The sequence below is a fragment of the Amblyomma mixtum genome, chromosome 9 (genome assembly GCF_055824585.1).
Source record: "Amblyomma mixtum isolate Tamu chromosome 9, ASM5582458v1, whole genome shotgun sequence".
Taxonomy (NCBI): Eukaryota; Metazoa; Arthropoda; class Arachnida; order Ixodida; family Ixodidae; genus Amblyomma; species Amblyomma mixtum.
In genome coordinates this window covers 45,189,861-45,261,949 of record NC_143020.1, presented here as the reverse complement: position 1 = coordinate 45,261,949, position 72,089 = coordinate 45,189,861, and the positions used below count along the sequence as shown (strand labels likewise).

The 72,089-nt window shown below is 46.3% G+C and overlaps 1 protein-coding gene across 1 annotated transcript; it reads right to left on the bottom strand.

Moving 5' to 3' along the window:
* Window positions 1-40,441: 40,441 nt before the first annotated feature.
* On the bottom strand, window positions 40,442-66,400 carry LOC149328874 (uncharacterized). The gene is made up of 6 exons (XM_089561977.1): window positions 66,317-66,400; window positions 59,941-60,141; window positions 57,857-58,126; window positions 54,524-54,756; window positions 51,628-51,811; window positions 40,442-42,312 (listed from the first exon to the last, which is right to left on the bottom strand). Exons 1-6 carry the CDS (start codon window positions 66,398-66,400, stop codon window positions 40,909-40,911), a joined length of 2,376 nt encoding a protein of 791 aa, XP_089418103.1. The 3' UTR covers window positions 40,442-40,908.
* Window positions 66,401-72,089: the final 5,689 nt, after the last annotated feature.

The window sequence follows — 72,089 nt, the reverse complement described above, 5'->3', positions numbered from 1 at the left end:
CCGCGTAAACATATTTGCATTACACTTCAAGCTACCGTGGAACAATCTAGGGCTCGAAATGACGTTTCAGCGAAGAGTGAAAACTTTCCCTTTCTTGTCATCCTTTCGTTTATGGTAACTTCTAGCAGGAAGGTGATCACCACTTATACCCCTGCTACACGGGCGCTTCGAATGCCTTCCAGCCGAATGTCATCTAACGATGCTACATGTGTTCTGTCTAAGGGAGTGCTTGAAGATAATATTACGCAAATGAATATTAACCGCGTCAGCATGAAATTTCCCCGGGAGTGCGCCGATGAGGACGACTGCACTCATACTGTTGTTTACATCGCTTGTTTACATAACATAAAACGCAATCTGCGCTTTGGTTCTAATAAACAATCTGTTTTCTTTTTTACTGGTTGTACTCGTGATTGTTTACGCAGTGCTACAATGTGTGGGAAGCGATGATGCGATCGCACGCCTGAGAAAGCCGGGTTGTTGGCATCGCGCAGGACTGGCGCTTCTCGCTTCTTGTCCCGGCTTTCTCCGACGTGACCAGTACTTTTTTTTAAACTACTTTATCCAGAAGTATGTATGGCGACTGTTCGCTTTAACTGAAACGGCCTAACTTGTTATCCACAAGCTAGCGACGACGACGACTGCTGCTGGCCGTAAAGCACGGCTCGGCAGTCTGGGTCACACCGGCGATTCCCGTTCATCGTACGCGTGCCCTGCGATGTAAGCAATAGTTGATTTCAGGTCACTGTTGCCAAAACTACACCTGGTGACCATTTGCATTCGCTAAAGCTTGTGATTCGCTCTTCACAACCGCCGAAATCACAGATCCAACCCTGCGAACTCGCTGGGCCTAGTCGTCGCGGAAGGGAACAGAGCCGTCGTCGACTGAAATTGATTTGGCAAGCGCTTATCGCTGGTGAGTGTTCAGGTGTGCACACGTGAAATATAGCCGTTCGTTTCGCTCATTTAGAAGCGCGAGCATATACACACCGCCGCCTCATCACCGTGCTCTCGCTCAGCCGCCGACAAGGCTGACCGTCCGCCGACCGGATTCGTCGGTGTCGTTGGCCTGAAAAACGTGTCCCTCTAGAATCATATTATAGTAAACTAGATATTTCACTATAATTACATGCTGTTGTTCAGCGTGATATATACTGTCGTTGTCGGACTAGTGTGACCGCCGTCGTCGTCGTCGCTGTACACTGAAAACGAGCTGAGGCTTTCGAATGCGTTTCGAAAGTGTCGTGCAGCACCGCGGCAGTCCGTCGAGTCCGAATGTCAGTCCTGTTCTCGAATGTCATTCTACTCAATGTCATTCGAACATTTCCGTGTGAGAACGTGATAGCATTATACCAGCAAAAGCGCCTTGTGTACTTCTGGGTCCGAATAAGCCAGCGGAAAGGACCCCGTCTGGCAGGGCAGACCGGCTCCCTTACACGCCCATGTATCTGTTGGTTGACAGTTCGACTCCTGACCTGTGCCTGACGCAAGTTTCAACTAGCAATTCCGTTCTCAATTAATCCCAGATTCGAACGCGACCAGTAGGGTACTTCTGCGATAATTTGGAAGCCCACAGTATTTGCGCAAAAAAAGGTATCACCGTGCAAAATAGTGCGTCGCTTTCGCTGGGTATATATACGGCAAGCCAAGTATAGCGCTTGTCGTAGGATTTGTTGTTTGCTGTGTCGCTGTCGTCTTGGTATGCTGTATGTAGGTATCTGCCGTTCCCATTCAATCACGTGACCTTATAATATCAGACTCCTGTTGATTAATGATAAATACCCGTGTACGATTTGTTCTCCAGTTGATGAATTAACCCGTGTCATTCCATGGAGCCGCCCAGTAGACTTTTTTTTAAGCCCGAGTAAACACATTTTTAATGTATTAAATGTATATTTTTAGTATATTTCTAATGTATATTTTTATTATATTTTTAATGCATTATAAATATGCTAAGCGGGCAAAAATGTACTTTTCACGTATTTTTAAGAACGTTTAAAATATTATTCCTAGTAAACTTAGAAAGCATTCGTATTGCAGTTTAAGCATAGGGACAAAAAAATGCGAAATAAATATGAAATTAATACAATACGTTTGAAATGCATTTTTAGCACATCCTCTTTTCGCTAAGGGTACTTGTCATTGCAATTTATCGTCTCTGCAACACTTACAAAACCTGGCCATCCGCATTATTACCCGTAGCAATTTCTCAACTAATGCTCGTTCTTTATTCAATGAGCACAATATTTTACCAGACCACCAGCTTTCCCAGTATCACCTTGCAATAATTTTTTCGGGTTACTACATGGAAACCGACATTTTCAGTTTGTAGACCCCATCCTGCTGATCAATGGCAACCCTACCAGATTTGCAACAAGAAACAATTTTCTGCTCCCCAAAGTCCACACCAATTATGGAAAATCGACGCCGTCTTTTCAAGCAATTTCATTTTGGAATACATTGCCACCCACTCAAAAACATCAGTTTCCTTACCTGCATTAAAAAATAAGCTGAAAATATTTTTTTTGAATGCTGATGTGCTATTCTCTTTTAATGTATATCACCTGCATTATTGTGATTTTTGACTCTGTTTTTGCTGTGAAGTATTGATTTAATATTTTCTATATTTTATAATTATCCGTTAAATATGCTATAATCATTTCTTCTATTATTGGTTTATCGATGGTCCTGGTGCAGTCTTTGACTTTGGTACCCTCGTCTGTATATTTATGATCTTTTGTATATATTTTGGGACGAATAAACCATTATTTCATCAGAAAAAAATATGAATACATTGGACAGTGGTATGTCTGACTGGAGATATAATTTAACTTAAAGGACTATTGACATCAAGTGTTAGTTAGGCTACGTGGTTTCCCCTCTCAAATGATGCGTCGGACACTAAAATGGATGGATCTCCGCGTAAAATTCGACTAGGACCGTTAAATAGTGTTCAAGTGGCTTTCTGTCACGCTGTTTTGGTTTCAGTTTCTTCACATAACGATAGCTGCGACGTGTGGTTAAGCATTGCGTCACGTCAGGCATGAGAAAAAAACTGCAATGTAAACGCTGTTACGTATTTTTAATTCGTTTCAACACTTAAGCCGGCCTGCTTCAAAAGATGGAATGACAACAGATGATGCATCAGAAGTTCTATTGCGGTTATTTTTTTAGCCTCATGCGACCCAAAGACCAACTACCCGTCACAGCCATCGCTCAGTAGATGCAACCGAAACAGCGTGAAGAATTGATTAAAATATTAATTATTTAGCGGTAGCAGGTGAACATAAGGGGTCGGCCATATATTCTAGTGTCTAAGCCTTAAGGCATCATTTGAAGGAAAAAAAATATAGAAGCAAACGAATGGTGTCTATAGTCCGTTAATTTAGCATAGAATGACAACCAAAAATCAGAAAACACAATGTTTCGAAACATCCTCAGTTCTTTCATCTGGATCGGCTCCGAATGAGTAGCAACTGGACTTTTTAAGCCCTCTTATATTCAGCCGCCGGGTCACTGAACGTAAACCGCGGATGTAAGAGGGGCGAAGGGCTTGAAGGGAGCCGTTGGCATTGCCTTGTCTCTGTTGAATGTGTCATGACTGAAGTAGGAGCGTCCTGCCCGGGCACGGCTCGGTGTCTACCACAATGGTTCCATCGAAGCTAATCCTCTTATCACATGTCTCACAATGCTGGGCCATTGCGTTTCGATCCCTGTTCATTTGTCTGACATCGGCATTGTGCTATCTCAATCTTTCAAGGAACTTTTTCGTTTCTACAATGCATGATGGCAAGCACCTTGAGCTGGGGATTTTTTTTTTTACCATGTGCAAGGCCTGGAATGTTAACTGCTCCCTCACATCCCGTTCTTTCTCTTGCAACGACCATTCACGTTCAGTGACCGGACTACTACATAAATGACGGCTTAAAAAGCCAAGCTGCAGGTTGTCTGGATGTAGTCACACCTTATTAAGGAACCGAGTAGGTTCGAAAACGTCGTGTTTTTTTTATTTTTGATTTGCTTTCTTTTCAAACCTGGACTAAGTTCCCCACTGAGGTGCAGTCTTCTCTCCTTTCGATTCCCGGGGTTCGCATGTTCGCTTGACCCCGGGGAAGGGACGGCATTGAAGACTGCGAAGAACGAGGTAAGCGCGCCGTCAGGTTGCTCCATGGATCCGGCCGTATTGTTGCGCCTTCACGGGCGCAACTGAACCTGCGCCAAGCCGCAAAAGCAGGCCAGTCACAGCGTCCACCATATAATGAATTTGCTGCTGCTCTCCACTAGCTTTTGACCGAATATTTTGCGTTTTACGTTCGGAAACTGTTTTGTTTCTTCCGCTGCGTACAATGCATTGGTTGTTTCATTTTTAGTGTTCATCTTCATATTCATATTATGTGACACCAACGCTGCTGTAGCAGTAGTCAGGCATCATTCGATCGCTTTATATTTCGCGATAGATCACTGGTTAAAAATATGTACACGCTCATTTGTTTCATGTTTCATTAAGGTCGGTAACAACCACGCCGATAGCATCTTACCTTAAATGCTGATCTCTTTTCATGGTTTAATGTACTTACCTGGAATGCTATACGGGAGTATTTCTTATTTGAAAATTAACGATTTCCCTTTTCGACAAATTGCTTGTTTGCGAAAGCTCTTAGCCCTTTTTTTTCTGAAACGTGTCACAAAGAATGATAAGCTTAGTTGAACTTTTTACACTAAAACAGCAACTATACGCAACAAATGCGGACTGTTGATTATAATTACAGGAATCTTTCAGCGTGACGGTAAAAAATTTATAGAGCAGAAAAGGTGTTGTGTCTTACAAAACGAAAGGACGCGAAATAACTATCATGGCAATAATACTCGTTTAAAAAAACAATGGAGTAAATAGAAACACACAAAAATCGATAATCTTGTTTACTGCTTTTTTATTTTTCGTAAGTTGCGTTGGAAATGAAGAGGCAACAACCTATCCAGAGCTTTATTCCTCCTTTGAAAATGTCAAATCTGGGTGAGTTTACAAATTCGTACGTCGCTTCAATTAATGTATCGGGGGGGTCTTAGTTTCCCCCCAGAAGACTAAGAACCGACCACCTGAAAGTGTACTTAGTCGAAAGGACAAGCCGGCGTTCATCGGTATCGAGATTCTCTTTCAATCAGGTTACGAAAAAAAGAAAAATTAATGAAGGCTTCTGATAATGAAGCGAAGGTTCTTCAATACGGGAAAACGGGTGGTGCATAGATGATCAAGCCGGTCAGCAAGTGCAGTGCATCGAAGCTTGGTGAAAAGGCCGCGAAGCACGACCGCTCAGGACTACACAAACATGCTGAAAACACTTTAAGCCAGTCAAAGATAATTTCAGATATCATAAATGAGGCTGGAAAGAGTGCTGACAATCAAACTGAGGTCATGAACAAAAACATGTCTGTGGCATCCTACTTGCTTTTCAAGCCGGAAGTAGCCAACACTCTAAGCTGGAGACCCTTGCTGAGTGCGTTTCCCAGTGTGAATCCTGAAATCGAGCAACGGTTTAAAGGAAGACCCGGAATTGCGCATTTTCTTTTGTGCAAGGAATTCAGTTGACTCACTGGAAGCCTGTCCGGCGACGGTGAAAACATTTACTCTTGAAAAGGCGCAAACTTCTTTTTGCATGTTAAATAACTTTTGTTTCATGGGCGACTAGTGCACGGACATCAATAGATGCCAAATACTGAACCACGGCATACGATAACTTGATGTGGATGGCGAACCGAGAGATTCCTTCCTGGGCTTCGAGATTATCTGTGACAAATCGGCTCCTTCTGTAACCACGCATATTATGAGTTGAGCACATCTTGGTTCGGTTCAACCAAGATGACTAATAGTTATTTTGATGCGGCTGCAAAAGTCTCTTGTAGGCACGGTGGAGGACAGGTTTTGCATAAGTATTAACGAAGACCTCATTTCAATTACGCCCACTATATGCACAGTTCCTTTTTTTCCAGCTTGCCTGTGCGTGCTGAAGAGCCGTAGATGGAAATCAAAAGGATTATTAATCTAGTTTCATAAATCTGCTCTTTCTTCAGTAATAGTCCTAAACGCCTTAGTGTTATAAAAAAATTATGATCCCCTCGAAGTAAAGCTGAAACTTTTCAAGCCGAACAAAACTCGGTAGCTTTCTAAGCGATCGTTGGCTGTGATGCTGAGTGTTCTGTAGCCACTGATACTCGCGTTGAAAAGCATTTAACAAGACTGTGCTGACATGAATAGTGAGGCTCGTGAAACAATTTTACACCAATATCCAGGACAAACAATTGATTTTATTACACTTATGGATCGTTTCCTGAGGCCGTTCATGTCTCAAAATAATGCCATCCAAAAAACTACAACGACACCGGCGGATCTTTGTCCAGTGACTGAGGCAACCACAGAGGCAGTTGCGGAGCATTCTTTGCAAGCGGTGCTCAATGAAGTGCGCACTTAAGCAGAGAAGACTCTTGAGAACCACACTTTAATTGAGGCATTAACACAGGACCACAAGAGCTACATACCGCTTCAGTGAAGCAAGTACAAAAAACTAATTCTCGACAACCTATGGCAACGGCTTGTTGACCCCACCAATATTTAGTCATCTTTAAATTTCTGCCTGTGTTGAAAATAAGAGTAAGTAAACTCGTGACAGGTCTGTCCAGCATTCGACTTGCCGTACAAAGCAGAACACGCGAGGAATTTAGGTACGGAGTCTAGTATCTTCCAACGACGGCAAGAGAAATTGACATCCAGCGCATTTCTATCTTCGCTTCTCGTTGTTTCATACTTCCCTGTTTCTCAAGCTGAAAGATGTTGTAGGTCGCCTTTCAGTGTGCTAGTGTTTAGCAGCTCGTGTAACAGAAATCTCGGCGTCGCCGTTGTCGTCATCGGCGTCATTTACCGTGAAAGAAAAATCCCCGAAAATCGCCGCTGAAGCAATCAAGGAGACAGGTGGGGCACGTAGTCGCATAACTTTGTGGCGTTCTCACAGCCTGCCTACTGTATTGTGAGAAAGCTGTCCACCATGGCAGGTGGCAGCTAAATTAAAGATAGGTCGTGAGAGGTTGCCTGAAAAAGCAACCTAGGTTGCACCAGCTCCACCGATGGCAACACTTGTCATCGCAGGGCAGTGGTGCATCGCTGAATCGTTACGCCACTGCACCACGAGTGCTATGAGGACTCTCATGGATGTAGGAATGCGAAGCAGAAAATGATCATTTCTGCATATATAATGCATTCCTCAAGTAAAGCTACTGGCATTCCCCCACCCTTGCGCCAGTGCACCACAAGTGCAATGAGGACTCTCATGGATTTATGAAGGCGAAGCAGATAATGATCATTTCTGCGTACATGGGCGTTCCCTCACTAAAGCTACTGGCATTCCCCCACCGGTACGCCCCTCCACCCCGGGTGCTACGAGGACTCTGATGAATGTATGAATGTGAAGCTGAGAATGATCATTTCTGCATACATGGGCATCCCCCCACTAAAGCTTCTGGCATTCCTCCACCGTTACACGACTGCACCACGAGTGCTATGAGGACTCTCATGGATGTAGGAATGCGAAGCAGAGAATGATCATTTCTGCATACCTGGGCATTCCTCCACTAAAGCTACTGGCATTCACCCACTAAATACCGCCATTAAGGCGGTGTTTAAATGTACCTTCTAATTTTTGTTGCTACCGATCACCTAAGCCACCTTCGAGCTCTTTTTCGGCCCTCAGCAAGTTTTGTCGTCAAAAAGATGCCGCCTTCTTCCCAACCACGTGAACGAGCTGGCGATCATCACCAATGAAGGCCCAGAACTATACTGCCAGATGTCCGAGATTCCTCTGATGATGACCGTCGTGATTGTATGGATTTTATCGAGAAAGTGGTGGGACGTTGTAGCGAGAAGCACAGGCGCATTTAACTGGTCGCAATGTAATTGAAAATGTGCACATAGAATTGTAAAGGCTTTGATTTATATTAATAGGAAGTAAATAGACGGCAATGTCTTGATTTATATTTTTCCAACAATTATTGCTTATAACTGGTGTAAAATCACATCGAAATGTGTCAGTGTCAAGGAAACGCCTGTGACCATGATTAGAACTCTGATATACACCTTCCGTGTGTGTTTACACCGTTCAGCATTGATTAAGGTTTCTGGTGTGTGTGCTTGATTATTGAGTCGACTCGTTATGCCAAGCCCACACATACGCGTGTTTTCCTTCCTTTTCCACGTATGCCTTCCGCGAGTGATGTTTAACAGCTATTTTTTTTTCGAAGCACTTCATGCAGTCCTTCTTTTCTTTTTCTTTTGAATAAATGCGACTTTAGTGCTTGTGTAAAGCGAAGAAATGGCCCGCAATATTTGTTGCGCGTTTTGAAGTCATATACATTCCTACTCTTATGCGACGCATCAACTGCTCAAATAAAAAAAAAATTATTACCGCTTCTCCTCTCCCACAAACACCCCCCCCCCCCCCCCCCACCGACTCTAAAAATTTCAACATCCTCCTCACCAACCTCTCCCCCTAATTTCAATACCTAGGGAAACTGCTGCTGTGTGCAACCGCGGCTCCACCTGCCTTTCGTTAACGCCCGCCGTAAAACACTATCGGCTATGGGCGCTTCACGTAAAGCTCCTTGCCCCTTTTCAGTATCAATAAGACATTGTTTGCTACTGCTTTTTCAACGCGATATAATTATTGCTCCCGTTCAGCCGACTGACCGGCTGCAGCGGCGCCGTCTGGTAAGAGGAAATGCTGATTGGTAGGAATAGTAATGATCCCAAAAGCGGAGCGGCGGATTTGAAAATTATTAAAACGTCACATAACTTTCAAATATAAAGTCGTAACAAGACTCAGAGGACATTATGAGGTGTAAAAATAAAAACTAATTAATTACACTGAAATGAAAGTTCGGCGTAGATAGTAGTCGAGACTGTGTCTCTTTGATGCCGGGTCTCACAAGCTACACCTAGGTCAGCAAGGCCCTTTTTTCTAACATTGGAATTTATTACACAGGTTAATTCGGTGTGGGTAAAGTGACGCCTTTTGTGTTTTGTTCGACAGTGCTCGTGTCTGCGAAATGACATTCAAAGAGGGCACCAGGCAGCTTAAGGGAGCCTTTAACGCTACCACGTCCCATTTCTAATGCGTACCTGAAGTGTCCCGCGATTTTTTTTTTCCACTAGCCCACGTTCCTCTTATAGTGCATCTTTACTTTCAGAGCTTTATGCATTACCTCTAACTCAACATGGAAGCGTTCATTTCATCGTACAGGTTTCGGCAGATGGTACGATAATCGCTTGTTGATTGCTACTCGAATAATCTTCTCCTGTTTCTCATTAACGCGTGCGTGATTTAAGCCGCAATCGATAGACGCATCCCAGCAACGGTACTGCGTCATAGACCAGGCGTGAACGAAAAGGCTTGCGTCATCAAAACGCTGAGATGCGCATTACGGCTGCTTAAAAGCCCGCGTCATCAATGCTCTCTTAATGCTCCAGGCGCCGCTCCATCAATTCTTGCACACCCTTGGGCACTGATGAAAAGGTACCTGTTTAGCTTAATCCCCCGCAATCACGGTGTCTTCAACCACAGATAGTGTGACTGGAAACCCCCACCCGAGGGGAGGTTTAGAAGGATGGGAGGGGAGATAAGGCTGGAGAGATGAAGGAAGACAAGAGTGGAGAGGTAATTAGAGGTGGTAGATGAAGTCAGGCGCCTTTACTGGAAAAGAAAGCTTGCAGAGAGAGTACGGAAATCCATCTTTGCACCTTGGGGGAGCCACACTAAGAACCGTATAAAGAAATCGGGCACAAAAGAGTCTCAAGACAGGAGACAGGTAGCGGGGAAGCGGAAATTAAACGCCTAACGGAAGAAAGCCTCTGTCAGAGTGACGAAACGTTCAGAGAAAGGAACGCTTCCAGTCTTGCGTTCTGTAATCCCTTGCAAGCTTATTTCGGAGCCGTTCTTTCGTGTCTGTTATCTTTTTACCGTATTTTTCTTGTTGACCGTACCACATTTCAACGCTTCAGCGCTCTCTCCGGCCAATTTTTACGCGTCATGGCTTCTTCTGTTTCATTTCAGTTGCTGGCTGACTTCGTTCTTTTTCGCTATAAGCACAACCGCCGACCGTTGTAGGCCGCATACGGACGCATGTATTAGGAAAGCCTGCGGGTGCTTCCAATAACCGAGCTAAGCCTAAAGTGCGTAGAGGTGGCCCCAGAAGAGGAATTGTTAAAGTTTGCCCCGATCAAACAAAATTCAAAGCGGAATTAATGCTAGCCAAATCAAGAAAAAAGATTAGAAAGGACGTGCAAAAAAGGTCTCATCAGGGATTTAGTGAACACAGCGAATGGAAGGGAAAGCTCAGACGGACTGCTCACGCCAGCAAGAACAAAACCCAAGATGGCGCCGTGAAAGTTTAATTCGCCGCCCACTCCCCAAATGAAACCGTTCCGATGCGCGCAGCGAAGCGAATATTGAGCTTTCGTTTCGTAAATTGGCTGACGGGCTTCCGGAGCGGTTTCGGTGTGTGCATTTCACTCTACTTGCTATTTTGCTCCGCCTGCAGGCGTTAGTTTTAAATCCCCTTGGGTGTTGAGTCGTCGTTCCGTCGGCTTAACTTTCCCCACTTTGTGCACACGCATTTGCGGCTTTGTCCTTTTCTTGTCAATTCTGCGCCGAATAATTTCCGCTATCGGTTCTGCTGGCCGATCGAAGCGCTTACGCTGAGCCGTTCAACGCCGAGCCTTCGCAAATTGAAGGCCAGAATGCCCCGACTCGCGTAGTCCGTATTTGGCGAGAAAATAGCCATCCGAGAGCTACGGAAGCGCTGCCTATTTTTAGTTACGTGTTAATTAGGTAGACGAAATCAATGGACTTGGCGTTAAGGCAGGAGCAGATGGTGCCTGACAGGAGTCTAATAATAACTTGTCAATAATAACAACATAACGAAAATAAACACGTTTTTCTTCGTCAATCTTCTTTCTTTATGTGCCGCTGTAAAGAGGTTTTCTTTTCGTTTTTTTATTTTTTTCGCTCGCACCTCGAGCTACATGAGGGTAAAAATGTGAAGTTAACTTCATTGTTCAATGGAAAACGATGCAAGGAGGCTTTGTATATGTGTTTTGATGTTTTGCTATTCTAATTACGGCTTTTAGAAGCGTTATCATTGCAAGCAAGTATTGAAGGCAGGAACACAGTCACTTCTGGTCGTATCGCCACGTATCATTGTAGTGTCCGTTCGTTCGCGCTCGAGGCCGCAGAAAAGGGGTGTTATCATTTTTGTTCGTGACGCGAGAAGCGACCGGACTAATCTCAATCGATCACAGCCATGAAGAGCTGCATCTACGTTTTTCCAGATTGCTGTTGATGATCTTGACCGATTATCTCGAAGTTTTCTTGCCGGCTTTAAATTCAGCGATGCCGGGAGCGGCGGGCATTCGTAGTTCGACGACTGACGAGCACGTTTGTTGCTTACGCCGCTGCCGAGTGATTCAGTTCTTTTTCGAATGCAAGTCAGCCCAAATAAAGAGCTTCGTTTGCATCTCCTGTTGCTGTCTTCCTGATCGCTGGACTGCCGTCACTACAACATCACAGTATATAGCCTCAAAAAGCACTTCAAGGAATGAAGCTTATTACGATGCTACCGCCGCACAAACTGAAAAGGTTGGTTGGTTAGTTGGTTGGATTATGGGGTTTAACGTCCCAAAGCGACTAAGGCTATGAGAGACGCCGTAGTGGAGGGCTCCGGAAATTTCGACCACCTGGGGTTCTTTAACGTGCACTGACATCGCACAGTACACGGGCCTCGAATTTCTCCTCCAAAGAAATTCAGCCGCCGCGGCCGGGATCGAACCCGCGTCTTTCGGGCCAGCAGCCGAGCACCATAGCCAATGAGCCACCGCGGCGGCACAAACTGAAAAGGATGCATGCTGTGGAGCCAATAGAAGGATGAATCTCGACATACAGCAAACTAATTTCATACCAGTACATTTTGTGTCGCTAGACGCGTTATTGCTTTATTACAGACATCGTCTGCGGATAAAGAAATTTCGCTCCCTCTTCATTAACAGTAAAATAGAAATTTCTGCATGAAAAGAAAGGCTTATCCATGTTATAGAAAAGGATTGGCTTTCTAGGCCGACAAATCTGCATGAAGCGCTTAAGTAAGTGTTGACGGCGAAGTTTAAAGTAGCGTGATCAGTGAAGTGCGCGATTTTAAATCGTTGCCTAAGTTTAGAAGCCTGCCTAAGGCTGTTCGAGAAAGGGCGACCATTAGAAAAACGGGGCTTGGACGCGCAAGGGGAAAATTTCCTGTACTTTCTTGTTGGCATTCGCTAGAAGCGCAGTAAAACACATAACTATGATGTTTGCGTTTAGTTCAGCGTAAAACTGAGGGGCTTTCACAGTTTTCTCATCGATACCTTTCCAGCAACAAATCAATATGAAAACTTCCACTAAGACTCTCAACTGAGCTAGTTGGCTGTCGTTATCACGCATGTGAACTAGAGTTTATACACGCAGACGCGGAAAGTGAAAGGTAGAACAAGGCCCGCTAGACTTGCAACTCAAGTCTAGCAGTTGCAAGACTTGAAGTTGCAAGTCTATTGTGCGTCCTGTCCCAGCTCTCTCTGTCCGTGTCTGTGTATAAGAGCTAGTTTACATGTGTGATAAAGGAATATTTCTGTTCCTGGTCTGAAATCAATCAGCGCGTGTTCTTTTCTCGCACGCCTGGATTCCTTTCTCTTTTTTGAGGGAGAGGGGGGGGGGGGGGGGGCGGAAAAGCTGTTAAAGCCACTATGGACATTTTAAAGGCCTGCCGCAGCCTCCTGCACAAGCGCAACGCACGAATGTCCCCAAGCGTTGCCATAAACCCTGAATAATTTGCCTCTGCAAACTCTCCTTTCTTTTTTTCCTTCATAATTTTTTTGTCTGGTTGTATAGCAAGTAGGAGCTCCGCTCTTAATTGCGACACCGGTGGCAGCGCTTCCCCGTCAGATGAGCTTGTGTTTCAATGGTTGCTTATACCGACGAAATATGCGATAAACGGGAAAAACGATTTTGCGGCCGCCAAGCAGTTACGCCTTCTTTGTTTCGTTCTGAAAATGACGAGTAACATTGGACAGTCGAGCGTCACAGAAAGAAAGTGTTTCTCCAACTGTAGACTGGGAATTCGGTAGCGCCCAGACAGTGCTGCTAAGCCTAACGGCTTATCGCAGATTGTTCTGCAGGCACTCAGTCATTTTCTTTCTTTCTTACAACACGGAAGATCTGAAGGCACTATTTTCCAATCTTCGAAGCCATGAGCCACGCGGTGGCAGCCAAGGTAACTAAAAGTGCTTGTCTGAAATTCCTGGCTATGTGTACACAGGACTGCTCCCGACATTCTGATCTTGTTGTCTCAATAATCATCGATATTTGTACGTAAAGAAGATTTATCTAGGTCAATTTTAAGTGTCGCAAGTGACGTACTTGTGTTTTTTTTTTCATAGACGAGCACAAGTTCATGCAATGAACGAGATGCAACTGGAGCTCCTCATATGCATGTTTCCAGCCTTTCTGCTGTCTGCGGGCTTTTGTTGCTGGCAAGAAAACATCAACACACGGACAATATTAGGCTTCTCTGTAGACACGGGTAAATATAATCAAATAAAAATTATATTTTGTATAATACTCAACGCATAAAAGACATAATCATCATCATCATCAAGATGACTACGCCCACTTTAGGGCGAAGGCCTCTCCGATGTCTCTCCAATTAAACGTTTCCTTTTCCATCTTGTGGGCGATTCCTCTGCGCGGGGAAGCACAGGAAGTCACTCGAGGCAGGTCTTTGTACAAACGGTTTATTCTCACATGGCAGGGGGGCCGGTCGTCGTCGTGGGGCAGCGGGGTCAGGTGGTCCTTTGGCAGGGCTGGTCCAAGAGCGAGAGAGCGCGAGCCTTCCCGGTCGCGCCTTATAAAGGCTTTCTCCCAGCCTCGCTCCCCCCGCCCCGCCACTCGGGATGAAGGGGTCCGAGGCTACCCGCGGTGAGCGGCGCGAGATTTGGCCTGCCCGCGAGCAGACCCTACATCTCCCCCCCCCCTCAAACGTCCGTCCCGGGGTCCGCCAGTAGGCGTTCGATGACCTCCGGGTCCGGATCCATAGAGTCGTCGCAGGGGGGAGGGGTGCTCGCCGGGGGGCCGCTCACCGCTAGCTGGATGGGCTCCTCACGAGCCGCCTGGGGGAGCGAGGCGCCTGGCTCCACTGGGGGCCCGGCCGGCAGCGCCCCCCAAAGCTCCTCGGCCGCCGGGGACAGCAGGTCTGGGCGGCTGGACTGGAGGATGCGGAGGGCCGCCTCCTCCGGGCCGACCCTCTGCAGTGGCACAGCGGGGAAAGGTGCTGCAGTCGCCGTTATGCCAGGCATGCAACGCACCGGCCTCATGGCGGAGCCGGTGCACGACAAGTGTGCCGCAGAGCGAGCACAGGCCGGCCCGCTCCTCGTCGTTTTACAGGCGGCCGATGGCTCCTGGACCGCCTGGGTTGCGGCTGCTCGGCGGCCGAAGCGCCGGCTGGGTGCCGAGGGGTGCCCTGCGCCCGATGATCCCTGGCGCCCCTGCGTTGGCCTGCACCACTGGAAGGTGCTCTCCAGTGGTTAGGCACGTGGTTTGGCTGGCGGTGGGGGCCACCGCGGCCGTGGAACCTGCGCCACTCGCGCGGCTCCTGCCGCCAGCCGGGTGGCGCGCCTTGATGGCGGCCACCGTTCGACGGTGGTCTGCCTTGCCCTCTGGAGTCCGAGCCACGGGCGTCGGTCCGCTGGAGCTTCCTAGAAGACATACTGAGAGGGCGAGAGCACTGCGAGTGATCACTAATCGAGAGACACGGGTGCTACCTGGTCCTCAGGCTGTAGCGTCGGTTGCGAACCGCACCGCCACCTGCTCGTCCTCCCGGGGGTGAGATCGCCGCATCGCGCTGATTTTCCACCGCTTCGCAGCCATCGTCCTTGCGAAGGTGGAAAGCCTTCAAATCAGCGACATGCACCGGACCGGCGGTTTCGCCGTTTGTCAACAACCGCAGCTGGTAGGTGAGCGGCGTAGTCCGTGACGTAACCCCGTACGGCCCAGCCCACCTGTGCGCCAGCGACGCGGCGAAACCGCGCGCTGCGTTACCAAGTGGGTGCGTTCTCTTGAGTACTAAGTCGCCCGTGTTGAAAACGACGTGACGGCGACCCCTGTTGTACTGATCCGTCCGCTCCATGCGCGCGACATCGAGGTTTTCGCGGGCTGCTCGCCGCGCTGCCTCCAGGCGCTCCCGGAGCCCCGCCGCGCACCGCGAAAGCGGAGGGGGCGCAGGCCCCGCCGCGTCGAGTAGGGCATTCTCTAGCGGAAAAGCGATCTCTCTCCCAAAATTCAAGTAAGCGGGTGTAATACCCACTGACCTGCTCACGGCCGTCCTTGCAGCGAACGCCAGCTCGGACAGCCGCGCGTCCCAATCCCTGTGCTGCTCGGTCGTCGCGACCAGCATGCTCTTCAGACCTCGATTCACCCGCTCGGTTATGTTGCTCTGAGCGTGGTAGGGACTCGTTCTCCTGTGGCGGATTTGAAGCGCCCGACAAGAGTCTACAAAGACATTGCCTGTGAAATAAGAAGCATTGTCTGTAATCAGGTCGGAAGGGAAACCGAAACGAGTGAAAGTCTCCAACAGTTTTTCCCAAATTCGTTCCGACACAAGCTTCCTAAGGGGGAAAACCTCAACCCACTTGGAATAGTGGTCCGTTATTACCAGGATGAATTGGTTTCCGCGCGCGGACCGAGGGAGGGGTCCCATGATATCGCACGCGACCACTTGCCACGGGTAGTTGCCAACCACCGCCTTCACCATGCCAGCGGGCTTGCCCGCCCGAGGCTTGGCTACCTGGCATACCGGGCAGGTACGGGCGTATCCCAGAACATCCCCTCTCATGCCTGGCCAGGTCGCGACACGGCATAACTTGTCGTAAGTCCTACTGCCGCTGCCATGGCCTGCCAGCGCTGAGTATTGGAAGTACTGCAGGAACCGTTTCCGCAACCCTCTCGGGACCACTACTCGGAAAGGGGATGCTATCGCCTCTTCCTCGTCAAGTTGGGGAATATAGCGGAGCAGCAAGCCATCATCGCCCAGAAGATACGCGTCGTACTTGCCCTCAGCGCTCCCGGTGCAAGCTGCGCTGCTCGCAAGCTCCTTCAGCACCCGCTGGCAAAGACCGTCTGCTTTCTGGGCCTCGATCAGCTCTTCTCTACTGACCGCTACTCCCCAAGACAGATTTCTTTCTGCCTCGCTCCTAGGCAGGCGAGCGGTCGCCGCCACGAGCTGCTGTGTTTCCCTTCTCTCACAGCACAGTGCGGGACCTTTGTCCGCCTCCTCCTTCGCCAAACCGGGCGCGACACTCCCGTCCACCCTCTCCTCCTCTCCAACAGCTGTGACGCCGCTTTCTACAAAGCTGGGCTGCGCCTCTGAAGCGCTTCCGCCAGCATTCCACGGTGCGCGCGATAAAGCATCGGCCACCTTGTTCAAGCTGCCCCGGCGGTACTCGATGGCGTACGCGTAACGTTGCAACGTCAGCGCCCATCTCGCGAGTCTGCCTGCGGGGTTCTTGAGCCTCTTTAACCAAGACAATGCCTGATTATCTGTCTGCACGGTGAAGACCGCTCCGTCTAGGTACATGTCGAACTTCGACAATGCGAACATGATCGTCAGGCATTCCTTTTCGGTCACGGAGTAATTCCGCTCCGCCAATGTGAGCGTGCGACTAGCGAACGCGACAGGGCGCAGTTTGCCCTCGTGTTCCTGTAACAAAACAGCTCCAACACCGTAGTCACTAGCGTCTGTCTGCAAGACAAACTGCTTGTTCAGGTCGGGGAGGCGCAGACTAGCGGTATTCGCTATCGCGCGAGCCAAGGCAACAAATGCGTCACTCTGTTCCTTGCCCCAGACCCACTTCGAGCCTTTACGCAACAGCAGGTTCAGCGGCCTTGCAAGCTCCGAACAGCGCGGGATGAATTGCCTGTAGAACGCAACCATCCCCAAAAACCTCTGCAAGCTTTTCACATCCATGGGGCAGGGGTAGTTCAGAATTGCCTGCAGTTTGTCATCATTCGGTCTCAGTGTGCCATCATCCACGACAAAGCCCAAGAGGTTCACTCTCTTCGATGCCAACTGCACTTTCTTTGGATTGATGGTTAGACCGGCACGTCTCATTCTATCGAGAACGGAATTCAGGTGAATGAGGTGCTCCTCGAACGACTGTGAGAATATCACAACGTCGTCGAGGTACGCCATGGCGTAGTTGAACCTTGCATCGCCCAGCACTATGTCCATCAGTCGCATGAACGTGCTCGGGGCGTTAGACAAACCAAACGGGAGTCGAGTAAATTCGAAGAGCCCGCGGTGGCAGGTGAATGCGGTTTTCTCAATGTCACCTTCGGCCACCTCAATCTGCAGGTACCCTCTGCTTGCATCTAGGACTGTGAAGAACCTCGCGTTCCCTAACGCGTACATCACAGCCTCGATCGACTGAAAAGGGTACGCAACCGTAGGCGTCAGTGAGTTGAGCTTACGATAATCAACACACAGCCTGACCGATCCATCTTTCTTCGGCGCTAGAACCACTGGTGACGCTCAGGGACTTTGTGAGGGTCTCACCGCACCGGTATCAATTATCTTGTCAAGGGCACAGTCGAGAAGCTGCCTCTTATGCGCACTTAACGGCCTCGGGTTACACCTGAAAGGGCGCGTATCACCCGTCTGAATCTCGTGCTGAAGCAGGTCGGTTCTGCCCGGTTTCTCCGTGAAGCAATCCGAAAACGGGAGTAAAGTTTCCGCGAGCCTTCGGCGCTGACTACTGGGTCCTGAGAAAGACGCAATAATCGCTTCTAACGGGCCACCGTCTCTCAGCATCTCGAGGGAGCTCCCCTGCCTTTCTGTCGCACAGGTGTGGACACCCACCTTTTGTGCAGGACAGCTGGGCAAGGATGCGCTTTCGAAGAAAATGAGGGGGGCGAGCTGGCTGTAACGATAGCCATTCTCCCCCATGTCGAGCACAATGCCTTCGCTCGAGAGAAAATCCCTTCCCAGAATTACTGGTATCGACAAGCCAGGCAGATAGACGAAGCGATGTCTCCGCTTTCTGCCGTCAAAGCGCATCGTAAGACGCACCGCTCCCTTTGCCTTTGCCGCCCCAGCTGCTAAGCTTAACGGGGTTTCGGCCGGTCTGACACGGATGTTACCTATCCGGCAGGCCTCGTACACCTCGTCACCGACCAGTGACAGCGTTGAGCCCGTGTCTACGAGTGCAGAGTAGCATCGACCCGCTAACTGCACTAGCATAAAAGGGCTTGAGCGCGGAGCGACTCCCTGAGCTCTACAGGCGAGCGGGACAAAGGCCTCCCCGTCGCCGGCGCGGGAGTTCTTTTCCTGACTAGCGCCTTGACAACCATGAAATTCTCCCGCTGACGGTGAAAGGCCGGTGCCACCAGACATCACCGCCAGCGCCTGGCGTTTCCCTGCATACGCCTAGCTTGGCATTCGCGTGCCATGTGGCCGGGCTGGTTGCAATTCCAGCAAAGCCGGTCGTTCACCCGCCGCGTGGACGGAGGACCCCTCGTTCCACGAAGCGGTTGGGGACGACTCTCCCCTTTCTCCGCGCCTTCCTGACGCTCGCTCGGCGCACGGCCTGTGAGGCCGGCACGACGCCGCTGCTCGAATGCGTACGGGTCCAGCGCGCGAGGGACAACAGGGGGTTCCGCCTGCCTTTCCACGGCCATTACCTCGGCGCGCCGAGCCCTCATCGCGCATTCTCGGCCTCCATCCCATGCGCATCCCGGTTCCAGCGATTCGGCCGGCCTGGGGGGCGGCTGGTAGCGCAGTTAGGCCAGTAAATCCTCCTGCACGGTCTTGGCCTCCTGCGCTAGGGCCTCGAGGTTTGTAAAACTGCGGCCCCGCAGATACGGCTTGAAGCGTGGATGGCACTGCCTGATCACACGCGCAACCTGATCTCGGTCGGTTGCCGTCGGATCTGCCCTCTTGTACAGCTCTTGCATTGCGCGTACGTACTCGAGGAGGCTTTCCTCTGGGTGTTGGGTGCGCAACGCGAGCTCCTCCAGCATCCGGCGCTCATAATCAGGCGGCAAGAACTCGGCGCGGAAACGGTCTTTGAAGTCCGCCATCGACTGGAAAGTCGGCTGGCAGCGCCTCCATCGCGCCGCGCTCTCGACGAGTGCTACAGGCAGGACCTGCCCTAGCATTACGTCATCTGGGGCGCCCAGAGCCGTCTGGTAGTCCTCGAGTTGTTGTAGAAACTCGTGGACTGATTTCGCGTCCGTGTACCCGGAAAAGGAGGGGACCTCCATATTTATCCGCGGGCGCGATGCTGTCGCCGATGCTACCGATGCTGCGGCCTGGTTGGCGCCAGCCACCGAACCGAGCTGACGGGCTAATGCGGCAAACATCTCAGTCACCTGCCCCATTACGGCCGCCGCGTCGGCCGTCTCACTACCGGCTGCCCCGCCATCCAAAGCCGTGGCTGAAACATCCTTTCTGGGAGGCATAGTTCGCGCTAACTGTCCGGCCGCACCGGCTAACTGCTCATGGCATCAAGAACATTCATATACACAAAAATCTATCTACAAACACACGGAAATACACAACAGAAAACGCCCGAAAACTACATAAATAACACAAAACCCCTAACAAATTTACAACACTACACAAGTCGCTACCCCGCGAACATTCCGCCTGACCCGCTCCTTAACCCTATCGGTCCGGCGTGGCCCCGAACAAAGAGGGCCCGCCACGAGTCTGGCTGCACGTCCCAAAATCGGCAGAGAAATCGTCCACAAGGTGTTAATTTAAAGCCGCACGCTGGGCGCCATTATTTGTGGGCGATTCCTCTGCGCGGGGACGCACAGGCAGTCACTCGAGGCAGGTCTTTGTACAAACGGTTTATTCTCACATGGCAGGGGGGCCGGTCGTCGTCGTGGGGCAGCGGGGTTCGGTGGTCCTTTGGCAGGGCTGGTCCAAGAGAGAGAGAGCGCGAGCCTTCCCGGTCGCGCCTTATAAAGGCTTTCTCCCAGCCTCGCTCCCCCCGCCCTGCCACTCGGGATGAAGGGGTCCGAGGCTACCCGCGGTGAGCGGCGCGAGATTTGACCTGGCCGCGAGCAGACCCTACAATCTGCGGCCACCGTATCCCCGCTGGTTTCTTAATGTCATCCACCCACCTAACGTCCTGGCAACCGCTGCTACGCTTGCCTTCTCTTAGATCCACTCCGTTACCCTTAACGACCTGCGATAAAAAAAATAAAAGACACGCTTAATTTATTGTCTCAAAGTACTTAAGGAAAGTTAAATGAGTTTGAAGCAGCTTGAAGTGTCCGTTGTTTCATGGACAGCGTTCGCAGCAAGGACCGAAATACCCTTGCAATAAATTTAAGCTCCTTGTGTACATCAGATAACTAACATACGAACAAATACCACAGTAACAATACAATTAGAATCGGATCAGCAGCATCACAAAAAGAAGTAAAATGTCGTACTTCAACCTGCGGAAACTTTGCACTTTAATGACCGGCACGTGGCGACTGCCACACAGCCCGCAAGCACCACGGCATCCTTACTCTGTCGACAACAGCGTACGCAGCACTTCATCCTAATTTAAAAGCGGACGCCAAACTACAACTTTGGGACGGTTCTCAACATTCAACATGAGCCAAAAGTAATGTCACAGTTTTCATTTCTCACTGAAATATTATATAAATCTTGTTTTTGTAAAATTTGTTTTCTTTGTCACCGCTCAGTTATCTGCCCCTGTAGCACCACGTGGAGTTGAAATCTAAAATGTGGCTTATGCGTTGCTGCATGGTTGGAGCAAATAGTTGCGTCTATAGCGGCAATACTTGAAATACTTATTGAGTGTTTGTTCATACTTTAATATAGGGCGGTAAGCGGTTACGTATGTGAGGTTGTGAGGCCACGCACCTTAATGGAAGAAAGGAGGTTTTAAATTGTTTTTTTTTGCGTAGAGAGTTACTTAACTCTTTATGTTTCAGTAATTTCTCTTCGTGGAGGTCGCACACGCAGTCGTTTATACCAGTCGTGCCCTCGAGTAATCAAATGTATTAACTATTAATCGCTGTTATTGCGCTTCATGACCGAAACGTCTTGTTTTCCTTTTCCTCTGAGATGCTCTTTTCGGACACGAATGTAGTGGCCTGCCGATGTTGGAACGCTTGAATTACCTGAGTGCACATACAAAGGTCAAAATACTTTTTTTTTACACCTTAACAGCGCGCGTTGCACTTCTGTCGTCAGCTAAGGTGTTCAGTTCACGCGAATTTGCTATTCGGTAACTCTCTAAGAGGAGCCTATTCTTTGCCTCGTTTTCTTGGAACGGCCTTTTATGCGAAGCATATTAACGTAGGTTTCGGGCCTTCGCGCGACGCCCGGCGGTGGCCACCATTGACCTTGAAGTGAGATCACATGAGGTAACGTCACGTGATGACGTCACACCGGCTGCAGATGGGGCCTCATATCGCGCCGTCGGACGTCGCCCGGCGGAGGCCTCCACGCTTCGGTTCGCACTGTCGCGCGCAACGCGGCGACGGCGCCACCTTCGCTGCATCACGTGATATGTGACGTCACGCCAGGGATGAAGCGGTGCGCGCCCGCCGTCGCGTGCCCGCAACCGCGCCAGCGTCTTTGCGCCGGGCGTGTATGCGGTCAAGATGCCTCCCAACGCTAAGGACGTTAATAATAAGAATGCAAAACGAAGGCTGCTTCGCATCCACGGGGCTTAACCTTGAGAAGCCTCCAACTTTTTTTGCTAACACCTTTGCATTTTTGCTTAACCTCATAGTAACTGGCGCTGGTGGAACGAAAGGTTGCCCCGAATCACGATTGCAGCAATGCAGCATCTGCGTAGGAAGTTTCCCGAACGTTCGAAGTAATCCGCTGCAACGCGCACGTTGCAATCCACATGTGCCGTGGCTCGCGGTGAGGCCAGCGCACTGAGGCATGCAGCTTGTTTCGCGGACAGCGCTTACGAAGGCTGTGGCTACAGCTCAGGCTGTCGAACCGCCGCTATTAAGAAGCTGCCCTTTAGGATGCGTGTAAAGTTTCGAACGCTAGTGGCTTGCGTAATAAGCAAATTCCGTACATTTTTACGGTGAAAGGTGGTGATAAGGCGAAAGGTCAGGGCTGCCAGCCGTTCAGATCATCGTAGTTTCAGGTCTTTATTTTCGGGCGTGAGACAGGAACGCTGATTTTGGAAGGCACAGAGTGTTAGGGAACTAGAAGGAAGAGCAACAAGAAGGCAGAATTTTAAAAATGTAAAAAACAAATGTATCGTGATGTCTTGATGAGGGCAGAAAACTATGCTTCTGCTAGAGTACAGCCCACGCATCTGAGGAAAGAGAAAACTGCGTTTCGAAGCGCCCGGCAACAATAACTTCATGGGTACGCGCAGAAAAGAACTCATGTAATATGTATTTTACATTATAAAGTGCTTAGCAACACCATTTTTGTACAGCGGACGTCATTGCTTTGTTTTTCTTTTTAGTGAATCGCTGAAAATCACGTCCGTACTTAATTGCCACATACTTGCCCTGATGTTCAAGCATTCCTTTCAGTGTTATTTATGCGTAGAGTAACCGAACCTTGAGTCTGTTCACCAGCGCCACCCTCGTACACAGCGGCGGATGTAGTGCATCATGTATTACCACGAGTGCCACGTGAGAACGTAATGAAATAGTGAGGGCGGAAGCTGTGCTAGAACCCGCTATTGTTACCCATGGCGCTGGTTAAACTAGGCGCTGGTTAAACTATATGAGCACAGTTGTGTAGCGGTTAGGTAATGTAATATGGCGCCAGTAATTCGGCTAGCGAAGGACTGGTTTTTAGCAGTTTTGGGTTAGAAAATAAGCACAATTCTACTCATCATGCGGATTAGTTACAAGACTTCACATCATTGTTACAGGAAATTGCACAGCAATGCAAGCTTCCTATCATGTTCTTGCGCTTTTTTTTCATTTTACTTCTCTGTTCGATTGGAGTAAGGGACATTTATTTAGGGCAGATGTACTGAATGTCTTTGTAAAGCGCGATATAAATCATGTTTCGTTTAAAGTTGAGTCTAGCGCCATCTCAATGCATTTACCACAAAAACTGGAGTTCGCACCGTAATGCATCTTAGTGTAGGCTCTCTTCGTTTTCAGAGGCGCTTTCCGGTGTACCACGATTCACAATGTAGAAATATAAATGCAGTAATTTGTGTCAGACACCTATTTTGTCAGCGAGACAGCGGTGTTGGACATGTTCAAACAAACTAAGTATTAGAATGAAAATAGGTGCATAATAAAAGAATCGGATTGATTGATCCTTTGTCGCTGGCCTGGTCATCGCCGTGAAAGTTTCTGAGAAATTAGGGCCACTAACTCTGAAAAATTTGCTCACCCAGGTGAAAAAAGACCTACTCTTTAAACTGTGTGGCCCGATTAACATTATCTTAATTATTTTCGTGTTTTCTCTTTATGACTCCTAGAAGCATGGCTCATTAGTTCTCTTCATGAGGTTAGTGTGCACTAATACATATGCTTATCCTTGTTTTACGTTAGTCTTTAGCCTAAACAGCACCAATATCGCCGTGATATTTCAATCAGACTGGCAGACAAAAATAACGGCATTGAATCGAAGAAAAAGAATAGTCGTAAATCCATGCCTGGCTCTTTAAATGTAGATGTCTTGTTTTGATTCGCGGCAATGCTCTCCTTGTTGTCCTACAAATAGGTGGACAGAATTCTTGCGCATGTCCACAGATCGGGTTTTTTTCATAAAATTTAGCACATTTATTGAAGATTTCCTGATGGTGATGGCCTTACGTGGCGCGCCCGAATGTTACCCCAACCACATTGGCTCGCTTTGGAGCAGGGCAATTTGCTTCATTAGAGGAACGATGGAAAGCAAATAATCTATGTTAACTACGTCACGCTTCAAGGTATTCAACAGTTACGTTTAAACTAGCTGCCATTCGTGTGCCGTCAAAAGCATTTAATTATATTTGGGCCTCCGACATCAATGCATTCATGTGGGCGACTATTTGGGAATATGGGAGCTCCATTAACTGTATACGTCTTGCTGGCTGGTGGCTGCTATCGCTAAATTTTTGTCCGCGGTGCCATGAAGGTCAATTAAAATCGCACATACTGCAAAATATCGCGGCTTCATCCATAACGTGTATATTTCCCGCAATGTGCCAACCCACAAAGGTGAATACTTTAGACCTCTTTGCAACATCATCGTCATTCACAGCCAACGCTCACGCCTATGTGTGCCCAAGTGTGTAGGCTTCAGTCACGTCATTTAATGCGTTTAAAAAGCACTAACAGCCACGTTCCTCCCCGTTGCAGCACAGATGCCTGTGCTATCTATATCTGATTCCCATGTCCTGTGGAAGCCGCGGCAACCTTATCCCGGCAATTTAGCGAGGCTCTCCTTCCGCGCTGATTCTCTGCCACCGAAAACTGAGTTTCTCTTTATTTGACATCACATGTGTTAGTGTAGAACACCTCTGATTGCCGTTTTTTCTGAGTGGCTACCGATTATATTTGCGTCTTCCCGCGCCCCTCGAATATTAAAGGTCCCGACAGGTGGAGGTAAGATTTGTTCACAGCCTCAAATAGTCTCAAGCACTAGTGGTGACAATAGAGAGTTTTAGTATAGCGTTGGCGTGACAGCAGACCTAAGGGAAATTACGCTAGCGGGCCGCGAGCAACTTAACCTCAAAGGCAATTTTAGTATAGCGTTCTGAAAAAGTTAAACGCGACCTGCTTGCCATGGAGGTAAGGTCCTTCTAAAATGGTCGCCACTGCCGCTAACTTGACAAAGTGTAATATTTACAGTCTTTTAAGCCAATTATTGAAGCAGCGCTTATTTTCGCATAAAAATGACCTCGAAAAATAAAATAAAATGAAATAAGAAACGTAAAACAGTAGTGCCATCTAGTCAAGGCAGTGTTAACTAGAAACCGTTCGAGCAAAAATATTTTCCATCATATGACGTCTAACGTTCAAAAAATCAGTAAATTTAATATAAAAATTTTTTGTTACATCATTTAAGTACATAAAACACGGTGACAAAGCTCCAATCTATTTTTGTTTCGTTCCAAACGTTTCTGTTACGTTCCGGGCAGTTGCAGACGGTAGCAGTGCAGCTTGAGGTTCCGCTAGGCTTGAACGCACCAGAATCGAGAGCGTGTCTTAGAAACTGAGCTGAATTGCAGCTTAAACTTTATCGTCGAAGCAAAGTAATTCATAGCAAAAAACAAACACCAGTAGTGTCCGGTAAACAAGCCGCCCGGAATCGCAAGGACTCCTTAATCAACATAAGCGGGCGGCTCTCGCTTGGAAGAACGCCGCCATATTTTCACGTTAAAGGTGCAAAAGCTGCAGCTGCTGCAAAACTAACTTCTGTGAATTGCGTGCGTACGCTAACGTGAATTCGCCGTTAGCGTTCAGCGCATGCGCACTTTGGACCCGCTATTCCGCTATGCACGCAATTACGCAAAGCCGACAATACTAAAACTGTATGATACTAGCCCTACAGATATTCCCAAGCAACACGGGGGTGGCCTGGAAACTTTTTACCGGAAGGGTACGTGAAGTTAAGGACGTTTCAGAAGTCGATAAACTGCATGAGGTGAGCGTTGTTCCTGACGCACTTCTGATTGGTTGTATTTGAAGAGACAATGTAGCTGGCATATCATAATGAAGCCCTGGAAGATATAATAAATGCCCTCGTCCATGAATGAGCGGGGAAGTGGTCAAAGGAACAACAATTAGTTATTCCGGAAGGTATGTCCACTTAACGCAGCAGGGGTATCGGAGAAGGTTCTTATTGCTCATGTAATTGTTTGATGAAAAAAATCCTCTAAAAATCCTGATTTCATCTCTATTTTCTACTGGTGGATATAAAGGGCAGTTTTTTTTACCTACTACATCCGATTTTTAGTTTTCAGTTATCTTCCAATGAATGCTTGAGACGAGTCTTATTACTGAATTCTCGAAAGCTGAAGTGGGCTCTTTTACTTTTTACAGTTTACTGCTAGTTTGAAGAGAAACCATTATGAAAATTGGAGTGAGAAACAGGAAGAGCAAAGGAACACAATAGCCGCATTTTCTTTTTTCTGTGTGCAGAGATCAGTGCTTTCACCTGGCCGCGCAATTCATCCATTCCTTTTTGGCATTCGGCCAGAACCGAACTAGTTATGAATGTTGGTATGGTCCGATGGCAAGCTGCGCACTATATTTTGTGATCACACTTCCAAGAACCTTTTGAACAAATTGCGCCATACCCATGGACCATCGATTGTCAAGCGGAGCAATAACGTGTTAAGTTAAAAATCCATATACCAAGTAGCACTTCCCTTTTGCCCTAACCACGTCACTTTGTGGATCTGGATTCTGTGGTCCCGGGAACTCGCCAAATCAAAACGGGAGTATAATGTGTAGCGCGGTAAAAATTAACATAATTTCAAATAGCGCGGCATCGTTGAGAAACCTTGATGATGGGTAAACTATTCAAGCTTTATACGAAGCAGCTGTCGCCGCATAAATTGTCTCCGAGATTCTAACGGCCCTTCAGTACTTCGACCAACTAAGCATAACCTATTCGCATCGCCATACATAAAGGATCGTGCCGGGACATACAATTCAATACTTCTGGAAAGGCTGTTCATGAAGCAGCTAACTGCGTCTAGTTTAATATTGGTTCGGCTAATATCACTGCGCTATAGCACCACAATGAACGGACTGACGTCATGGTTTGGGCAAAGGGAATCTGCCATGACCCTTAATTTAAATGGACTCCAGAGTCTTTTGTTCGCTGTGGAAAGCCAGCGGACGGGTAAGTAGTCATTATGAATTACCCGTGGTTTCATGAATACATAATAAAAAAGTCTTGCCTTTTATGGAACAGAATCTAAGGCACAATTTTCAGTGCCCCAAGCAGTATGACTACGCATTAATCTCCAGGGCTTCAAAGAAACTTTTCGTGAAACCAATGGTTTAAGCTACACTACATTTTAATTTCGCAAGCATAAGCGTATGTTGATGAACAAGGTGCCAAAAATATACCTTCAGCGTACACACCGGGTGATTTGTTTTAATGCTTACAGACTCCTGTTTCAAAAGCTTTGAAAGATACGTTAGTGCGGTGTGTGTAGTTGGATTGTATAGCATGGTAAACGTTGGGTGCGTAGTAGAGATGAGCTCAGAGACGACTAATTACTGAAGTTAACTAATCAACCTTCTTCCATTTCGGTTTTATGGTGCAATATTAATTCGGAAACTGAACACCGGTCATCAACGAGCGCGAGCCTTGTTTTTGTAGATTTTCTGAATCACCATTGTGATTCGAAATACCGAGCTTCTATAATAAGCTTTTGAAAGCGCATTGAGCTCATTTTCCCGCGTTACCCATTTCTAAATTGGCACCATTCCCATTTAAAACACAGCAAATAGAGACGCAGTTTGTGTATCTAACCAACTGGAAGCCAAAGACATTTTGACTATGACTTCAGTGGCAGTGATTTGTTAATGAACAACGTGAGAAAGCCTACTCTACGAGCTTACAAAAGCGATTTTTTGACGCGTGCCTGTGGTGAATAAGAAGGACTGATATAACGAGAAGTCAGCGAAAACTTTGGGGAGGCAGATAATTAGGTGAAGTGAAGTGACCGTAACCATGCAAGTCGTTGCAGGAGGCCTTGGTAATCGTTAATAGCCAATGCCTTGCAACAAAATGATTAAGGTTAAAAAAAATAACGCGTAAACAATAAGGCCTAAACAATAACTCTCCTCATTTCTTTTCTGCTGGAAAAACCACCCCATCTGACTGAGCTGCGGAGCGAATCAGCTTAGTACACTATTCAGAGGAGCCACTGCTCCCTGCAGTTATCAGGCTAAGTGACACGTCAAGTTGTAGAAATAAACGCTTTAAATCTAACGAAATGACTTCTTTATAAATGGTGATTCGGGAAGCGTTGCCTTCAAAGCGGGCTTTGAAATGCAAATCTGTATCTCAATTTCGCGACTACAAAGTTTGCTTATTGCAAGATAGGACTCCGAACTCTTTGCCGTAGCATGGCTGAAAGAAAAAAATTACACCCAAGGCCTCATTTGCCTGATAGCACGAGTCGAGTTTCCTGGGCCACCGACTCCTGTTCAGCACGGCAGTGTCTTTAGCCGGCTCCTACACGAAGCTCCCACTGGTATTGAAACTGGAACTACAGGCTGATTGTTTCAGCAGCGACCGGCGGAGAACAAAGAGCGATCTAGCTCTCAATGTACTCGAAGCAACTGCAGCTCTATTCTTCTTTCATTCCCGTTTGTTGTAGAAAAAGGAAGTTCTCCGCACTTGTTGGAAGCTAGCGCCCCCTGATACGAGGTACCGGGGCTTTACTTGTAGAATGTTCTCCCCCCCCCCCCCCCCCCCCTCGACCCTAACGCCCGCCTATGCACGTGTCTTACGCAGTTCCGGACCGAGGCGAGTTCGTACGACGCAGTTTCTTCCCGCGCAACACCTGGCGCGAAAGAAGGAGCCTTCCGACGCTCACGCATCCCCAATTTACGGTTGCGCATCGGTGCGCTAGCTTCGTTTGCCTGAAGCTTAAGCAGGAATCAGTGCGTCGCGTGGAAGAAGAAGAACCTAAAAAGAACCGTGAATGCAAAACCTGGATGGAACTCTACATCGTGAATAGAACGAACGATCTAGAGTCGCGACAGATAAGTAAACAGAAGGAAGGAGCGACAATAAAACTAAAGAAAGACGAACTCGTTTCGACCAGAATCTCACGCTCTTTCTTGGTGCTGACGCCGCAGTCGCCGCGGAATTGGCGGCGCTGTTCTGCCGTCGACGCGTCGCCGCAGACAGTGCCAACGCTCGGGAAAACGAGGGGAAAGAACGGTGAACTCCGAATTTCGATCGCTTCGATCCCGTCCCAGCCCTCATTCGTTCTGCGTTGTTTCCATTGTTTTATTCTACCATCTCCTCTTTTTTCGCGTCTGTATCTCCCTATCTTGTCCTTGTTTTTCACTCACCTGTCCAAAGTTGCCCGTTTCGGTCCTTGTCATCGCGTCACCTTGTCGCCGAGTTTGCGGAGCTCGTAGCGGAAAGAACTCAATAAATGCAAAAATATACAAAGAAAAAGAGAAAAAACCGTTCACCGGGGACCGCATCCCTGTTCTTCTCCCTCTCCCCAATGTCTTCCCGCGTTCCTCTTCCCTCGCCAAACACGCATTGGGCTGTCGCGAGGAGTTCTTGTTATCTCCTTTGCGTGCGCCACTTCCCTCTTTCCCTAAACACTTTTTTTACAGCCGTTTACCTAGTCCCTCCCCCATCGTTCTTCCCTCGCCTCCCACATCCCAGAGACGCGGACGTCAGCACCTCCTCCCACTCTGTTCCCTTCTATCCTCCCACTCACTCACGATCAGGGCCAAACTGAGCGATAGAGAATAACGCAGAAACACTGTGGCGCCCCCGTTGTTTCCGAGCGGACGACTAAACACTGCAGTCGCGCAGAGAAAAAAGTAACCGTATCGACCGGTCGCTCCGCCTTTTATTGCGGGACTTCGGTGAGCAATAAAACTTTCTCTCGTGTAGTCTTTTGCCTTCTGTTCGTTCGCACTGGTACCAAATTCTTGCATTTTTGTTTGGTTTTCAAGCTACGCAGATGTGCGCGGCCGCGTGCAATCACGAAGACAGCTCCGCCAAGCCCTAGGAAAAGAGACGGGCGGGGTTTATTTTCTCATCTGCGTGCAAACTTCCTTTTCGCTTTTCATGCAGCAGTCGTTCTTTCTATCTCGTCGTGGGTCTGCGCAGCCGTTCTCTGTCTTCTTGTGTTCCCCTTTCACCCACCTGTCGGATTTTCGCCCGCTCCCCTTTGTGTGTCTCTTCGCTCCTGAAGTTCTTTGCGACCCTCTCTCAACGCGCCTCTCGCACACTTCCTTTGTTTTTTTTTCTAATCTGATGCGTGCTCCATCATGTCTCTCTCGCCGCAGCTTTTGTGTTCCGCCGCAGACCGTTGTTCCAGCACGAGGATTCACTGTGGCGTCCGCAATGGGCTTTTTGCATTATTCCAGACGAGCTAGCTTCACAGCTAGCCTTGCCATACCGACGTTGTGTCGCTTTCTGGCTGCCTTGTGATCCTTTCACGCGTTTATTTTTGAGTTTATCTCGTTCCTGTTTTCCTGATTCCTCCTGAGATATTTATTTTATGTGTAGTTCACTGTGGTTGTATATTACTGCTTGATTATTTAACGTCCTTCTTGCAGAACAACATATACCAGTAACTCCCCATGTCGTTCATTTTGAGGCACCCCTGCCGAGCGCTAGCTTTCCAGCGTTCATACAAATTGTCTTTGCGACTTTTGCTTTTCTGCGTTTTCCATTTTTTGCACCTATTTGATATCAGTGACAATTGCGCGTTTACGTTTTATTTACATCCCTACTTGTCTAAACCGAGGTGTTTCATACAATGCGAAGTTAATATAAGGCAATGGAAATTCCTTTCCCGGTTTTCATGCACACGTTATGGCAGTCACAAAATTTCGTTTCTCAATCGCTCCTCCCCAAGGCTCTTGAACTATTTCGCTTTTTTTTTGCATTTTGTAGAGGAAACACAAGAAGTGCATCGCTCCAGATTCCAATGCATGCAGCTCAAGCTGCCAAGTCAAGTCTGTTACTTACTTTTTTATTTAGTTACCATCAGAACCGTTCAGTCGTTACAGATAGGACCGGCATATATTTATACAAAATCAAACAATAAGGATAGTCATTAACATACGGGATGAAGAAGCGCAGTTTGAGTGCTTGTCTGAAGACGATTATCGGTACTTGCAAGCGCAGTCGTTCATCACTGCCTTCAGCGAAATTCTTCCATACCGCCAACATGGAACGTTCCAAGATCAATGCGAAAAATCGGACATATGGCAGTGGTAGAAAAAAGGGCACCTAAAGACGTTGAATTGCTTTTTTTTTAAATATTAGTGTGCTGGCTCCACCATTGCTTCACTATTTATAGACAGTCCCATCTGTCATAGATTTTTTTTTCACCTTTTGAACTCCTTTCCTGATGGGACTCTTCACCGCTGAATATTGCGGAGTGTTCTTTCAACCACGCCATGAATGCAAATATTTTTAAACTAAATAGGGTGGACAAATGAGGTGCACTTAAACGCTCCCGTCTTTTAACATGTTTACGAGTCTCATAAACCATGAGCAACATCCTTTCGCTCTTTTTTCTAAACGGAGTGTTCCCGCATTATACGCTCAATACCGAAAGACGCATAGGCAACTTCGGTAACTGCAGCCGTTGGTAACTGCACCATATTTCTAATGCAGTAAATAGAGAGCTCCAAGAGTAAGCGTCGACGCCAAAATTTCCCTTACTGTTAACTATCGACCGCTGTCTAGCACGTAAAAAGCAACCGTGTTGACACGGTCAGCGTTCTTCAGTTCCTCCGAAACGCCCGTTCTTCCACCCGTCTTCCTCCCCGGTGCGGCTTTAGGGAGACTTCCTTCCCCATCTTTTCCCCTCGCCCCATTTCCTGCTCCTTTCTCTTCAGCGGGGAAAGAGGGTCGCCTCTCTTTCAAGTTCAAGGTTGGGAGGCGGGGCCCCGTGACGTCAGTGCAACGTCATGCCTCCCCGGGAACCGGGAGCCATGTCGTCATTATCTAGAAGAGCGATGGCTTGCGGTGGTCAGCAAGCGCTTGCTTTGCAGCTTTTTCTTTTTATTCGCCTTTTTATATCTGCTGCTTTCGAATCTGGGCAACCGTGCGTAAGAAATATGCGCGGCTGCGGCTAATTACTGTACGGGAAAAACTAATAATATAATTTATATAACTTACTGACGGTTGCGGGGAACTAAAAGGGACATACGAGATGACCATACAAGCGTTTTTTTGGGGGGGACGGGGGCGGGAGGGGTTCGCATTGTTCACTAAAGGAACACATTTTTAATGGAAACTAGGAAATTAAACTTTTATACCGATGACTTGCTGGTAATGTGCGAAAAACGCTGACCTTTGACGCAGTACTCAAATACAGAAAAGGGAAAATAACGTTATACGAGCAAGCGAAAATTACGTGTATTAATAATTATTTTGAAACTAAAATGCGGTTCTAACCACTAGACAGCAAATTCAGGCATATATAGTGGTAAAAATACTGGTTGGGATAAAAAAAAATTTAAAGGAGTTTCTGAGAACGATAACGATAAAAGGAAGATGCTGTCAAGTGCACAAAACGGGATCGCCTTCAAGCGTTTTTGACACCTCTGGCTAAACAATGAAGAGAAAAGTGTCACTCCGCCGTGCAATTTACCAGGCATGAAAACGCAAGAAATACCGTTTCGCGCTCAGTTGAAGCTACGGGGCTAAATATGATCGCGAAGAACCGAAACATTGAAAAGCTACTCGCTTAAGCTCAAGCTTAACACTTAAGCTGATGTATTTAAGAATATCGGTACGCAATTGAAATCGACTTGTTTCCAGAATCTGCACTCTCAATGCAATGCGTAATCAAACAGTCTTCTGACAGGAATTATTCAAAATGATTAGCTGCGTTGTGGAAACGCGAGAGCTATCGTAAACAGCTGGGACTAAAAAACGGGCTTCCTTAATTGCGGTAGTAGTGATTGATAGCAACGAATTCAATGGTTACTAAAGCCATGACAGGCGGAACAAAAGGTGGTCATCTTCTTTAATATCACGAGCAATTTCAAACGCACAGAGGTGGAGGCTTATTTCATTTTGTTGCTTTGAAAATGTGTTTAGCCAAGACTTTTTGTGGGCGTATGTTCACGACTGGCGCATGTTTGAAAACAACAAACTTAAACGTTACTCATTATTGAAAACCAGTTAGTCAGCAAGCGTCCGAAGACTAGAGGCAGTAAGCGCATTTTGATTGGTAGGAAGCAACACCTGTTGTGGACGCTAGCCGAACCGTTTATAATTGGTGGGTGGAAGCATGTAGGCTGGTCCTTACAGTCACATGAGTTTCAGTGATTGCAAGACTACGGAGCTCAAGCTTTTTATCGTAGGCATAAAGGAGATCTTCCCCACATTTTTCATCTGCATTATGCTTTAGAAAGTAAAAGCGACAATGAAGAAAATATTGCAATAAGACACTGCGAAGTATAGCCCAAGCTGAGTTTCGGATATGCGCAAAAGTTTAAGGGAAATCTAGCTTTCTCCCCGCTGATTGTCTCCCAGGAACTAGCCGCGCTCTTGGAACGGGCACGAAAAATATGGGCACAGCCGCATACGATGCAGCAAAGTGAGTTTCCAAGGTTCGTATGAGGACACTGCCGGTGCAATTGCTTTGATTTTGTGGTTCTTTCCTGTCCATCGACGCGCTAATAATTTTCTTACCGAAAGTTACTCGAACAGAAGCGAAATACTTCCACAGAAATTGTCTTCATGGTGTGCTATGCTGAAGAGCGAATATTGCCACAAAATATTCAGTGGTGAAAGTGCGTTGGAAAGATGCTCTGTACTCCAACAATGCAAAATTAGATTACAAGATTTCCTCCGAATTTCATACTGGGGCTTCTTGGGGCTCTTTTTCTTCTCTTACCTGTCACTAAATTATATTCATTTTATTGGCTAGGAGAAAACATAGCTGCTACTAGGAAGACTAGGAAGAAGAGGAGTGAATCTCATTTGAAGAAGAGACTGCGAAGTTCTCACGTTTGGGATGAGCTGAAATGATGTCACCACGGTTTCAAAGAAGAATAAAATTAGGTGCGGGGAATTTAACCAGGGCTTTCGCTCTGCGAAGTGAACACACAACACAAAGCCCGCGAAACCGCGTTGGTTCTTGTCGAACAAGGGTGAACACCGTATATGCGTTGCCTTATGAAGGTGTGCTGCTGAGTAAGTGTGGCATTAAAAGTGAAGAAAATACACCTTAAAATAAAAATAAAAAGAATGCTTCCACAATCAATGCACGTAAATATATTGAAGTGCCGTCCATAATTTTTGATTTATCCTAATTAGTTTTGTTAAAGGGCTCGATACTGTAATATATTGAGCAGGATGTCTGGATGCAGAATATTTAGATTCAAGGCTTAATTACTGCCATCTATCCCAGTTCGAGAATACGCCTGCACATTAGAACTCTCAGACTGCTTGCAGCAGAAGAATAATCGTGCGACTCCTGAACGCGGAAGATATCTTGTGCAGCCGCTAATGTTTTGAAGAACCTGTGCGGGCGTCATATCCGTCGATAAATCTGGGTTACGTGCGTCAGTGAATATATTTCAAAATTTCTGGGTATAATCTCTTCTGAGACATTTATGTGCCAGTTCCATTAGCATTTTGCGGAATGAGACGCCGAAAACATGCTGAACGATTTGAAAAATCCAGCTGGGCTCCAAATTCGGTGCGAGCCACAACAGCACTTTACTAATAACCGCTTTTGGCGTATGACAATCCCTGCACCGGTGAAACTAGTAGATATAAAACTGACTGGCTTATCATGGCTGTAACTTGCGGATAGTACTAAGAGCATCCTGAATGTCCCCGAAAAAGGGGCACGTAACGTATATCGCCAGTTCACGACACGGAGGGAAAGGTATCTTCGTACCCTTGAGATTAGGAATCCGCAATATCATGTTGTAGGTGACACTGACTGCGCTACTCTGAAAACAACCTGATTGCCTACCAACGACAGTTTATGCTTCGGAACATCCGCCAGTTTTATTTGCAATAGTCCTTTTTTTGATGCTTTTCTTTTTATCAAGTTCCTATCGCTAAATTCGACAGCGTATATTGAATTTGCATTCAGGAAATCTGATTGTCACTGCAAACTGTGAATGTGTGTTTTTATGTCGTGTCCTGGGACACATACCTTCTCTTGAGGTTAGCGTGGCCCTCTTGACGTTCGTGCACGAGAGTCAGAAATGGAGGGCATGACGCGGCATTGTTTTCGGACAGCTTGTTGCCCGTCTCCAATAGCGGTCGCTGTTGTCAAAACGCCACCATGCCGTGGCAGAAATGCATACGTACTGATAATATCACTTCTGCACGGTGAAATTCTCTTCACGTTACGTTTTTATTGCTGATAATAAGCAGATTACACAGATTTATTTCTAGGCGGAGTTCGAGATTCGCAATAAAAGGAGTGTGCTTAAGACTGCTAAAGCATGTAAGAGGTTTTTCCAAGTGAAAATATTCAGGACATGTCGTACAACACTCAACTGTTGAATAATAGAAATCAGAATCTGGTTTCGCGATCTCCGAATGTAAATGTTGCGAGCCGCGGATTTCACCCATTTTAAAATAACTGATACTTAAAGCAAGGAAGCATTTGTTTACTACACTCCTCAAAAGGTCCGCGCCAACAGTTCGTATTCGCTAATTACGGAGCAATTCAGTTGGAGTATGTGAACATCTATTCTGTTTCGACGCTGTCATTTCGAACGCAATTACTGTGATGGTGGTGGCTCCTGACTTCTTGGATAAATGCGCCCTCATGAAGCATGGGCAGCTTTGTTTTCTATGAGTCAGCTTTACGCAACCGAACCGCTGTATAGACCTTCAAGAACGCCGAATAAGCAGTTTGACAAATTTTAATTACGCAGAGGGAGTGTTGCTTGCGTCAGCCTAATTGTAAAGCGGAAGCAGGGCAGCCGCTGAAATTCAATTAATTCCGGAAGCACAGTTGCTCAAAGCAGCCTTGACAAATAAAAAGAAAAGAAAAAGGCAGAGGGAAGTGTCAGGTTTAGTGGTATAGGGCTTAAGATGAAAAAAAAAATTAAGCGGCATTTTCAAAATTCACACCATTGAGAAGCAACAAAAAAACAGCACTATGCGGAGACTAGGATTATAAGAAATAGCGGACGGTCTTAGATCACTACATTACTGGCGGAAAGCCTTTCTGCAGCTCTTGAGTAAATTTCTTTATATGCACAGATGGACGGGCCTTAATTGACGACCTTAATCCCATGTTTCCCACTTAAGAGGCTTGAAATGTGTATTACTATTTTTTTGACATATAACTTTCAATTGGTCAAATGTTTAGGGGAATCCCCCAAGGTGGAGTAGATTTGTAATAAGGGAGTAATTACTCATTGGCATCCACCCAAGCGCAGCCATACGGCTACAAAGGAAAGCTATACAGCTTTCTCAGAAACTTCGTAGTTAAAGAAAAATTCGTCCTGGTCCGGGGTTCGAACCCGGAACCACCGCCACACCGGAGCAGTCGCTCTACCAATTGAGCTAACCGGGACGGCAAGCTTATGGTAGGGCGAGAGCGAATTGATCAGTAACTCGAAGTGGGAAGAGTGTTGGTCAAATATTTAGGGGAATCACCCAAGGTGGAGTAGATTTGTAATAAGGGAGTAATTACTCATTGGCATCCACCCAAGCGCAGCCATACGGCTACAAAGGAAAGCTTTCCTTTGTAGCCGTATGGCTGCGCTTGGGTGGATGCCAATGAGTAATTACTCCCTTATTACATAACTTTCAATACTGTTGTTTATCGTAACAGTTAACCATTTCTATGTCTGCTTTTATTTTTTTCCAAACTTCTCATCAGCACTCTTTTCATTGCTTCCGCTCTGTAAATGACCTCTTTTCCAGCCTCAAGAATTAGGCCATAGAAATCATCACACCAAAGAAGGCTAGAAAGATACGATGAGTGAAATTAAGCTTATGTGAGAGGAAAACAAGGTATGATTGAAAATTTGCGTGTTTCTGTGTCATGTTTTCGTCTTTCACACTATTAAAATCGCCAACACGGCACGATTTCAACTTACCAAGATATGCCTTCTGGAAACAAATCCATCGCGAAATATGAGTTGTGTGCACTCGCCATCGCCAATCAGTGCATAGTCAATAACGGCCGAAACTCAGCAGAAGCACCGCTGTTATCAGGTGTGCAGTAAGGGTCGGTTTTATTCAAGAAGCGTTAGCTTGTTGGGCCAGTTGGTGCATGGTAAGTAGAAAACCAGCGGAAAGGACGCATTCACAAGGAGAAGTACACAGGGCAATGCTGGAAGGATCGCAAATATTTTTTATCCTTGTCACTAATTATTCAGCACATCTGTCCAGTTTAATGAAATTTCGTTTCCACGAATGTTGTGCCTATTGCAACACTCATTGTGAAACATATTAGAAACTACTTCAAGAAATTCTTCACTGCATTTTTTCCTGGAGCTAGAATTGAAAGTAACGCTCAACCTTCAAGCTGCAACAAAATCAGATTAGCAAAGAAAATATGTCCTAAAGCCAATATCTAGTATCTGGGTTGTGCTCCAATGCTTACAGTTTCAGATTACAGATACATGGGAGTTATGTTTGCGAGTGACCCGTCATGGAACACCAACGTTCACTACTGTCGAAAGGTAGCCGCGCGCTTATGGGAAGAAATTTCTGGCTAGCCGCTGTTGTACTCGTAGAAATACACATTAATAATATCCGTGCAATATTGCAATATGGTTGCTCTGAATGGTACCCCTGCATGAAGCAAAACATAAATGAGCTTGAGCGTGTCCAAAAACGTGCAAGCTGGATTATATCTGGTGTCTATGACGTAAGGAAATGTTATACATTGGTTAGAAATGAGCTGGGTTGGCCACTACTAGAAAATAGAAGGAAATATCTGTGACTATGTCTGCTCTGCAACATTCTGTAGGGAACAACAGGTATCGATAAGGACATGTGCATTAAGCCACCAACTCACGGTTTTCCTCGAACGGATGAGTCAATGATGAACAGAACACATGATCAGATGAACGATGACCAGGACACATTGTCGCTACTTCGTCATATTTTTTTCTACACACGTGCGGCGTTTCGTGTCCAACATCTATTCCATTGTTCAGTCACATAGTTGTTTGGTGCAGCCTTGTTGTTCCGTAGCTTTGGTTTTGATGAGCTTTTGTGAAGTGCAGCAGAGCTTGCGCATTAAATATTTGTAATGGTCACTTCTTTTTTCTTGTGATGTTTTTGAATGTCGTTGTTGGTGTTTGTGGTGTGTGAAAACAGTGTTGATGCATGTATGTACGGGTTGCTCTCTGTGATTCGCATTTTTACATTTTTACGCATACCTATCCCTCTTAAAATAAGGCCCGTCACGGCGCTGTAAAGATTGTAAATAAATGTAAATAAAAAACGCGTTTTATGCACCCGTATCTTGTTTTTAGGTTCAAGGAAGCAGAAAAAGAGACAGCACATATGGCCATCATCAATTGTTTTTTACGCACAGATACAGTGTTGTATCTAGTACAGTGTATCGCAGATGTTCATAGCTCTACCACGGAAAGTTGCCAAAAAAAACGACAAATTTCCGTTGTGAAAGTTGAGCGAATCCTGTTAGGCACAAGAACAATTTTAAACCACTGCTTGCCTGACTAAAGATGCCTTAAGCCTGACTAGCCTTCCTTCGGTCAATTTTTATACAGGCTCACTGCAGTGTCCTCATTCAGGTCTTCCAAGGAGCGTCCTTCTCTTGAGGTGGACGCACCGCTACCTTCATGCTCCCTTTCCCCTTAACCTGAACGCATGCTTCACTGCACAACCATCTGCTCTACACCTGCGCAGTTGGCGTCTCCGGCGGCTGCGGGGCCGTGAAGTTCACAGTGGAAGAGGGGACATCGCTGCCACTGTAACTGAAATGTAAATATAGGTATGTTGCCAGACCGATATGTCGTCCTGTCAAGCCATTGAGCGCAATAAAAGAACACGCCTAAAATGCAATACGAGCGCACATTGCCACGGGTTGCTGAAAACAAATGAATGTTATCAATGTGCACTTGCTTTTTTCCAAATTGTACAAATACATGCTATCACGAGGCGCATCATGGAGGAAGGAAAAAACTCAGTAGAGGTCACAGAGTTTCATACTATTACCTGGAGCGAGAGCTGGCAACCCGTCTACGGGAGTTTGCATGGAGACCCCTCGAGACCACTTCAGCCACCATGGGCGCTCAAAGCATCATTGGGCGGTGAGCTACCGACTGCAGAACTTCAACTTTTGGCCAAAAAATAATTCAAAAATAAGCGCTTTTAGATAACCAAGATTGTCCTAACATTCAATATCCTGTCTGTAAATTGCAACAAACGAGCAGAAAAGCATTTAAGTGCAAAGTTCGCCAAAAATAAGGGATAACTAGCTCTCCTATTGGCCCAGTAATGAACACTGCAAAAACTAATATTTCGTAATTAACAGGCGCACTTTTAAAAGTAAATATGTTTTCAAAAAATAATGTTGTTGCTTAAACATTATAAGAGGTTTTTAATGGCATTTAAGAAAAGTAAAACCTTTTATTGGCGTCGTGTGTCGTCGCGTTTTCACTACTATGGGTTTTGCACACTGCGTTCGCGCAAAAGTCGTCTGCGCACACACGAAAAGCGCTTTCGGAATGAAACGTCTCAGTAGTGCCACTGTGTGTTCCCGAAAAACTACGACTGTCTCGCAACAAGTATCTCACCGCCCCATGATGGTTTGACCGTCCATGGTGGCTGAAGTGCAGCGCCGCCAGCTTTCCCTCTAGGTAACAGTAAGAAACTGCATGGTAGAGGTGGTTATGTCATATTTCTTAAAGCCTGCTCCCTCTTCAAATCTAAGCACCCGACCTGGCGACGGCGCGCATAACGCTCCTGATTTGGCTTTTCTAAAATTCAGTTTTTTGGCCTAATTCCTGAGTCGAGAAGCCATATTCTTTTCTCTCCATATTTAAACTGAAGAGCGGGAGCTCCTAGCGTAGCAAATTTACAATTTTTTTTTGTGGGACGGTACAACACGTTCTGGGGAAAGATGGTGCATAGCTTGAGTCGATGAAGCGCACAAAAAGACAGCACACAGAAAGAGAAAAAAAGACAAGCGCCTGTCTCCTGTTTTTCTTGTTTTTCTCTATTTGCTGCCTTTTGTGCGCTCATCTACTCATAATTTGCGCCTTCAACCACTGCCAATAACTGTGTGTGGTATCTCGACTGACAGCCAACAAAGATTCTCCCTCAGGGTCAACAATTGTGAAGCAGAAAAAAGCTAAATAATAAACCAAGGATAAAGCTAGCAGCAACTACAGCTGTCATGTTTATGTACCTGCTTTAATGCAAAGCGCACTAGGAGCGTATTGTCCTTGACAGCATTTGTGCTTGGGTCTTGCTTATCGCGGAAGAGTACTGGACATGAAAAGCCATAAACACCTTTAATGAGGGCTGTTTCGTGCATTGCCTGTTACATGATGTTGATGTACATGGGGAAAACTTATGCTTATGTTCCTCCGAAACAGAGCGGTTACGAAGTAATAGACAGGACCAGTCCCTTATCAAACTCCACAAAGGTAATCTCAATGTACTCTCAGCTCTCTGCGGCACTTTGTGAAATTTCTACTTAAGCAGAGAAACATCAACCAGACGCCGTCTGCAGAAAAATAAAGCGAAAATTTTTGAGCGGATTACACCACGCTTTCCGTCGGCCAGATATCTTAAATTCTCAGTTTGCGCCTTATTCTGTGGTGCCGGTGGCGTTTGGATGAAATACTTGTTTCGCCCAGCTGAATGACCACAAATCATGGCAGCATACTACAACTGAGCTGATCTTTTCCGACATGCTAACTCTTTGTACAGCTGTATAGCACTGTTACAGGCCAGGTTGTACTGGCGTAATGTTTTCTCCGCACATGCCCCAGGTTTGCGACAGGCACTCACTCACCAGAACGAACGCCGTACAAGAGTCACAAGTCAAAATTAAAAAAGCACTTGGAAGGAAGGCACTGAAAAGAAAAAAATCCCGCTGGACAGAATAAACTGGGCAACATTGCCTCCGTTCTAACCATTTTTCTCGGTCTGCTGTTCTTGTTAACACAACGTACAACTGAATTATAACATCTTGCAGCGTAAGACCGGATTCATGGCGCTACCATATGGACAGTCGAAGATGCTGCCAAACTTTGGAAAGTTTTGCACTGAAATGTCCACCATTAGCCGTGGCGGAACTTCCATGAAACGAATCATCGTCCGCTCTCTTGTGCTTGCTTGTGTCGCCACCTGCTGACGAGCATTACCCGCCGTTAACGATGAAGTTGTTTCTTGAAAGGTCGGCGCCATTAGGTCGCACTGCGTGAGCACCCAAGCTGTCAAGAACAACTGGTCCAGAGCCGTGTCTGTGGTGTTGTCAACCACTCCACTGACTCCCAGCGTCATGGACGTGGTGACGTTCTTGTAGAGGAGGAATACGTCATACAGCAAAGAAACGAGAGTGTTTAGTTCGACGAACTTCGTGAGGCCTATGTCCAGCGCCACATCCTCCTTGACTAGGTCGGTCATACCTGCGTAGTACTGCTCAAAGAGGCATAGCCTAGTCTTGGTCAACTTTGTGCCCGTTTCGCGGTGCCTCATGTAGCCTCGTGTTGTCGACGACGAGTAGATGGGCGTCATCAAGCCCATCATGACTTGAGGAAGCACGGATGGCATCAGGAATATCGGTGCCACGTTCAAGGCGCTGAGTAATCCAAGGGTTGCAGGAGTTATCCACACGCTGTTGTTCTGCTCTTGGTACATGTATCCAGGCACAAGGCTACTCACACTTGCCCTGGTGTCCAGATCAGGTTGCTCCTCACCTGACGTCCAATACAGCTCGCTACTAGACTGCTGTAGCGTTAGGAAAGCCTGGAACGGCGACTGGCTAACCAGCGGCACGGCCATCCGTGTGTAGTAGCGGAGCAGTTCTGTCATCTCAGCTTCGAGGTGGTACTCAGTGACGATTTCGACTGTGTTAAGCTTCGATGTAATATGTTCTAGCTCTGCAGGCAACATCCACTCCTCCTCTGTTAGGTGATCTTTGAGGACCTTCTTGCTTGCCGAGGCAAGGGCACGTACCGTCTTTTGATGTTCATTCCAGAGAGCACTTTCAACGCTAATCTCGTTTGCCACAGATGCGAAGAACCACATGGCGTAAGGGTAGATGTTCTCAATGGAATGGAGGCAGGCTAGTGATCTGGCAGGGACGTTCGGTTGGTGGTGAGCGTGGCCCAGGGAAAGAAGGAAGTGGAACTCTTCGGAGAGGAAGGGAGCCACGAAGGCCAGGAAACGGTAGCGGAAGTAGTCGAGGATTGTGCGTGTGTCGGTCTCACCTATCACTGTGGACAGCCGCTTAAGCATGTCGGCGGGCCTCACCACCAGCTGAGACATGCGAAAGTCTCTCCGGTCGCGCATGAGAGCGGCGAAGTACTCGTCCCACTTCCAGAAAGAGTGGTACTCCTCCCAAGTATTATGAAGAGGTACCTGCGGGAGGGACATGCCTTGAAATTTCCGAACAAAAATGTACATCAAAAAAAGCAAGACACTGTGCGCATGATCAGGGTGACGGCCAAACATGTTTCAAGCTTAGCGTTGTATAATAGCATGACGACAAAAAAAAAGACAGAATATACTGGCTAAAATTTAGGAGGCAACTAAACAAGGGATAGAGGACGCGCAGGGTGCTACCACTCGATGTCACTGCCGAGAAAACAACGGCACTAATTACTTACATTTTTGAAGCCTCGGAAGCTGTCCTTACGAACGTTGTGCCGCAGAGGAAAGGCTGTACTAGCGCCCTGTTTCATGTTATTTAACCGTTTCCGTATTTTATCTGATAAGTGACAACTTAATTCTCCGGACGTTTCCTCTAACTATGCGCAACCCGTGACGCCAGTGAGCGCGTTGTAAATATGCCATAGATTTTTTAAATTTTGGTTGTAATTTATTTCGCTTATTATATGCGATATACATAAGGTTCGAAACGTTTTCAACTTCACAGAGTTCAACATACTCTCCGATAATGATCTTGTTGGGACCATATTAATTGGTTGTCGCTCAAACATGGACTTTTTCATTTGTTTAGGCGACTGCTGTTCTGTTCCTAACGACGTGTTTATGTACAACATGTAGGCGACAGGTTCTGCTGGGAGTATAACACAATATATGGTTAGAATATACTTAAGTAACATTGAAGAGCACACTGAAGGGCTTCCTTTAAAAAGTTTAGCGATATTATACCATAGGAAGTTTTGCTACTTTATCTCCATTGAATGGGTATTGAGCCCAGGCCAAATCTTACACTAATTGTCGAAGTACATTTGCCCCAGTGACACTTTTTCTTTTGTATGGCTTAGGAGCATCACTTTCCACTTCTTGACAGAAAAGAAATTCCTAGCTCTTTCGTATTACAAGCATCCTTCTTAGAAAATTAAGGAGTGGTACATTTCTTTTTTGTGCAAATCATATTAGGGGCTTTGCTTTCTGCATGTTATTCTTAGTCAGTGCTGAAGAGGAGCCAGAAAGTAGCGTGAAAAAACGTGAGGAAAAGAAGCAATGCCCCCTCGTGGCACGTCGCGTAAGATGTAGCCTATTAACGATAAAACCAGAGAGAAGGAAAAAGGCGATTAATATACAGCCTGGAATAGCAAACATCAAATATTTACCGGTATTAAACTGTACAAAATATATTTCGGCTGTGAAGGAGAGCCGTGAATAAACAGCTGAACAGCGTGAGTAAACAGCAGGTAAAACACAGCACAGCGAGAAACAGCACGCGTCAAAACAGCAAGTAGAAAAGCACAGCAACAACACAGCACATGAAAAAAACAGAGCTTGGAGAGAGGAGCAATGCTTGTCCTCCCCTATTCGTCCCCTGTCTCAGCGCTGTTCTAGTACTGAAAAAAGAAAGAAAGAAGAGCACAGAGAAGAAACAGCACCAGGACAACAAAGGGCAGCGCACTGCGGCGCAGCGTTGCATGAAGAGTGCGTATGGCAGAACTACTGGTTATGCAGTCCTCATTTGCTTGCCATTAACGATGTACTGTTTCAGCATTATTCCTGCATAATCAGGGCAACTGGGAAATGAAATTCCCCCTGACATAACGCTGCGTTTATTTTTTGCTTTTTCTCATACTGCCTAACCCGTCTCGCCGGGTAAATTGTGTTGAACAGATTTTCACTGAGGTGGCATCGAATACCCGGAATCGTACAGTATGATGCTGACGCATAAAGCTTACGGCTTGAGCCAATAGAGGCGTAAATGTAAAGTAGCATGTCGTACTCTTTAGAACCTGTTCATAAACCGTGTGAAAAAGTAAATATCTTAAGAAAATCGTCTATAAGGTAGACAAAAAAGGTATTTTCAAAAGGACTGTGCCGAACATCCTAGCCTGATCTTAAAATGCTTCGTCCATATAAATTGCTACCTATCATATCTGGTATGGTTTGTGCTCCACCCTTTGCGGTGATTACAGCGATTGTTCGTACCTCTAGCAGCGCTGCACCTTATTGAGCTGTGCAGTTTTCTTGTCGTGCTTCTTTACTTGAGGTTTTCGTTCGTCGAGCTGTTTTTACTGACTACTATGTTGTCGCTGTGTTGTTTTTCTGGCGTCCTGTTATGACGCTTGCTGCTTTTTATTCCGTCGCTGGTGCTTTGTTGCAGTGCTGTTTTCGCCTTTTCCTGTTCACTCACTGTTCACTCACTGTGCGGTTACCGTCTGCTGTTCTGAATCGTGCTGTTTTATGCGGTGCTGTTTTTCTCGTTAGAACAATAAATGCCCTCTCCAGAAGGATAATCTTTCTTTTTTACATCCACTGCTTTATGTGACTAATAATTTAATTCCTCACCATTTTACGGACTTTTTACCGCCGCGGGAACATATGCATCACCGTGCTATTTTATCGCATCTTAATACTAAACTTCTCGCTCCCCTTGAATGGATCCTAAGAAGATGTGCAGTATATACGTGTGTGTTCTGTGTTAATAAATAGCTTACTTTTCACCGGAGAGCGTTAGTACCCTAACGTGGGAAAAGCTGTCACGTGCCGGCTACGGCGACCGTTTGAAGCTTCGCATCCAGAGTGACCTGAAGAACCGGCCCCTCCGGTAACCTAGCTGGGCCACCTAGGTCACGTGACCTTATGGCATCACCACAACCTGGCCTCAAGATTGCGAGGAAACTGACCACCATGGCAGCTGGAAATTAAATAATTATCGCTCGCAAGAGGTTTCCCGGGAAGAGAAACCTAGCTCTCACGAACCTAACCGGTAGTAAGTGCCATCTCAGGGCAGTGCCGCTTCGCATAACCCAGGCACCACTGCGCCAGGAATGCTATGAGGACTCCCGGCGATCTATGAATGTAAAGCCGAGAATTGCCAGTTCACCATATATGGGATTTACCATTAGTTCTATCGCGTCGTGCACTTCAGGCGGAGCTGAAGTGTCCCCTGCAATTTTTTTTAAACTGCATGCGAAACGTCTTCGCTTCATCATCATCATCAGCCTGACTACGCCCACTGCAGGGCAAAGGTCTCTCGCCTCTCTCTCTAATTAACCCTGTCCTTCGCCAGCCGCGGCCACCTTATTCCTGCAAATTTCCTAATTTCCTCCGCCCACCTAATTTTCTGCCACCCCCTGCTACGTTTGCCTTCTCTTGGCTTCAATTCATGTTCTCTCGGCCGCTGGAAAATAAAAGAAAACTTAAGAGCCTCGCCTCACTATCCAAATTGTTTAAAAATCAGTAGCTGAATTCTGAAGTATTCTTAGATGTCACGTTGTTTGGAAGACGCCTTGAGGTAGCGGTAAAAAACTCGCCGTTAACACCATGAAAGACAGCACTGCTTTGGTCCGAGCGCCTCGACATGCCAGCGGCCAAAACTCAGTAAGATTAGTGCGACTCAAAGCAGAAGTGAGTACGTTGTCCTGTCCTGTCCAACCTAGAAATCATAACCTGGGTTAGCCTCTCGTTCTTCCTTCACGCTGCCTGAGCAACAAAAAACTTCTCGCCTCGAACGAGGCGAGGAGTTTCCATATATTAGGAAGGTACGGCTTTTAATACTGATCACAAGCCTTGTACAAGCCTTCCAGAAGTCAACAAGGTACCATTTCACAAATATGCCAATCAGAAATTCAGACGGAAGCCTAATTACATTACATGTTGGCCGAGCATTAACACCAGAAGCTGTTGACGCATGCAACTGGAGTGGGGTCACTTCATGACCTGTGACGTAAGTTGCATCTAACCAGTGGACGAATTTTATGACAGATGATGCATTTTTTTTAATTCAACAGTGTTAAGGCTCCCGTTCTGCGAAAAAGTCACCGTCGTCGGCCACGCCTTTGTTAGCGAAATATCCCTGAGAAGCAACCTTGGCGGCTCACCTGGGCGAAATGACCTTGTGTAGACATCGCAACATGACACTAAGATTGTGAGGAAAGTGACCATCACGACAGGTGTGCAGCAGAATTAATGATTGTCGGCGTGAGATTGCTCACGTAGAGAAAGCTGGGTCGCACAAGCTCCCCTGATGGCACCGCCTGCCATCACAGGGCAGTGGAACATCTCTTAACCTCTGCGCCACTACGCCAAGATTGGTATGACCACACCCAGAGACCAATGAATGTAAAGTCGAAAAGTAACATTTCTGTATATATAGGCATTATCTCAATAAAGTTATCACGTGATGCCTTTAAGACGGTGCCTGAGAATGCCCTCCAGTTTTCGCGAAGAGGATGCTATTGCTCTCCTTAGAATTCACCGCTGAATCTTGCTTTTAGTCTCGACCCTAAGTTTAGTGAGCCTGATCCCAGCAATATTAGTAACACGCTTAACAGGTGCCTTACAGGGACCCCGGAATGTGTGAACTCACTAGTCTACTTAAATACAAGTGAACTTTAAAACGCTGGTGCAAGTTCACTGCGTCTCACGTTAGAAACAATTAGCATCGATCGTTCCACTAGGAGCGTTTCATAAAATAAGCACACAGTCCTGCACGTGTGTTCCTGTCATTCTGGTTTAAAGACATAAAAGCGCATTATCAGCATCAGGTGGAGCATATTTAAGGCTTTCTTTAATACCTATCACCAGAACCAACCAATCTCCTACTATACTGCAGCGCTTGTTTGAACGCTGGCCTCCAGATTCATAACCCTCTTCGTGCTAAAACTCGATAACAATTACCGTTACGCCAGTTCCAGCTTTTGCAATATTCAACAATAATCCACTGAGACGGAGACGCTGGAAGAACAGAAGGCAAAGAAAGGTAAGGAACGTGGCATATTGACCTGGGGACAAAGCGTTTCTTGGAAGCGGCGCCGTTGCCAGGAATTCGGGAAATGAAGGGTTTGCTAAGTGGATCGGCTAAAGGAACGGATATTGCCGACGGACGCTGCGCAGCTCGACTACTCGAACATCACGACAGCACGTCCATACTATGTGATTACAGAGGAGCGCACCATATCGGCTCAGACCCCACCCAAGCATTATCTTCCGTTTTTTTCAGCGTACTGGACAATTTACACGGACCAGGGAGTTAGGTGTGGAAAAGGTTATATCTTTCCCATGAAAATTGTCGTGTAGGGCGTAACAGCGACGTCAACTGACGCTTAAATGGTGCGCGAAAGGAAAAAAAATACAGAAAACATTTTGAAGGGCTCAATGCACGGAAGAGCTGCGATCCACGCTTTTCATTTTCAGAAATATTTGAAGAATATAGGTTACGAAAAATCTACTCCAAGGTCCAATATGTCTTTAGATGTCAAGGTGTCACTTCTTCGACTGCATTCTCTTTATATTCCTTTGGCTCGACGTCTTGAGGCGACCGAAATTTAGCTCTTTGTATCACCACGGCTTTATGTTGCAGATTTCGTGTTTAGAGAGGGTGTGGAATACGTTTTCCTGCTGGATGAAAACTTGTTGTTTGAATATTTTTCGCACGACAGAAAGTATTGGATCTGCGCAACCTTTCTTGTCCGCCTGAAGATGATATCCAAATGCACCAAGTATCCAAAGAACCCTAGCTACTGAACCGAAACCATGCACGATGGACCGACTTCTTGCAGCTTTCTTAAATTCAAGGAGGTTGAATATCAGCTTGATTGCAATTTGATCAAGACAGCCATGGCTCCAAACTTCGCAGCCAGTAGTTTTTTTAGCTGGAGAGATACGGTCTTTGTAACTACGAGACTTTAGAGGTTGTAATTACCGTAAACCTCCTACTGCCCTGTTTGAAAAACACGTAGAAAGCTACGCGACATGCTTTTAAAGCAGCTACAATGTGAAAGGCGCCCTACAAGCATGTAGAAGTCTTTCAAGGGGGCTTCTTTGTACTGCGGCTCCACGTAGTCACTCCAGGCGCTGTATATGTAAGAGCCTGATGGGAGGCCTAGGCCATGTTAAAATCTGCGAAAGAGTAGACTTGCCTTTTTCCTCTACGGGATTTGTACAACAAAGCAGAGCCTTCGCCTACGTCGCCACAACCAGCTCCCACACGAATGAAACTCTGGAAGCGTTGCCGCTGACGACCAAGTCGTTTGCTCGCGAAACTATACCGTGAGTTCTAGTCTCGTTAGAGCTTTATGGGTAGCCTAAGCGCCGAGAACTGTTCTAAGTGGCCTTCATGCTTTTAGTTGGGAGCCCCGGGAGAAAAGCGATTTTCAAGCCGCATCCATTTCGAGTTCATTCTTTTTTTTCTCTTTGCTTCAAACATAGCGGATAGCTTCCTTTTCCTCACCGTATGCAGCAAAAATTAAAGAGTTGCCGAATCGCTTCGCTTCCTTTGGTCATCCGCACTTTGGGTGACTAAGATAATATATTGACCGGATGTGTAAATATTTCAAACATGTGCTACATCAGTGCTTAAAACTCTTGAATAATCTAGTCGCGAGGTTTGTTGCCAAAAGCACATTGCCTGTTTCAAGCAAACTAATTGTTTTCAGTCTGAAGTCTTAATAGAACTATACTACTGGTCTCAGAAGAACAAGAGCAACTCAAACCCAGAATGCCCTTTTAGAAAGCTGTGAGCACATTCCCGCTGTCTGTTCTTTCCTAGAGTTGGCACGAATTCAGGATAGAACAAAGACTATTTTAAAAAATTGCGAGCACACACCGCACTGTTTCTTGACGCCATTACGGGCTGAATGTTCTCGTAGCGTTGGTACAAACACTTGTTCTCTTGTAAAAAGCTTTCTCGCCACGCCATGTTCAATATTTGCTACCAACATTGTCAGGGCACAGATCCCAACTGTAGCAGTACGTGTTGTCACATTTGGCAAAGATAACGGCTGAGAAGAATGAACTTTTTCTGTACAGTTTCAAGTAAGTCGTTACAATGTTTCGACCCCCGGTACTTCATAGCATGCTTTCGGTAGTCGGTACAACCCGTGAGGGCTGTATGAAAAGTAATTCAGAGCTCTGTACAACTTTTATTAACGGACGTCTGTCGTTGAAATTCTGGAAGCCTGTTGAGCAGCTCTTTCTCTATACAAAGGTACTACTTAATGTACTCTCAATCACAAGCGATACAGTTGGACATCATAATTCATCTGCATCTACTCGACGACGATTAGTGTCAGTGATCGCAGTTGCTGCCGTCATACCCCATGGTTTCTTTTCAACTCTGCTATTCCTTGTTTAAATTTATTAATCTATCTAAGCGCACTGCTCTTGTCCGTGTTGCCACCTCGTAAATACTTATTAGCCTTCTGTCAATGGTGGAGAGCCTGCAAAATGCATGACAGCCTGCTGCCTCTTCATATAATCCAATAGCTACATGCAGTGAAAAACATTCATCTGTGCGCTGAAACAATTTATAATTTACCTGTCAGAAGAGTTACTCTACAAACCCGCAGTATTTAAAAGATGTATATTAGGTAGTAAAAATGTTTTATCAACGTTTGCATTAGTCTCGGCACAATCCTCGCACATGGCGTGAAGAAACGAATTTTTTTTACTTTTTCACGCATCAGAGCTGTAAGCCAGACTTTGACGAGCATTGCTGACAAGTGACTGGAGAATCGCTGAGAGGTAGGTTTGCTCGGTATAAAAGCAAAAGAGCAGTATACGGCCGCTGCAGCGCTTATCCGCAGTCGAAATGCGCGGCCGCGGGTGAGAAACTAGCGAATCGGTGTTAAATTAGAAGAGCAAGTTGCTGGGCTAGTTGGTGCTGTTGCATCGTGGTGGAGCAGCGCAAAGGACGGGACACAAGAAACAAGGAAGGACGTACACTTTATCTACTGACGTGTACTTTATCTACTGACGTGACTGTCTTCTGGATTCCGGCGACCGAGCAACCTTTTATCTATTTTCCACCCCCTCATGATTGCTATATATTCTCTGTATTTCGCAATAAAAATTCAGTTGATAGTCAGCGCCTGTGTACGTCCTTCCTTGTTTCTTGTGTCCCGTCCTTTGCGCTGCTCCACCACGATGCGGTGTTAAATACCGTAGCCAATGAGCTACCGCGGTAGTCAGGCTACGAGCATAGTTTCAAGCTGAGGTTTCCGGGAAAGAGCCTAGTGCCATCTATGGGCCATCAGTAGTGAATGTGGCATCTGGTTTGGTTTGGTTTGGTTTGGGGGGTTTGTCCCAAAACGACTCAAGCTTTGAGGGCTTCGGAAATTTCGACCACCCGGCGGTTCCTTAAAGTGCGCTGACATCGCACAGTACACGGGCCTCTAGAATTTCGGCTCCACCAAAATTCGACCGCCGCCGCCGGGATCGAACCCTCGTATTTCGGGACAGCAGCCGAGCACCATAACCACTGAGCCATCGCGGCGGCGAATGCGGCTTCTATCAAATCAGTCATTTCCGCTCCCAACTGTGGTTAACTAAGGAGGGGAGTGGGGTGTTTTGTGAGCATATTTCTGGTGATTACATATTCTTCCAATGCGTCGCAAAATGTGGCCAGTAGAATGCTTTTTTAAGTCACAGCGACCATTTCTCGCAGCCAAAGTCAGTTATAGGTACTAGACATTCTATTTTTCCAAAGCAATTTCTGTGTTGTGTCAAGCACCACGTGGCTCCAGCCCGGCAAGCTGAGCCTGCCAATATTTCACTATGTTCAGTGAGGCGCGATTTTTAAAGCGAAAGCTGTAATGGCCTAGCCAAGCCAAGGTCACCGGCACTGCAATTTGACCTTCCAGGGGAGGAGCAGCGGAGGTGTGGCAGCCACGTAATTTATCTTCTGTCATCCCTCAAATTATCTCTTCCCTTAAGGCGCGGTTCAGGTGTCCAACGAGATATGAAAAGGATACTGCGCCATCTTTTTTCCACAAAAACCAATTTTCAATTTCCTCTTCCTTCATTTCTTCCTTCACTCGCTCCTTTATCCCTTCCCTTACGGCGCGGTTCGAGTGTCAACTAAGATGTGACAGTTACTGCGCCATTTCCTTTCCTCAAAAACCAAACAAAAAAACTGGTGGGCTGGCACCGTTCAATGGGTCCATTGGCGTTGGCATTGAAAACGTTGTAGGGGCCGTTGATTTTGACGAAAGAAAAAGCACACAACTGACTGCCAGGGTCAGTGGACAACCCAGACTTGTTTTAATGAGCGTGGCGCTTCTGTCGACCTGCAAAAACCTGCTTTTGCTCAATGTTTCGTGCTTAGCAATGCTAAACCATCAGCATTTTTTTTTGTCACCTTTCTTTCTTTTATGGCAGGCTTGGAAGTACATCGTTCATTCTGTTAATACCGGAAATCTCTAGTTTTGCTCAGTTTTCGCGAAGAGTGCTCATATCGCCACAGACAAAGGGTTTTGGCAGAAAAACGCATTAAATGGTCATATTTACGGCTCTTACAGGAACTGACTGCTGTCTCTGTGCTCGAACAAGTCCCACGAAGGAGTTCTCCAGCTTGCGCTCGAAGTCGTGCACGTTCTGAGCGTGTTTGCGCACATCTGTGTCGGGTTTCAGGAGCCCGAGTGCCCGAGCCACGACTCTTGTGTAATCCTCGTCGGAGGGCCGCTCCGACGACAAGTAGTACCTGCAAAGCGAAGAACAGGCCGGTTTGAGCAGCGCAAAGTAGGTGCTAAGTATGAGCGCAAAGTATGCGTATCCATTGTGTAGTTAGTACAGCTGCAACGGAAAAAGAATGGCACAAGTGAATCATGACCGGAGCGAAAAAATCGCGACACGCGGCGCTATTGTTGCCGATTACGCCGATAGCGAGAGTACCAGGAACATTCCATTTCCTAAAGCGGGGGTGGCCGGCAGAAAGCAGCCCACCTAGACATTCGCCCATCAGAAATGCAACATCTTAAACGAACGCCTGTAGATGTCTTATCATCCAAACCATGTGCTAAGACACCTAAGCGCATAATCTCGTTTTATTTTTTTTTTTGCGCTAGCGTGGCGAGCAACGTTATCTTTATCACCGTTTTCCTTTAAAACTGTGCTGGGGGTGCACTGTCAAAAGTATCGTGTAGCAGTTCCTGCTTTCGGATGGGCTGCTTTCTATCGGCCACCCCCACTTTGGAAAGTGGAATGTGCCAGGCACTCTCGCTATCTGCGCATACGGCTACAATAGCGCCGCGTCTCGCAATTTTTCCGCTCCGGTCATGAGTAACTTGTGCTAATCTTTTTCCGTTGCAGCTGTACTGATTTACATACGACCCGCATGTTTTCCAGCGATTTCAAGGCTATGTCTTCGAAGAAAATTTTTTTATGTAGATGCCTTTAAAACTTGCCTTGCAGGCTGTAATTTCAGGCTTTTATTTTTTATTATAAGGAGTGAACACCTGGTGGGGCGGAGTCTTTGAAGAAGAGGAAAGAAGGAGGCTTAAAGGGACAATGAAATATTGGCAAGCTTTACGTGCCTAACCCGACGTATGCTCTCAGTGCCATGCCAACATTTTGTGCTTTAGCGCATCAAGAAGCTTTAATTTTTTTCAAGCCACATTTTTGCTTAAATACACAAAGGCCGTACCCGGTTTAATGGACGGCGCTCAAAACACTTACATGACCTCATAATATACGCAAATCGTCGAGATGTTTACTTAAGTGTGCTTTCCAAAGTTGTGGCATCATCGTGTTAATCAGGCGAACATATATAATTCGACCCAAATAGACGATTTCTCTCAGAATGAATACCGCGTTATGTTCACCCATCATTGTCTTCGCAATAACGTTAGAGATCACGTCGTCAGTTCTAACGAGAGGCAGGAGGGAGTGGGGATAATAACAAACAACAGAACTGAACACTACGTTTTCGGGGTGAAAAAATTGTACGTACATGTAGAGTGGTCGGCATATTGAGTGTATTTGAATGCTGCTTCAAACTCTGAACTAGTCTTAAGAGTTACTACTTGCCTTAGAAGGGCAAATCGTGTGTGCTGTAAGTGAATTCAGAGGGAGGTTATCCATGATTTCGAGTCGACTGAGCGCGACAAAAACAAAGACATGAAGGGGACACAGGACGAGCGCTGACTTGCAGTTGAAACAATTGGAAGAGAAATGAGGCGCACATGCGATCAAATACACATGCCCAGCTATCCACAGATTTGAGGAAGAGGCTAAATATTAAAGCAAACTGAACTGAGTTAATTTGGTGACTAAACACTGAGCTTAGGAAAAACAGGCAGCATCTCCGTCAGCTTCAAACAGCAGCATCGAAGATATTATTCAGCATTTAACAACATGGGTTGTTTTCTTAGCAAAACAACTGACATGTCATTGCTGCACTTATCGTTTCCCAAATTACAAATGAATGACTCCTCATGTAGCTCCCATGCTAGCTGTCCTATAAAGCGGCCAACAACTTCCAGCCACAGCAGGAAGCGGTTTTGCTATTTCCTTGTTCACTTAACTGCTTGCACGAGCCTTCGGCGACGGCAGTGAGGATAGAATCATGCTAGCCAAGATTCTTGAGGCGCTCAACGTCATATCCAAAGCTGCATTCAACTTTGTGAAATAAAAGTGCGGATCTAAACGACAAAGAATCGATACCACGCTGAACAAGTTTTGAATGTGAGGAATGATATGGTGAAGGAGCTTTCCTTGTTTTAATAATGTCGTGTTTTCGCAAAGCGAAATTCAGCTTTGTATGATAGATTGAACGCGTGAAGAATTCTGGCGATCCTTGTTGTTAACAAAGCCATTAACTCTATCGCATAATACATTTCACTGGGTTAGTAGTATGGTGTTTCCCGAAGCAAAACCGTAGTGTGTGTGTGTGTGTGTTTGGGGGAGGGGGCGCAGTCTCGCTCCTCTCTCTTCCCCCCTTCATCCTCCAGATGCACCTACCATCTACCTACCTCCCTGTTCGAGAAGCAAATCCGTCGTCTCTCATGTTCCAGGTACTCCCGGTAACCGCTTAATATAGGTCGTCTGACGAGATGGCCAAACAACGGGGAAGCCATGGCTAACTAATGCCTGGTGCGGTCACGTGGAAGCGTCCGTTTCAATGTGCCAACGCTACAATTTCGCAGAGTTGGACCGCATTAACAACACTCAGAGATACCTATATGATGAGTGGCAAAGGTCTTGCTTTGTTTCCCCAATACACCATGTGACTACTGACATAGACGACGAGTGTCGGCACAGCGCCACCAATAGGCATTCGTGCGCTAATGACCACGCCTACCTGCCATCTGCTCGAGCAGACTATATGGCTTCCTAATCACAGTAGCCGCATGGTGGTTACATTTAGTGACTAGCCCCGTTCAATGCTGTAGTAGGATCTCCACAACGGGTTCACCTTTTCAGCAGCGTGGATGCCGGAGTGACCTGTACCCTCAGCGTGTTGGGAGACAGGGTGACACGGACGAATGGGAACACACGTAGCTCCCTGTCTAGAGAACCCAGCAGGCTGGTCAGGTTATCGTCATGGTTGGTCTCGAGAAGGCGGTAGTCACGCATGGCATCCTGTAGGCTGTCCCGCTCGTTCTTGCCCTTGTACTCGATGATGCAGTCCATGTACAGGTTGGACACCTGTTCGAACACCAGAGAACAATACGCACGATATCTATCTGACTTAGTGCGCGTCTGCTTCTTAGCTCTGCTTAAGAATCACCATCATGGATCTACTTATGTCATGTGCAACTGAAGGATAACTCCAGGTGGCCTCAAACTGAGATGTCGTTGCGCCAATGGTGGCCATCTATTAGCGCGAACTCTGTAATAACAGCTGTCCACTGGACTTTACTTCCCCTGCTCCCTTTCTGTGCGCCACGAATACACACAGTTACCGTAAAGGAGCATACTTCGGTTCATTTAAGGGGGCTTCAGATCAATGCGGGTGTATAACCGGAGTGCGAAGCCTCAAACGGCAGTGCCATGGCCACGAGACACTATTAGTGTAAAACCACTCTGCATTAATGGATTCAACGGCGTTTAGCTAGCTGCTGTCGGCTGCAATGTTCGCTATTTTAACCATGACCAATAATCTCGAACAAAAAATTCAAAAATTAGGAAAATTGTAAGATACTGATAAGGAAATATTGAATGTAAAGGTCCATTCTTCTGATACAGAACAAAATCTCTCTGTTAAAGTGTTTCGATTGATGGCAACGAACAGTTAAGAGGGTCACAGGAGAGCAATGGGGAACGCTTTTGGCAATAGTAAAAACGTTAATAGAAGAAAAAATGCAACACATGCTGTCGGGTGATCCTAAATTTATTGACTGTTATAGTAAAATCATGTATTGTAAAAAAATGGGTTCATAAGAAGTTTCTCGCTGAAAAATGTTTTTGCCCAGGATTGTTGGGCATGAAGCAATGTTTCTTTTTTATATCCGCAAATATTTTATTTCATGTAGCGTAAATTTACGATGTGAGCCTCCTTCAGGCAGATACTGTACTGAATTTTTTTTGTAGGCTACCTCCAATATGCGCATTCCTGGATACAGAACCTTACTTTCGCTAATGGCCAAGGCATGTAAACACGCCTACATGCTGCTAGCCGACATCAGGTCGTGTGGACACTTAAGTATGCGCATATTTATCGTAGATGGTTCCGGTCGTTCCACCTAGATTACTAATGGAAGGAAGCCCACTGATCCGGTCGAGCAACGATCTATCTTAGAAACGAGCAGTTATGCGAATGCGAAGCTACTATCATGTGACTATAAACAAATGCTCAAGCTTTGGCAAGGTGCATCTACCGAACACGCAGTTTCGCAGAGTTATCTTTACCTGGACGATGATTAAGCGCAGAAACCTGTTAAGTGTTTTTAACCACATTTAGCTCCAGCCATGAATTAAAACTAAGGAATAGCCCGTTTATTTGAGAACCATTCTTCTCTTTAAGGTGTAGCATAAATCTCGTTGAAGTAGCTCCACAAACGTTATCTGAAACTTAGTCCCTTCCAGAAAGTGCATCTAAGACTAGTACGTGCACTGTAGTTAGGTCACTGTCGATGGTGGCTGAAGTGAGAGTCAAGAAAAAAGAGAAAAGAGCAAAATGATTTCAGGAAAAGAGTGCTGAGAAGGCTTGACAACGATTTCACGCATAGTGTAGGCAAAGGAAGAAAAATCATTTTATTCTTATTTTTGAAACGTAATAGGGTCACTGCGCAAAATTACTTTCAGAAGCACAAAGACCTGCGGGCGACTATATGCGGAGTAAACACTTTCGGCATGGACGCCACATGATGTCAAAGTATACTTCCCTATTCCATGTATAAAAATACAAAAATTCCTGGGCGCTGTGAGTTGTTAATGCACGTTAAAGTAACGCTTGTTGTCGAAAGTCATCAGTAGCCCTCCACTACGTCGTATTCTACAGCCAATCAGCGATTCACGGCGTTAAATACCGCACAACATATTAGATGTCACCGAGAGCCATGGATTACAATACCTAATGAAACAAACAATTGTAACGCGACAGAGCTAAATGTTCTTTTGCCGTACAAAAGCCGGCGCTGTTGGCCGTGAGCAAAAAATGTTAATAGAATCAAATAATGCATAAACTGAGCTGAAAAAAAAGTTGGGTTAATCAGTGTGGAAATCGTGCCCAGGCCCTCCGCATTGCGAGACGGCTACGACGCCCATAGGCCCCGACGGCGCGTTGTTTGAAGCTGGAAAAAGGTACATCTAGTGAATCGGTTCTGGTCTTTTATTTAGTGAACTGCCTTACAAACATGACCTGATGGGCACATGAGCAATTATGGTTATACTAATTTATAATTATGTCGTTGTGTGAATACTAAGAAGGCGATGTGAACGGCACCCGGTAATCCTGTTGCGTTCATTCGTTAAGGTAAAACTTAAGCGACCCTACAATTTTTTTCCTTACTGCCTTAGATATTAAGGATATGTAAACATTTCGTGGGTGCTTCGGACCATTCACCACCTAGTTGGGCCCGGTATTCACCACCTTTTTTATGCGGTGGGTTCATTAAGGACATCTCTGTCAAATTTTTGCCCTCGATGGTGAGTGGCTGCGCTCCAGTCTTATGGGAAATTTCTTTATCTAATTGGAAATTTGGCGCCACATTTGAATAGTCGAATATACGAGGCGCATTTGCGATCTGCAGCAAGTTTACACCATGATTCTGAGCAGGTCCCGAACATAACCACTTCAAGATCAAGAACTATGAGCAAAAAAAATTCAGAAGGGCACTTTGTTGACCTAAAGTGCGATGAGGCGAAGGTCTTTAGCGCGGTGTTGCTGCTTGTGTCACGGATGTGTGGATAAGGTGTTAATTAAGTACACAATTGTTTGTGAATCTTAAATGCTGGAGATACCGGAGGGCATTTGGGAGGCATCCGTCTGATTCGACGCCTAACTGAAAACACTCCCCAGCGTCCCAGACAAGGAGAACTACATATGCGTTGGCAGGAAGTAGCATAGCCATTAGCACGCTAGGCTGCGGAACGGAAAGATGGTGGTTCGAATCCCATCGTGCACAAAGGTTTTTTTCTTTCTGGTCTGACTAGAAAAAGCATGACACAACAAGGATGCCGACAACGATGAGGCATTTAAGGCTTTCGCCTTAATATCTTAAGCAGAATTGACGCACACAGGTTCCGCTAGAGTTGTTGCCAATTCGTACCGCAATGCTTCGTGTCACCCTAGCGGGAAACGTACCTGTTGCAGGAAGCGCTCCTTGATCTTATCGTCGATCTGCACTCTACTGGTGTGGTTGAAGTAGCGATGCAAGTTGGCCACCGTGGTGGCCACAGCTAGGTGGCGGTACGACTGCGTGCCGAACGGATACTCGCTCCCGCTCCATTTGTGGCCGCAGGCGTGGCCGTACAGGTCTACGCAAGGGTCCACAGGGTTCTGCTCACGGTTTTGCATGTACAGGGTCACCAAGCGGCAGTCTGGGTGCCTACACAAGGTAGCCTCTGTGGTCGTCTGTGGGAAAGAAAATTACTCGTTATCTGATACGGTAAGAGTGGCACAGATTGCTAATCTATTTGGGAGTCTGCATTAGTACCAGGCTTGCATGACTGGGGCAATTCGTGCAATCAAACATGCTCGGTTATTATTTTGGTGCATTATGTGTTTATTGACTTTTCACCTATGGCATATGGCCGCCTTATGACTTCGAGCTATTGCAGCGTGCAGAGTGAGGTTAGGTATTCGTCATATGCTGGCGGGAGGCGCCCCGCCACTTGGAAGAACTAAAATAATGCTTCATAGCTTCTAGCATGGTTACGCACTGTTTCACCGTTATAGATTGTTATATGCAAAAATACTGATGTTCAGAAAGACTGAGGCCTAAGGCGACGGTCATTCTGCCTACACCGACCGCCATGAGTTTTTCTCGTTGTAGCTACGGCATTACATCTCATTCAAAGGAACAAGTTGACCTGACTAAAGGTTTCTCAGAAACACTTGGGCCTTCTTAGGTTCCGACTCCCACCCACCCTAAGATTGAAATGTTAACTATGAATGCGGATTTATTGACGCGCCTAGCGCCAACTCGATGTGTAACCGGTTCATAGATGTATGCTACTGGAAAATTGCAGCGCAGCAGTAACAAGGACGAGACGAAAAGGACACAAACACAAGCGCTGCAGCGCTTGTGTTTGCTACAGCGCTACAGGCTACAGGCTACAGCGCTTGTGTTTGCGTCCTTCTCGTCTCGTCCTTTGTACTGCTGCGCTGCAGTTTTCCAGTATGCAGAACCAACTAGCCAGTCACTATGTTTTAAGCAGATGTATGCTAGTTGTCTCGCTGTGGCTTGATCTGAAAGGTGAATAAATGCGCTGGTGATCGCGCTTTATACGGTTCACAGAGTGACTCTACTAAGCCCCTTTACATCCCTTATTATTCTTTCTTTTGTACCATCAGCTGCCATGCGCTGAGTTCTATGCAATATTGTTTTTATTACTCGAATTCTCATTTACGAAGTCGACTATAGTGACATCTAGCCCGCTAAAAGTGCAAGAAACAGAAGCAGAGGTGTTCGAAGACAAAAGTCGCGGAGTCACACGGCGTACACAGCACGCTGTGTAGTGTTTTTTTTTTTTACTTAATATGGGCAACCGCGGCCGCAAGTAGATGGAAGCAGTATATAAAGAAGGCAGTCTTCTGTGCGATGCTTAGCGCACAATAGCGAACCCGAGGTGTCTGAATATAAATCGCAGACCTCCATTGATGCGGCTGTTGTCCGCTTTTCAACTCACTCCACGTTTCCTACCGATAGTAGGATCACTATTGAGACTTTCCTTTCAACGAAGGGCATTTTTACTTCCCTTTCCGCAAAGCGATGGTGCCGATGCCTCTTCCGCTCGATTTCATGCAACGCTAAAAGCCGGTAGCTTAGCTCTAGAACTGCGGAGTGGCATGGAGGCATCAGTAATGCAAGAAAGCAGTTCACTGGCGTTCGCTACATTGTAATTTTTCAGTGGCGTAAAAGGTTTCAGTTCTGTCACCTCTTAACTGGAGCAAATATGTTTCGCACATTCTCGGAAATTTTTTATGGAACTTTCATCCCTGCGCGCAGCGTACCCTCAATCAGCTGTAGTTTCAATCAGCTTCTGTTCAAGTTAAGCATCCTGAAAATTACGACTTCGAGGTCCTCGTTATGTGCTTTTCCTTGACGCTGTTTTTCTCTGGCGCACTATGACCGTGCTATATTTCCAAACGATCCTTTCAGTTCTCCCACCATGGAGCCAAAAACCTATAAAGGCAACAATGACGCCGCAGTTAGGCCTAAGTACCTCATTTAGCGCGCCGGAGCGTGGTCCAAGCACGTCGTTGAAGTGGGCCAGATTCTGAAGAAGGCCTTCAGGAGTACTCTGGCTGTTGATCTGCTTGAGCCGGTAGGGAACTCGGCGTCGTGGGTCAGTGGCTTGATTACGGACATTGTTTAGGTGTTTCGAGGCCGTCACCAGGGCGGCAAGCATCAGCATGAATGTCACCTGAGTTGAGAAGTATGCAGCGCACTTTTTCATCGGTTTAAGTTCGCCAGGCTCCAGTGAAAATAACAACTGGTCATTCAGAGAATATCTTTCTTGTTAAAAGCAGCAGACCTGACCGCTTTCCGCCCATTCACCGTGTGTTGTGTTCGCCGCTTCATGTGCCTTATCCTGTAATTAGTACACTCAAGTGGGTGCTCTAATTGTTAGAAATTGTTTGATGACGTTCACTAGGCACAAAACTTTTTCCGAAGATCGATACAGAGACAGAAGCAGCCACTACAGCAATGGCTAGCGTCGAGTCTGACAAAGCTGCCGTTTTGCTGTAAAAAATATTCCCTCCTATAGGCAGTCACAGCGGTCTTAGAAGTAGCAGGAAGAAAAAATTATTTTCAAAAATGAGGAGTGGTAGCCCGGTACGCAGTAGTGTTATTTTTGCATATTTCATGCAATCAAGGAATAACTTCGATACAATTTCTAGGTTTCCACAGCGCTCCTGCGAATCCAAATGAGTATTAGACAAGAGTGCTCTCTGAGGCCAGTGTGTGTTCAGTGGCTTCTTCCCTAAAGGTTTTTTTTCCACATCCTAGCAGTTAGGAGGCTGTGCCGTCTGGTGAATGCGGTGCCGTGGCGTGGTCACTATAAGTGGCATACGTAGCTTTCCCAGAATGTTAATTAGAATTGTCTTCACCAGTAGGAAAATGTTCGAATACCATTTTATATAAGCAGAACCGAGCGTTCTCGTTTAGACTTTACAGGCCGATATAATAGTAGACATAGACCCCATAAGATTAAAAGCGATCGCACCCGGAATTCTGCGTCACATCAGCATTTTTGTCGCAACCAACGTTCGAATAATTCTCTTTTTATTTCCAACGCCGTATCTGCGTAGCCATTTGCTAAAGCTTATCGGTGCCTCGTTTCCCGCTCTGAAATTGAGTGGCTGCAAGGTCAGTGACCTTGCCTTCCTTTTAACTTTCCGACCTCGCTCTTATCCCGTGTAAATCTGGCCAAATAGGCACCCTTAAAAAATTTCCTCCCGTCTATTATTTTGCATGCAGTCCAGCCATTTATGTGAACGGGAAGGACTCACTTAGCGAGCATGAAAGACCGAATTTAGTAGTTTGCCGATGAAATCGTTTTCCAAATGGGACGATAGTGAAGAGGATAATGACGTGCAAAACGCAGTGCGCGTTCTTCAATGGTCTGGCATTTCAATCTTTTTTTTCTGGTATGGAGATACCGCGAGTTCTGGACCATTACGTGTTTTCAACGCAGGAAGTTTATAGAGCCATTTGCTTATCCCATCAACTCGTAGAGCGTGTTTTTTTCATCGTGCTCTCACTCTCCTCCGGAGCAATGACCTCAACTTCCTCGGGACTACCAGTGTAGCAGTGGCACATACCGTGCGTTTCACCTAAGATGTTGTGCAATTATTAAAAATAGTCTTTTTGAGGTAGAAGCAATGGAGTGCAAGTGCTGTAGAGGATAAATATACCGCTAAGACGTGCTACTCGTGAGATGGTTAACTAATAATGAGTAGTTAATATCTTAAGTACACTGTAAGAAATACGTGTGAGAATACCAGTATTTCAGGGAAAAGTTCAGTAGTGATACAACGAATATCTCTCAAAGACCAGAAAGAGCAAGAGCAAGTATATTTCAATTCTTGGCGCAGCTACACCAGAAAAGTCGGTAATTTGGCCCTGCTCTTTAGAAAAACTCGTTTTTAAAATGCATGAGCCTCATTAATCAGTATTCCTATTTAAAATGTAAACCAGTGTATGCCAGTAAGCAGTGGCCAAGTCCGAAAGCATCCAACATTTAGTTATTCTGCTATGTAGGCTGCCTTCCTGTCCTGGAAGAACTTCAGTCTTGCGTCCGCTACCAAGGGATATCCGTGGTCTGTCCTCTGAAGGTGTTAGATTACGCGGGACCGAGCCTGTGTGGCCTTGACTTGCTTGATTTACCAACTACGCAGGAGCTCCAATCCTGCAGGTAGCCGCCCAAGACGTCGCGTCAGTTGAGAGAAACAGCAGCTACCGCATCAGCAGCATTTTCGAGGACTATCACGTCGTGCGCAGGACGTCTTTTCTGCCGACCTGGACCACATTGAAGGGACCCCCGCTAGTGATCACTTAAGAGAGGGCGTGATCGCATAATTGTGTAAGCCACGGCCCGTTTCCCACGCTCTGAGCGATAAAGTAACTCAGAAGTTGGACAGGCTGGTTTCTATAGGCGTATTGTCGCCAGTGAAGCATTCTGACTGTGCAACACCAGTCGTAGTTGCGTTAAAGAAGGAAAGGACAGTTCGAAGCTGCGGCGATTTTAAAACCACCCTGAACCCAGCCTGTGCGACCGAGCATTAACCCTTGCCCGTTACTGAGGACATATTTGTCCACTTAAGTGATGGAGATTGTTTTAGTAAGCTCGACCTGCGAGATGTATGCTACCAAATATCGGTCAACGAAGCTGCAAAGAAATTCTGCGTCATTAACGCGCATAAAGGCCTTTTCTGTTTCAATAGGCTACAGTTCGGAATAGCATCTGCACCGGCATTTTTCCAGAGAAAGATGGATGAGATGCTGGCAGGTCTGCCAGGCCTACAAGCTTATTTACACGACGTGCTGGTCTCTGAACGAATGCAGGATAACGGTGAACGATCAACAACCGTGCTGTTAGCTTCTGAGAACAAGAAGTGAAGCTTAGATATGATAAATGCGAACGGCGCCGACCGGCTGTATATTATCTGGGGCACCGAATTGACCGATATGGTCTTCACTGGACGAAACAAAATGTCGAGGCCATTGTAGAGGCGCCAAGCCACGTAATGTCGCCGAACTGCGTTCATTTCTCGGAATGCTGACTTTTTACGCTAATTAAGTTCCTGCCCAAAATCATTACTACACTTTTCCTGTAATATCAGCTGCTAGAAAAGAATGCGCGTTGGCAGTGCAAACAACCAGCGGAAGCCGCATTTAATGCGGCTAAACAAATGCTTAAAGCTGCCTAGGTTTTGGTGTCTTTCTACGCAAAAAAAAAAAATGAATTGAAATTGGAATGTGACGTGTCCCCTCATGGCGTAGCAGCATTTTTGTTCCAGGCAGTCGGTAACGTTCATAAGTCCATTAGATTCCGTTCTAGAACATTAATACACGCTGAATGAAACTATACCCAACTAGAATGAGAGACACTGGCTCCCATTTTTGGCATAACAAAATTTCGTCACTATATTCTAGGGCGAGAGTTCCCACTGGTGGCTGACCACCAGCCGCTTCTTGGCCTGCTAGGACTGGGTCGCCAGATGCCAACAAGCTGCAGGACACTCCAGGAAGGCAGATGCTTAACTCCTACGCCCTGGGCCGCCTACCACAACGAGCTCCGGAACCTGTCCCGGATGATGAACCTCCAGAATACGTCCTATCCAAGGAAAGACTAGACAAAAGGGGGCGCGACAACACATGAGCTGAAGGCTTTGACAGCCAAAGCCCTTATTTTGACTGAGGTTAAACTTTGCATACTGATCGGGTGGCCCAGAACCACACACGCATTACACCACTTCGTACTGACATTTTTTGACTGGAAGCTGGAATAGTCAGTGGCGCATGAGCTAGTGTCTGGGGAAATCGTGTGGTAGTACCGGAATAAGCTCGTACAAGGATATTGCGTCTTTTGCATCAGAGACACCAGGGATCGCCGGCCATGAAAGCAGTTGCACGTTCTCTGTTCTGGTGACCAGGGTTGGATAAGGGGAAATCGAGAAACTATCAGCTATTTGTCGTAGATGCATGCAGAATCTGCTGATGCCATCAGCCACCCGCCCCTTAATTGGAACAGCCACCCCAACACTTAATTGGCCACAAACGAACGAAAAGTGGTCTCGTATTCACGTTGATTTTGGCGGTGCAAATACATGAAAAATGGTTCTGGCAGCGATCGATGCCCATACTATATGGATCGAAGCCATACTACTTACGCATGTCAACACTGACACCATGTTTTGCTGCCGGCGTACCATTTTGAGCAGGTGTGGTGTCCCACGAACATTAGTCTGTGACAACGGTACGCAATTTACCAGCCAGGAATTTGATTCTTTAGTGAAATACAATAACATAGTGCATCTAAGGTGCGTCTCCGATCACCCTCAGTCGAATTGAGCTGCAGAGAGAGTTCTCCGAACTGTGAAGGATGGGTTTCAAAAAATGAAAAGAAGGAAATTTGCGGACAGTTTAGGGCCACCATTGTTCAACTACCTAAGAACTACTCAGAAATGTGGAAAATCCCTAGCAGAGATTCTTCTGGGTTCTTAAATACGACACCGGCTGAACTCGTGTTTTCCTTCTACTCTTGCAAAGCCACCGCACGGTCAAGATGACTGGATATTACTACCGGAGACCAGTGTTTACGTATGGAACTATGGGAACAATAACAGAACGATAGAGAAAATTTCTCACAGGCAGGGTACCTGAAAACTTCGGTGATCTTCAGTGAAAAATTTTCACAGTGCATTACTGCTAGCCTCAATTACTGAGCGGCGTGTACCCCACCCTAGGTTATATCTATATCAGCGCACATAATTTTGAGAAAGCGGATACCCTCACGGCTGTGGCCCAGCAAATTCTACAAACATCGCGCCAAAATACACGCGCTTTCGAGAAGCTCACAGGCAAAGAAATCCCTCCAATGCACCTAATTGGTCGAAAAACCCTAAATTTTCTCGGCCATAGCGTCGAGAATAGCTGCGTTTGCGAAGGGCTAAATCTGATATGAATATTACTCGGGATGGGCTACAAGAGATTCGATAAATAAGGAAGCTATCAGTAGAAATTAGTATATAACTTAGCCATCCTGCTAGATAGAAATCCTTAGTTATAAACTGATGCAATGGACCGCTGGCAACGCTGTCTTGAAAAAAAGCAGTCTTGTAACCAAGAAAGGTAAATTTAAAAAAAAAAAGCTGAACATCATAGGTGAAGCACCCGGTGTATCGCTTTGATTCCGTCGTCCTGGGAACAAGTGAAGTTCTTTTTTTTTCCCACAAAGTTGTAAAATGGTCACCTCGTGGAAATGTATATGGTCCTTGTTACAACCCACTACTGAGGGTACAGCTCCGCTATGCATCAGGTTGATCCCTCAAAGCTGAATGTGGGCTACTAACTACACCACTAATTATCTGATGTTCCATAAATGTGGAGTAACATTCTGGTACCAACGGGCCTTCTTGCATTTCGTCTACACCGAAATGCGGCTGCCATGGTAGTGAGTTGGTTTTGCGTTCTTGAGCTCAGGAGCCAAGTCCCATAACTACTAAGCCAGCATGTTGGGCACTGCTCAAACTTCTAAAGCTGTTATCACTAGTACAGCTTCTGCTCATATTTGTTACAGTTCTTATGCACAAACTAAACAATAAACACCGCCAAGCCTCATAATATACCTCAGGAGCATGAAACTCAACACATTAACGACTGGCCGCGATGTTATAGTTGCATAAGCTTACGCGCACTGTTAGCACATTTCAACTAAAATATTAAAAATTTAGCGTCCGAACTGAGCCCAAGTGGCTCATTAATCAAAAATACAATAATAAAATATATTTTATCACAAAATTAAACGTGCGACCAAAAAATTGATGGGAATGGCAACCAATACACTTGGAGAACTTCAGCAACACATGCGTTAACTAGAATTCCACAATGAGAGCTACATCAAAAACACACGTACTCGAAAATGGACATGTGAAGTTCATATGCGTACCAACTTGTCGTATAGCAAGATCAATCTGAGGGAAGTTTTTCGTCCACACCAAGAAAATTTCGTCATTCATGTGTACGTGGTGGTAGTGAATGATGCAAGACCACCGGCGCTTGATAATAAGGCTACTCTTATATTTCTTAGAGGAAACAGTCCACCTTACGCCATTGCAGGCGTGGCAGGCGTGTGATCAATTACCGAAACAATAACCTTAATGCTGTCCGCGCCAGCTCGGTAAACAACCCACAATCAAGCATATTGACGCAACAACTGCAAAGCTTACGTGTGCAGTGAACATGTGCATTTTAGCAACAAGAGCAATAATCAACAGACCTGCGTCCGTCCTATCTCGCAGATGCAGACTACGGGAACGAAACTAACATGAAGGTGAATACAGATAGTCGCAAAGCATTGTAGGCACACTCACGGCAGCGGAAATAAGGAAGTACTTCCTGTTTCCGAAAGCCTCAGTCAGCTGGCGTAGGATGGAGTCCTCGTTCATGTCTGCCATACTTGCTCTGGAGTGTGCGCCCCCGGAGGTCAGCGCGCTGACACTCCGGGGGTTCTGCAGAAGCGCCCTCGTCTTGGCGGCTGGTGGAGCGGTCGGCTCCCGGGGCAAGCACGGGGCTCACCCGGTCACCATCACCTCGATAGGGCACACGGCTCACCGACGGAGCCGCTTCCTCCTCAACCTCCTCTTCCACCACCGCCGATCACTCCGGTGAAGAGAAGACGATCAGCTGACTGTTTTTTTTTTCCTGGCAACCAACATTTGCTTAAACCGCATAAATTCCACATTTGAAAATCACAAAGCCCTTTGGGAGAAGAATCTACGACAAGGTGAACATCACGTCGCCTTCGGACTGGAAAAAAAAAGCTAAGAATGAGTTATTGCTTGGCACTCGACTGATACTTCACATTTTTGAAGTGCGTTCATGTGTAAAATATTGGAGAAACATATGAAGCGAATACGCACTGCTGTATTAGCCCAAAAGATGAAATAAAATTTATGGCAACAAATATACACGCAGTGTATCTTGGTCATCATCATCACCACGATCAGCCTGACTACTCCCACTGCAGGGCAAACGCCTGTCCCATGTCTCTCCAATTTACCCTGTCATTTGCCACTTGCGGCCATCGTATCTCCGCAAACTTCTTAATCCCATCCGCCCACCTAACTTGGAGTTAAGCGTTAGGTTGCGCAGTGTAAAGGCAGTTGGAAGTGAAAGTTTTTATTTGCCAATTTCAGCTGGCGCCCTAATCTTCGTACTCATTTGCAGTGGCCACAGGGAAAGCCTGTGTTTAGAACAGCTGTAGTTCAGTTACATGATCTGAGAGCGCGGTTGGGAAGCAACTGTGTTTTTTTTTATTACCAAAAAGCAGGTTGTCAAACTGAATGAGGACAAGTGCAGTTGTTTGCCATACTAAAAAGAAATAAATATTCTGCTTTGTGTTTATAAAAAAAAAAACAAATATTGTTCTCGTCTAAACAACTAAGCTCTCTGCTTATGCTCGAGCGTATGCACTGCAACACGCATAGACTTGTGCAGCATGTCTCTACCACGCAGTCTCACCGGATTTCTTGACCAGCATACACTGCCAAACAGGCCGCAGCAGCATCTTGGCCTGCTGCTAAGTTCGGCGAGGAGGCCACGGCTCTCGGATCTCCCTTGAAAGCATAAACGCGCCGTGTGGTTATTGGCACGCAGCATCTTAGGGCGATGCCAAAGTCTATGCTGCAGAAGGGGCCGACGGCGCTACAAGTGAGAAACTAGCTAAGAAGAGCTGAGTCGCTGACCACATTGATCTAACTGAACTGCGAGTTTACTGATTTGGAAGAGACCAAAAGCACACCATGCTACATGAGGAGATTGGGCAGGAAGCAGCAAAGGGTACGAACAGCTCAAGCAGGGGTCTCATGAGCCGACTTAATGACGATGATGAAGATGCGCACTTGGCTTTTCGACTTTGTCGTCTTCGTTACAATGTGCTTGCTGACTCGATAGTCTCGATAGTGGCGGTCGCATTTCGATGCGGACGATCGATTGCGGACGATACCGCGGATACCAAAGCCGATGTGATCAAAGAAAGCGCGAAACTGAGGGACAAGCTAAGAACACATGAGCAAGAGCAGCCTGAGTACGTCCCCTGCAGGGCTAAGGATTAAACCTGTCAGCGGAATTATCCATCGGATTAAAGAAAAAATCCGCATGTCGTTGAAATTGCTTAACCAGGCAATGGTGAGACTCATCTCGATGACCAGATCTGAAAATGCACTCCCTCAATAGAGCAGAATTTGGCCACCCTGATGTAGTACTTGACCTGATCCTCGTATATAGATACACCTAATAAGCTAAAACTACTATCACCAAAAAACAAATGAACGCATTCATTACTTGTCATTTGTTCGTGAGGGCAGTGGTGGCGTATTGATATAACTGACAATGGTCGGTAAAAGAAAAGGTGTCTCTAGAAATAATAGCGTCCCCCTTTTATCGGTATTTCCTGGTTACAGCGAATTAAAAAGTAAATGCAGAAAACCTTTTGGTATATATATTATTAATGTGCAATTAGTGAAAATTTACATGTTGATTTCGAATGCGAAGTGGAAGTCAAAAACGCGCCCTGCATCGGAAAGTGCGAAACTAGCAGCCCTGGCTCCACAGCCGCTAGTTTTTCCTCCGACCCAGCAGGTAGAAACACAGCAAGCACCCATGCGCGCAGCCCTTCTTCCGCCGAAATCTATAAAGAATGGGCTTCCTAGCAGGAAGAAACAACCCTACAAAAAACGGAGCAACCTAAACGAGCACTAGCGCTCAAAAAAAAAAAAAAGAAGTCAATTTGTTCCAGCACATGAGAATACCTCCGCACGTTTTCATAGAAGTCATCCTTCCGAAGGCCAACCTTTTTTTTTCTGCAGACTCAAGCTACAGACATTCTGTATGTAGCTGCTTTTTTCTGCTTTTTGTGCGAACTCAAGCTACAAGAGATGCAGAAGAGGTGCGTCAGTTCGCGAGCCGCGCAATAGCACACAAAAGGAAGGTTAGAACCTTGCGTCGACTGTTCTTGCAAGTGCAAATTTTTGATGCATTTTCGATGTAGCTCTTTGCTTCCGTCCAGCGCGGTAAACCGAAAGCAGAAAACTCGACCTGATACACCACTTGTATCCAGAATACAGCGCTGTCATTACCATGCAAACGACTGTGTGATATCATCGACCGAGGGCAAAACGTTCAGCCTGAATAGTCAAGATGACGACATAGGCTGACAATGGTTCGTGTAAAGGGAAATGGGATCGAAATATCTTGCTGTACTGACGACGAAGCTCGAGAGCCCTAACTCATCACCTCTGGCTGAGGTGTTGTCATGATTTTTGAGACCCAGTTACACTCCACATTGCCCTGATTAAATGTAAAATAGAGGAAAGAAGGCTCTGGACCGCTCGGGCCTTACCTAAGCCGGTGGCTCTATGATGAACCACCGGCTGTAATGCACACTTTTGGAAGGGCGAGTTAAAATACTGTTCATTCATTTCCACAAGTGTGGTCTCAATCCGCAAGAACAATAGAGCTATCAGTTTCCTTTGCGGACTCCGCGGCATACACACTTTTGTGCCCGACCGTATTATTCTGAGAAAAAAAAATTCCGTTTCATAAAGCTTTCAGTAAGTTAAATTTAAATTTTTCAGTAATATATTTGCAGTCTTTCAGGACAAAATTATCCGCGTGCGTAATGATAATGCGCTCTGATGAAAAAAGAAGAACAAAAAAGAAGAAGTTAGAAGAAACGCTGTGTGTGACCTCAACATTATCGGTGCAACTCGATTAGAAACCAGTTCAAGGCCGCCGATGTCGTGATACCATCGCGCGTGGCCTTTACTCCCCATTAATTCCTGCTTCCCTATTCGAAGGGAATAAAGGAAGACATAAAAGAGCGGTCAGACTGTGGCCTCGGCGCAACGAAACATTCAGAGCCTGTCTATAGTTCGGTGCAGTCCACTGGAGCCGCAACTTCTTTACGAGCCGCGCCAGCTCATGAGCGCAAAAAGGTAGCACCCCGTATATATATGTAGAGACCTTTCAAGCGAAGCTCGAGACGTTTAAACGTCAGAGATAACGACAAGGAGAGCGTCATACCTAGTCGCCTGAAAGGCCTACCGGATCTATTCCATCCAAGTTTGTTCGTAGATATTTTCGATTGCACGGCCCTTTGTGGCCATGTTGACGTACATTTAGCTACAAAACGTGCCTATATCGCTTAAAATCTTGAAAGTCAAATTTCAACACCCATGACTGGCGCTCCACTGAGCTTCGAAACTCGCTGATGACAGCGCGAGAACTAATGGCTCTGTGATAGCCGTCTCCAAGTGGATAGCTCCAGCCTCGGAGATGGGCACAGCGAGAAAAAATAAACCATTATATTAGTAGCACTCTTGTGAAAATGACCTGCGGCCGCGATGCCGGTATTTATTAGTTTTTGCTTTATTTTTAGCTTCTAAAATCGTCTTTCTCAATTCAAGCAGCCAATTAGGTTTGGTTTGGTTATTTGGATTTAACGACCCAAAGCAACTCAGGCTATGAGGGACGCCGTAGCGAAGGGCTCCGGAAATTTCGACCACCTGGGGTTCTTTAACGTGCACTGACATCGCACAGTACTCGGGCCTCTAGAATTTCGCCTCCATCGAAATTCAACTCACGCGGCCGGGATCGAAACCGCGTGTTTCAGGTCAGCAGTCGAGCGCCATAACCACTGAGCCACCGCGGCGGGGCATAGCAGCCAATTACTGTGCGGTAACATGTCAATATAGGACCACTTCCAACTATAGCTTGGCTCTAGGTTTTGTCCGCGTCCATAAAATATTCAATGGCGTGGGCTTGTTAAGAGTGCACGGAACCTTTAAAGCTTTGCGTGCGCCGGACAACGCCTCGAAAATCGCTGTTCTCATGGCCGTTACCCTCTTTCTGACGTGGACGCGGGGAGAACAAGAGAGCGAGAGAATGTAGGAGGATGAAATCTGCAGGGGGAGGGGGGAGGGGGGAGAGAGAAACCAGGCGGTGAATAGTTGAGGCGTTGGGACACCCGAGGGACTCGACTCCGTCGCCAATCGCCGTTCGACTGCAGGGCCGTAAAACTGGGCCGACGGGACCTCCACCCCGTTGCTACAGAACAGGCACAAGCCCCGCGACAGTGTATGCGCTATGCAATGGTTCCCTTGCGACCTAGACGAAAACGTGAAGGATGGATTCAGTCGCGACTTTTTCCTGGTTCCCGAAACTGCCACTTCGTTTTTCACCTCTTCGTACTTTGAAGCACGTGGCAGTTGTTGACTCCACTTCTTTGTTGTTTTTTTCCTGTCTATGCCTGATCATGAATTTCTAATTCCCTGACAAAATTCTTATAGCCGGCACGTGTGGTGACTGTCCTTTAATATTTAGGAAGCTGGAACTTGGTGCCTCGAGTGTAGAAAAGCAACTAAATATAGCGCTTGCATTATCAATATTTCTTGTGAAATGTGCCCAACCGTTCGATTCCTTCTCAATGTCAGCGATATAACAACATTAAAGGAAACAGTTTTCTTTTTCACCGCACGTCTTTAAAGGAGGTATATAAAGTTCTAAATTTCTGATGTTTCAGCAATGGACGCGTTTTTCGTTCTCTAGGTTAATTACTTTACTTCAGGATTTGAAAAATCTTCTGGTTACTTTTTACGACAAAAATGAGGAAAACCGACACTCAGAGTGTGAGCGCCGTTTTTTGTATTGGAAAGTCTTTTCTTGCCGATCGAAGACATTATGTGCAAGTAGTATTTGAACTTTGATCGATGTTTGTTTTATTTTGCTTTCTCATTACTGCACATCTTAAGGGGTGCTAATAAAATTACACACGGAAAAAAAAATTCCTCACTTTCTGCCCAGAGAAACCGAAGAAATTACAGAAGGCTCTGCGCCGCCCCTTTGAAATCCCTTCCGTAAAAATACCTATTTTGAAGCCCACCCCATTGAGCTCAGCAAATGTAGTGTACCTGAGAGCGAACCAGTCCCCTTTTTAAATTCCTTGCCGCTAAGACCAATAGTTGACATTTACATGACATTTCTCGCTAAGCGCATATTGTGACAGCGAAAACAAAGCGCTCCATCTGCAAGAAAGTTCCGTTCAGTGTTTTAGCAGTGAAGCTATTAAATTGAAAGTTTCAAAAC

Bases quoted from the DNA above. Each gene is read 5' to 3' on its own strand.
- LOC149328874 (XM_089561977.1), bottom strand. From the start codon at position 66,400: ATGGCAGACATGAACGAGGACTCCATCCTACGCCAGCTGACTGAGGCT. The intron at 58,127-59,940 runs GTACTTAGGCCT...TCTTTCCCACAG, and splicing joins GCTCCGGCGCGCTAAATGAG to ACGACCACAGAGGCTACCTT. The intron at 54,757-57,856 runs GTACGTTTCCCG...GTGTTCGAACAG, and splicing joins AGGAGCGCTTCCTGCAACAG to GTGTCCAACCTGTACATGGA.